Source organism: Vicugna pacos, chromosome 8, assembly GCF_048564905.1.
Source record: "Vicugna pacos chromosome 8, VicPac4, whole genome shotgun sequence".
NCBI lineage: Eukaryota > Metazoa > Chordata > Mammalia > Artiodactyla > Camelidae > Vicugna > Vicugna pacos.
Genome location: NC_132994.1, coordinates 60,177,726 through 60,249,814, shown reverse-complemented (window position 1 = coordinate 60,249,814; position 72,089 = coordinate 60,177,726). Strand labels below are relative to the sequence as shown.

Genomic DNA, 72,089 nt, shown 5'->3' with positions numbered 1-72,089 from the left:
AATTCGCCCGCCCCTCTGGCTGCAGGGGAGCCTCAGATGCAGTGCAGGGACCTCCTCTTCATTCCCACGACCCATCCGTGTACCTCGATGTTTAAGTTCTCTTATCTTAACTGTTCTGCAATACCTTCCTTCCTTCCTGGGCCCGGGAGAGTTCAGTTCGTCCGGTCACTTCCTTTCCCAGGACTTTCACTCCATTGTCCACCCCCAGAACCTAGAATCCACCAGGGTCAAGGCTTATGGGTTCTGGAGCGTCGGGGATTCTGGGAACGAAGCCACCATCTGGCAGCCACGCCCTTAGTTCCGACGGTGCAGGCGGCTGTCTTTGACCAAGAACTTCCAGACCGTACACATTCCCGTCACCAACTGGCTCCTCCCCGACTGGGTCACGGCATTGCCCTGCCACCTCCTGGACGCCTGTGATCCCTGTGAACAGTGCCATGACCTGTGGTGGCCGCCACCCAGCCTGCTGCCCTGCTTCTTGGAGTTCCAGTCAAGAACGTGCACAGCCCTGAGAGAGCTCTTCGGGTTAACAACTAGCGCAACTGCCCCCTCGCCCCTCCGCCACGTAATATTGTGAGGGATCAGTGGCCTGCACTGCATCCGGCCTCAAAGTGTTCCTCCGTCCCTCCGCTGAGCCTGAGGCCTGGCCCAGGCAAGAACAGAGCAGGTTCCTTAGGCCTAGAGGCTTTGATGTGATGATGACATAGGATCACCGCCCACGACGACTCACCCACTACCTCTGTCTAGGAAGCCAAGGTCTGGTGCTTAGGAAGCAGACCTCAAAACAGAGGAAATTCTCCAGATATAAGAAGGGTGTTCCAAAGATGTTGGCAACTGCCAAGCATGACAAATATCCACTTGAGCTAGAACAAAATGTGGAAAGCACCGTGCAATGTCATTTGTTTTAACTGACAATATTAGAGGGTAAATGACAATATTAAGACATATTTTCTAACACTGGAATGGCTTCATGTTCAGGAAATTGCATACTTCTTATGGGGAAATGTTTCACTCTATTTAAACTATTTTTCACTGTGTGTGTTTATTTAAGCCACGATATTCTTTATGCATTCTATGGTGGTTTAAAAAATATGTCTGTAGCTGCTTTGATACTCCTCCCTTCCAGAGGTGCAGCCTAATTCCCTTCCCCTTCAAAGTGAGCTGCACCTAATGACTCATTTCTAATGAATAGAATAAAATGGAAGAGACCGTATGTGATCTCAGAGACTAGATCATCCAAAGGCACTGCTGCTGTCAGCTTGGTTGCTCCCTCTTGGATCATTCCCTCTGGACGAAACCAGCTGCTGCGTCAGGCCATACTTTTGAGAGGCCCATGTGGTGAAGAGTAGCCTGCAAGGAACTGAGGTCCCAGCCCAGTCAAGCCTTGGGATGGCTGTAGCCCTGCCAACATCCTGACCACAACCTCTTGAGAGACCCTGAATTAGAATCACCCAGCCAAGCCCAGATTTCCTGACCCTGAGAAACTACATAAGGTAACAAATTATTTATGCTTTAAGCTGCTAATTTTTGTGTTACTTTTATGCAACTATCAATAACTAATACACATACTAGCCAAAGTTAGTTTCTCTAGCTCTGACAATGTATTCACAGGCATATATTTTGTTTCTATACATATCTCTAAAAAGAACAATCCTGCTGACCCCTTAGCTAACATCCAGCTTTCCTTCTTCAATTTGTTTTCAGCTCTTGGATGGAATTGTCCAAACTTTCCAAGGCCACTCATTTACTATCACTTTTCCCCAGAACCCTCTGCTCTGTGGCTTCTACCCTTACTTTTTATCTTTTCAGAATGAAAGTATCTTTACTAAAACAAATTCAAGTTGTGAAGGCTGTATGAAGTTCAACCAGTATAGAAGTGAATAAAGTAGAATGTATAACCCTTTCCACAACCCTTGTAATTCCAGTCATACTAAATTGGGACCCCCTTGTCCCTTAAAGATGCTAGGCCATTTTCTGTCTCCTCCCCCTTCTTTCTGCCCAACTCTCCTCCAAGGCCCAGCATAAACCTTACCTTCCCACCGCACACAGAATTATAAAGTGAAATGGGTAAGTATGTTATGTTACCTGCAAATATGGGTGTACAAAACTTAGGAAGTTCCAAATTAAACTTCAGGAGCATCCTCACTCTGTCTGATCTTATTTATTATAATAAAAATTAAGGTAAGGAATATATTATTCTTGGTGACACAATTTTCTAAGTTATAGAATTTAAATTTTTGTCTCAAATCTCATGAAATATAGAATACACATAGCCTATTTATTAAGCAGAGTATAAATTAGCCTTTTTTGTCCATAATTAAGTGTTGCCGTAATGAGAGCAGTGATTTTTCTACAGAGGAACCAAGGGACAGTAGGATGTCACAACGTAAGATATTATTTAAGCTGTGGAGTCAGTAGATCCAGTTCAAATTCTAATTTTTTCCAAGCTGGGTAGGCAATATACTTAACATCTTCAAGTCTCAGTTTCTTCATTTATAAAGTGAGAAAAGTAAAACCTACCTCAGAGAAATTTTGTGAGAATTTAGTGAAAAAACGTAAGTGGAGTATCTCGCAGGGTGCTTGGCTGGAAGTGGGCTCCTGTGATAGTCAGTGTTTGTTGCTTTTCCAACGGCCATTTCCAATTTAATTTCAAGAAAAGTACACTCCTCGCCCAGGGGGCGAATCATGATTGGTCTAAAGCAGTAATTGTCATGTCATCCCTTTTGCCAATAATTGGTCTGGAGCAGGATAAGGTGGAGAGTGAGCAAGTGGTCCAGTTCTGGCCCATGAGAGATAAAGGAAAGTTGGCTGGGGCTTCTGAGAAAGATATTCTTTATGAATTAAAAAAAAAAAAGAGTCTTGGTGTAGGGAAAATGGAGTCAGTCAGACTCCGTCGCCAGACATCCAGTGCCCAGTGACTCAGCTGGATTATCCCGCATGCGCGGTACCCATGTGTTGCTATGATGACTTGCACTGCGCAGGCGCACTGGTCAGCCCGTAGGTCATAGTTGGATAGAGGTATGTAAGGTGGTCGGGACTTTCCGCCGCCCCTGCAGCCATTGAAGCCTGTGTACTCCTCGCGGCAATAAAGGCACGTCAGAGATACCAAGGGCTCCACCAGTGTTCAGTCTGCCAGAATCCGTGAACCTGCCAGGCCTTGAGCGCCTCCAGTACACTTGGGAACTGAAAGCTTGTGCTATTCCTTCCTTTGGTCTTCCTGCCTTCAGTGAGATGGTGTGAGATGAAATTTTTGGAGCTGTGTTAGCATCCTATGCCTATAAAGCTAAAACCTAAAGATGTCAGAGGGTAAGTTTGAAAGAGACTTTGCCCTTAAAGACCTTAATGAGACACAGCTAACCGGAAACCACCTGTCTCCAATCTGCCTGTGTTAAGAGATAATGAACGTGTCTTTCAATATAAGCCAGTGGTTCTGGAAGCATCAGGATCACCTGAGAACTTGCTGGAAATGCTTTCTCAGGTCCTGCCCCAGCGTCTTGAATCTGCCATCTCAGAACTGGGTGATTGTGAGGCATGCTCAGGTTTTAGTGTTCTGTTATCATGTAGGGTTTCTGCCCAAACCTTCTTCAGTATGTGTAGAGTGGATGAAGGGCTCTGCAGTATCCCCCAAAGGCTGCTTCCCGGATTGATTCCCCATTATTAGCTTGATTTCTTATTTACCTCTTTCCCCTAAATAAGCCTGTGTCCTGAGGGTGCACTTGTTTTCTTCATGTATATAGATAGATATACAAATTATTGTGTGGAACCCTGAAGCTGTCTTGTCCTTGACAGAATCTTCACTTTCACTTTACCAGAAATCTCTCATTTTCTAGTATCATTCTAACACCCTCTTATTTCATCATCAAACACTTCAATTTCCAGATTACTTTTATACTCCTTCTTTACCTTAATTATAGTATGAAGCAATATAGCCATTTCATAGATATTTCAGAATATTGTCACTAAACATCATCAACATTAGGACATATTTTCTCATCTGGAAGTGAGCATGGGAAGCATTCTGTCTGCTTACATTGGGGATGATCAGATACTTTTCAGGCACTTTCACATACCTGAGTGAGCTAGTCTTCTGGATTCCAAAGAACAGAGTGTGTGTGTGTGTGTGAGGTCAGCCAACCCTGACTGCTGAAATATTTGTGGCAAGGCCCTTTCAGACAGCACTGGGCCAGAGATGCCATATAGAGATGCAAGGTTGTTGGGACATGGGACAAGGGGTCGGGGATGGAAGTTGGCATTGCTCTGTGCCTCCTGCCTCCCAGCAATCCAGAACTCAACTGCAGAGAAGTCTAGTGGAAATTTTGCAAAGGATGGTGTACTCCCTCCTCTCCTCTCTTCCCCCTCATCTTTTGTTTTCCAATTTTATTAAGGACAAATTTGTTTTATGGAGTAGTGTCTTAGCATCACTTTATTGTGAGAAGCACTTTATGTGTATTATCTCATTTTATCTGATTTTCCCCATTTCTGTTTAGTTCTTTATTAAGTGTTTTGCCTCTGTCATGTTTCCCTTACTTTGTATTTCCTTTAACAATATTATTACTTTTACATCCTATTGAAGTTATATTTATTCCTAGTTAAGTTTAGAATTTTTTTATCTATATTCATGTTTTGATTTATTTTACATATTGTAGCTTTTAATTTTTATTTTATAAGTAAATCTGATTATTTTATCTTGTTGTAATAGTCCACTTTTCATGACATTTCTATTTTAACCCTTATATTTTAATTTTAACATTTTAGTTATTCTTAATTTTCTCTTCCTCGTGTTATTTTACTTAAAATTTTTTTTAGGAGTATTTATTTTACTTTGTGTTTTTGGCGAGTAAGAAATATGGCCTCAGGAAGTGGCAGTGAAGAAAGGCCATATCCTCTGTCCCCACAGTCTCCACACCGAGGAGGACAATCTAACAAAAGGTAGGGTCTTTTTGTAGCCACTCAGGATGGGGACTGAGACTAAGATGGCTAGATATTAAAGGGCAGGGTGAACTTAGAAAATGTCATACAAAGGGATACTCAGATTAAGTTTCAGATATATGTTGAGTGACCATGTAATTCATCATCCAGACTCATATACTTGTGAAAGTGAAAGGAGGAGCTATTAAAAATTATGCTGGGACTGCAGGCCTGCAAGAAGCTAGTTCCAGGAAACTTACATATGTGAAAGGAATATGTATGCATGTTTGGACCAGAATTAAGTAGTATTATCTCTGCACTTAGTAGACATTTATTGAATGAATGACCACATTGATGATTATGTAAACTTAAATGTAAATCAAAACACAATTCCTGATGTATGAAACTTTCTTATTGGGTCAGTTAGGAAAATCTAGACAGAAAATTGTAGATACTTTTAGAGCTCAGGTATCTGGTGTGCATTTTGGATTGCATTAACCACACAGTAGCCCACAAATATTTATTTTTTAAAAAGTATCAACAGCAATTTTTAAATTTCATTTGGCTGTGGACAGAGAGGGTAGAACGGAATGAAGGTGATTCTGGTGTTTTGCCACCAGATACGTGGGAGGGTAATGATCCCATTAACTGAAGGAGGCCCACAGGAGGAAGAACAGAAAGCCGAGCTGGAGGAACCTGTGGGACGTTCAGGAAGAAAGGTCAAGTAGACAGTAGGACATACAAATCTGCAGCTCAGGTAACATATTTAGGCTAAAGGATTATTGAGTAAATGGTCCAGGCAAATGCCTTTAGTGTCCCAAGGTACAGGCCAGAATGACAGGTTGGGGAGGACGCACGCAGCCCCAGAATGATGCCTGCGTCATGTCTAGTGATCCCATGGTATGCCTGGGCAGGAACCAGCTGCATTCATTATGAGTTCACCCCTGCTACTCAAAAACTGTATCTTAGAAAGGCTAGAATAAGAGCAGTCTTGCAAGCAGAGGAGAGAGTCTAACTTGGTTGCCACCTGCTCAGGGATGTTGCCCACTCACGCTGTCAGCACCTGTGTACCTTGGGTGAAGTTGAGCCTGTATGTTTGCTCCTTGCCAGGCAAACTAAAGAAAGCTGCTGGGATTGTCAGTGACCAGTCTTCTCTCCACAAAGGTTTGGAGAGTATCGCCATAGGGAAGTTAAGCCATGGGTTGGATGAGATCACCTACAAGGAATGTACAGAGAAGAAAGGAGCAAGCGTAGACTCCTTGGCCATTTCACATCACAGAGTGTGGGCTAACTCCTTTGCCACAGTTCCCTGAAAAATATGTAGCTCTGTGTTTTTATGCCACCAAGCACTAGGGAGCAGTAATCCCCCCTTCTGTTTTCTTAGTTGCCTTAACCTCACTTGACGATTTATTATAGCTGTGTTGTGTGCAGGTGTAGCTGCGGAGAAGGCAAATACTGTCAACTGAGCCCACACAGGGTATGTGGTCATTGGCAAACCACAGCCTCTTTCTCCTTTGTCTTCAAATAAATCAGAGGAGTTGGTAATATAAGTATGTATGCATGAATATTTCCTTTTGTTTTGTGTTTACAATATACTTTAAGGAGGTAATTTCAATTTTTCAGTTGCTACATGGTGTACCTTTCATTTCAGGAGTCTTCATTTGAGCTCTAAACTGTAGTATCTACTTTATAAGACTGTGAAAATCTTGAAAATGGAAATATATATATATATATATATATATATATATATATATTTTGAAATTTTCTTCTAAACAAAAAAGCAGACCTGGCAAAGAAACATAGACTAAATGGAATTAATAGCATCATTTTCTCCCAGTTTCATTTCTTTTTAAAGAATAATGCAACAGTAGGATGAAGAAAGGAGTGGCAATTATATTTTATCAAACTGAGAATAGGTAGAACTTTTTCATTTTTTTTTTACAAAAAAAGTAAAAGGAAAATAGATTCATATATATGCAAGTGAATATAAAGGCTCTGAGTTATCAGAAATTTATAAAGGTCTTTAGGTGTTAGGGAGAAATTTCCAAAAATTTCAACCCATTTACTACATTGAATTTAAGGCCACACAAAATTGTATTATAGAATGTAGTAGTACATAATTTAACCAAATTATACTCACAGGATATACACAGTGGGGGAAAAAAAGAAAACCTACCAACTTCTAGTTGTAACCATTGTCCCTGTTGACATATCAGCCAAGTAAGTTGTTTGCTCACAATTTCTGTTAGTGCACAGATGAAAATTAATTGGGTTAGTTCACAGGAAAGTCTACTTTTAGTATTTTCAGCTTCTCCTTTCAATTTCTTTGGTTCACTTCAGCCATATCCCCTAATTCTACTCTGCCCTTCTGGGATTATCTTGCTTCCTGACCTTCCCTTAGGAACACGTCATCCTTCTTCCTTTTTTTTCTTTTTGTTTTAAATCTCAAATTTATTCACCCCCTGTATTATTCCTTCCCCAAATTTTTAAGCCTCTTGTCTCTTTTCAAGAAAAAAAGGAATTCTCTTCACCATTTTTATGTCCCCTGGTGTGTCTGCCAGTCTTCTTTTTTTTTTTTTTTAATTGAAGTATAGTTGGTTTATAATGTTGTGTTAGTTTCTGGTATTCAACATAGTCATTCCATCATATATATATATATATATATATATATATTCTTTTTCATATTCTCTTTCTTTATAGGTTATTACAAGACATTGAATATAGTTCCCTGTGCTATGCAGTTGGATCTTATTATTTATCTGTTTTATATATAGTAGTTTGTATCTGCTAATCCCAAACTCCTAATTTATCCCTCTTCCTCCACCCCTTTCCCCTTTGGTAATCATAAGTTTGTTCACTGTGTCTGTGAGTTTGTTTCTGTTTTGTAAATAAGTTCATTTGTATCATTTTTTAGATTCCACATATAAGTTATCATATGATACTTGTCTTTCTCTGACTTACCTCACTTAGTATGATAATCTCTAGGTCTATCCATTTCATTGTAAATTTGTCAGTCATTTTTAATATAACCCTGAAACTCATATCAGTGAGAAGAGATGCAACTTTTGCTAATAAAGCTGTGGTTTCCTTTTGGAAATGAGAACTTGGTGCAAAGTTATTTCCTATGCTGATAACAACCAAGGCAGAGTGCCAAACACAAGAAGCTCCCCTCCTGATGAGTGGCAGCAATGAAAGAACAGACACTTTCTTTCATTCCCCAGACAGTTTTACTGTCTCCTGGGTACGTGCATGTTTTAACACCTTGCCACTCAGTAACATTTCTTGTCTGACAGGTTTCTTCCATGAATCAGATTACCAATTGCCGTGAAGATCATGTAGAAAAACCTTGTTACCTCATTATGCTCTTCTAAGGGTGCTTTAGACAAGGGGAAACCACAGGGCAGGGCAGAAGAATGAACTAGTTAAACATTCCTAGCTGCAAAAGAAATTCCTGTTTTGTCACATGCAGGCTAAATAGTTTATTTTTATCTAGGGGTGACATTCCTTGTATATCCTTTCTACTCCCTGGAGATTTTCTTCTTGACTTGGTCCAAATCATCTTTTGAAAGAGTTTGAGCACCAGCTGCCGGCAGCTGGGAAGCACATTAATATGAGATCTGCCAGGTCGGCTTCATCTGTGAGAGAGTGGGACCTTGCAACCCAGCGGAGCTCACAGCTCAAAGGAAGGGCAGTTTGAGGTCCTCTAATCTCTCCTTGATCTTCAGCTCCTTCAGGAGAAGGAATGGCCTTGCCAGTTATTTCTCTGCACCTGCAGTTGAACATTTTTGCCTTGAGGAGGCATCGTGGATCCCTAAGGAGTCTGTATGTGAGTGGGGGCGCGGGGGTACCTGACATACTTGGGAAAATGGACTGAGGCATTTCAGTGCAGCCTGATAAATAGAGATTGAGAACAGTTTAGGACTGATGGCCAAAGCCACTGCAATTTGCATAATTACCCCACTGGGGGCCACATGAGAGAGGGATAGGTGCATCCTGTCCACAATTCAAAAAACTAACCTTTGTTTTATTTGGTTGGAAGACAAAAAAGGAAAAACAAAATCCCTTCTTAAAATTTGGTTTTAAAACTTAGTTTACAACTTTCTTTGCATCCAAACTCGCTCTGTACCTGGTCTCAATTTGCCCCCAGTTTGCTGACTCCAGTTCCTGTGGCTCAGACTTTCATTCTCTCCCTGTGCAGCCTGTTCAGATTGGCCATTCTCTTGGATGATCTGCTTCTCCCCAAGTAGTTTTTGTCCAATCCCATCTCTCTTCCTCTCACCAAGACCTACCCCTGCTCCCAAGATACTGTCCCCTTCTCTGGGCCTAGCACCCAGCACAGGATGGCCTTCTTAATTTCTGCCTCTTAAAAAAAAAAAATGAAATGGTAACATTACTTCACAGGCTTGTCATGAAAAAAAAATGAAATCAAAGCATCTTGTAAACAGAAAAGCGTGAAACCCATGGGTATCGCTATGTTGATTGAACATGTCTATCTACTGTAGGATGACTATTGAGCAAAGTGTGATCAGATATGGGTCGGTGTCCAGAAGAGTACATAAGTTGAAGGTCAGGGCAAAAAAGACAGTCAGGAAAACTTGCAGTCCGGTTGTAAGGTCAGAACAAGCAATTGAACACATCAAACAAGCAGACAGTAGTTAGGTAAGGCAAGTAAAAATCCGCACAGAGTAAACAAAAGGAAACTAAGAGGTCATGAATGCAGAGCAGACATGAGGTATCGTCCATCTCCAAGAATACTTAGAATCCAGAGGCACTGCTCAGGCATAGCCAGTGAGCTTTAGTGTGTATGGATATGTATTCATTCCTTCTTTCCTTCTTTTCCTACCTTGTTCCATAATAGATTTATGGTGGCTTAGAATGGTTTAGAACAAATCTCCAAGTATAGGTAACCTAGGGTCTGCAGGAGGTATCCAATAAAAGGGGCATGTAAGTGGAGCCCACATCGATGGGGAAGTATAATGATCCTAACATAGAAACACATCCAGTACATGCATGTTCCTGTTAAATGGCTTTAAATGCATCTTTGTTTGGGACAGCTAGACTGAGCATATGCAAAAAGCTGGGCTTATCTGAAAATAAAGAGATAAGATATAAAATTTGCATGTTCTGTTATTTCTACCCAGTATAGAATGTTATGGGATGGGATGCTGGGAAACCAAAGGAGGGGTATGTCTAAAGAGTTGTCTGTAGGACCATGAAAATGTAGAGATACAGATTAGGAAAAATGGGAAAAGGTCCAAGAAGTGGATAAGGATGCTTGCAATTAAATCAGGGTATAAAACACTTGAAAATAAACATCAAGAATTAAAAATGGTAATGTTGGGAACTTGTCTCTCACTCCTCTTTTTCTTTTTTCTTTTTTTTAAGGATATCACTGGTTTTAAAGCATCCTATTTAGTCTCATTCAAATCATCAGTTCAGAAAGTCTTCTTTCTCACCAGTAAATATATAATCTTTACAACAAAGCTTCCAGTGTATAAGGACATCTAGTCCATTCTTCATAACACATGTTGGTAATAAAGATGTTCAATATTTAAATGATGGTGAAGTTATATTCTAGATCCTATTCATTTTCTATTTCTAATAGTCCCATTTTATTAATTGCAATGATTTTCAATTCTATCAGAAGCAAGTCAGCTGTTACTCTGATTACAGATGGATGTTTCAAACTATCATCTTGATTATAAATGAGTGAATTGCATGCTGCAGTTGGAGATACCTTGCATATTTCAAAGAAAGGAGTAGAAATATGTCCAATGGTAGGCAATGGAATGGCAGGATTTACACATAAAATCCAAGATTACCGTTACCCTATTTTATTATTTTTAGGTTATGCACAATCTTCAGTAGTTTTCTGTCAAGATAGGAAGTTTATATGATAGAGCCTGAAAAATATTTGCATGTGACATTTAACTACAAAGCATTGAAACTGATTATAAATATATATAAAGCAATGGTGCAGGAAGAACTCTGTTCTGTTTCCAAGTCATTATCTTGAAAGGCCATAAACTTACTCCTCTTGGGGGCACTGGAGCACCCTTTCCTAAGGAAAAAGCCAGCATTTCACCCACTGCTCCACAGGGCAGTCAGAGCCAGGAAGGGCTTCTGGGAAACAGGACAGGATGTGGGAAAAGCCAACTGATCCCTTCCCTTTAGTCTATTGTGACTTGGCCTCCACAGCTGAACTTCTTCTGGGACTTTCTGACTCACAGCTGGGAAAGAATTAGGGGAAAGCCCTTGCCAAGTTGAGCAGAACAGCTGCTTCCTGCTTAACTGTTTTTAGAGTGAAATTTCCAATTTCATTTTCATAACATGTTTGGATATAAGAAGGAATGAAATGCCACTGTGAAAACAGTTCTTTCATTGTAAAAAAAAAAAAGTTTAACCCTATTAGTCAAAGAAGATAGGGTCTTGGTTTCTTTACTGTATTTTAGTAGAGACTATTAACAGAAGAATAAGTATTTATTTTTCCTCAGAAGTTAACTATTAATTGAATTAAGTTAATAGCAGCTCTCTCAGTCCAGAAGAAAGTTATGCAGTAACAATGATCAATGTAACACTTCACACGTGCCAGGTACCATCCTAAATGCTTTTACATATTTAGTCATTTACTTCTTACAACTACTCTATGAGGTAAGTCCTATTATATCCATTTATAGATGAGGAAACTGAGGCACAGAGAGGCTAAGTAATGTGCCCAAGTTGTACAGCTACTATATGGCGAAGTCATGACTTAAACCTAGAAAGTAGGGTCCTGAGGCTGGGCTCTTAACTGCTACACCACACCCAGACAGTTACTAAAAAGCAGGAATAAAAGTTCTTGTCTTTTAATAGGCAGCAGTTCACTAATCTCTTTGCATATTCAAGTGAAGTTTTTACCTAATTCTCTAATGTGAAGTGTGGGGAGTTAAATACGCAGAGTTAATAACAAACTCCTTGACTTTTATGAATGGTTCTAAACAAAAAAGTTCCATGCGATGAATTCATGAAATAGTCTCTCTTGTGAAACCTCGCTGGTGGCCTATATTTACAGTATCTCTTTCCTACCATGAAAGGCAGCAATGGAACTGTGTGAAGGATTTTTTTTTTTTTAAGGAAAGGGAATTAGGTCAAGGGTGAGACATATCCCTAGAGTTGGCTGAGAAAGAACTGGGAGAAACCTGAGGAGAGCCTGGTGGGACTTAGTTTCCACAATTCTCGTATTTAACCATGAAATTAAAATTAGGTACAGGGCTAGATTTCATGGTCATAAGCAGGTTAGTCAGTGAGTTCTAAAGAGTTCACATACTCTTCTTTCCATTTCTTTTAAAATTTCACTGAAGGACCTGAGAATAATGATCACTGAATAAACTCACTCATTTATTAAATTATGAGTAGAAAGAGTTAAGAATTGACTTAAAAGAAAGGCAGGAAACATGGTAAGTGTGGGAAAACGCATTACAAAGTTTGCAAGCGAAACCAAATCTCCAAAAACATGATAATTTTGTTAAACTATTGTAAATAACTCAGGAGAGAAGGCAACATACTCTCATGTGAATTCTTTTTTATTTCCCCTCTTTATTCAGAGTTGCATCTAGTTGTTGCAACTTCCAGCAGCTAGTAGAAAAAAAATTAAAACAATAATTGAAAAAGTAGACTAAGATTTAAATGATCAAGATACAAATGCATAAAAGAGATGTTTACTATATAATGTTTACTAAACATTGTTGAAAAAGAGTGTTATTTTATTTTAAATTACTACATTTTCAATGCATGAAAGGAATGGGCCACAGTAAAAACAAAAGCAATATTTCTGTGACTGTTATTTTATCTCTAGTTCTGTATGCCTTTTCAGCATTTGACATCTGTTTTTAACCACTATACCCAATACAGAGTTGTTCAAAATAAAGTTTTTACCCAAACTAGACTATGGAGATGCAGATGGGAATGAGATAAACTCAAAGCAACACCAGTAACCAGTAAAAATGTTTTAATCGATATCAATATACCATATTTACAAACCACATGGTCATTATGTACATGCATTAGTAAATATTAGTACTTTACATATATATGTATTTGTAACAATCAAGTAAAAAGATACACTTCAAATTAGTTTTATTTATGAAAAATATATATAATGTGACACATGTACTTCAATTTGAGTGCTTGTTCAATACTCAGTGCTTAAAAATATTTGAAAAAAATCCTAAAATATATTCTGATGGAAGATATTAAAAGTGAAAGAGTTAAGGAAATAGTAAGTGTTAAATGTCATTTTAATAAGTAGGGGAGGTGAGCAGAAAGAAGATAAACATCTATAGGCAGCAAGCACAGCATAACCTAGATGAAGAATCAGAAATGGAATATGTGCTGTTTTTCCCAAGGTCAGTTTCACTCGAAAATGAACAGAACTGAGGTACTTTCAGGATAGGGTGAATGAACTGAACTTCTGATAACGAGGAGCTGGTGCAGAATTGACTTCCTGCTAGAGGTTCATGACCAAACACGCCCTGGACATTTACCATAGAGTAAGCTAAGTCAGTTCCTTATTTGGCTTCCGCTAAGAGGCAAGGGTGCTATATGCCACATAATGACCTCAAAAACCTGAGTAGTCATCTGTCCTTACTGAAGAGACATCGGGTGGCATCGGCTCTCTTTGCAAGCATAAGCTGGGCTGGAATTCTTGGATCTCGAGTGTTTTCTTTCTTCAAAGACTGAGGTCCATAGGGATTAGGGCAACTCACCCCAGTTCATATGGCCTCAAAATCTCTTCTAGTGTGCTTACCAGCCCATTCCGGTCTGGGATGGGGTGTGGTGCCCCAGGCCGGCCTGCTAGTTGAGGCAGGGGCAGCAGAAGCAGCAGAGGGTCCGACAGGGGTTCTTCTTCTTGTACCGCTCAGCCTTGCTCCAGTGCACCTTGGCCTGGCCGGTGTAGTTGGCAGTCTTCTGCACGTTGACACTGATGACATTCAGGGTGTCAGACTGCTGCTCTACCAGCCTGGCCGTCTGCAGGAAGAGCTCATGGAGGTCGCGGATGCGGCCCTCCAGCTGCAGCATCTCACGGTGCTGGCTCTCTATCTTGTTGAGGGCCCCCCGGGCGCACTTCACGTCGGCCAGCAGGTTCTCAGAGAACACATCCCACTTGCCCTGTTCCAACATGTCCTCGATCTGGTCGCCCGAGATGTCCTTGCCCATGATCTCCAGCTGACGCTGGATGCGGATCTTGCAGTTTTCGCGCTGCTTCATCTCAGCCTCGTTGTACTCTTGCATGGCAGCCTGGAAGGTGCAGGTGAGTGCTCTGTAATGCGCTTGCATGATGCGCACCACGACCGAGTTTGCGCCGTGCTCGGCCTCGGCCTCCTGGCTCAGCGTATTCATCCTGCTCAGCTTGAGGTGGATGCTCTCGCCCCGGGCCTTGATGTCCTTGGCAATCGAGTTGGTGTCGCGCTTGATGCTGCTAAGGCGCCGCATGGACGTGAGGAAGCGGGCATTCTGCTTTCCCAGCCGCTTCACATCGTTACTCAGCTGCTGGTTTTCATCCTGAAGGTCCTGGATGTTCCTGTACAAGGATTCCAGGATGTGGTCCGTCTCAAACACGATGTCCTCCTGGGGCAAGTCAAATTCATCGTTCTTGTCTGTGAACTGCCGGTCATAGTTCTTGGTTAACTCCACCAGTTCTACTAGTCGGTCCTTCATTTTGCCTGCAGGTAGAGATACTGAGGTTAAATTCCTCTAGTGAAAGCCAAATATTTACACTGAGGGAATTGCAGGTTAAAATAAAGAAGCATTCTGTTCACTGCTCAGCGCTCCCAGCTCTTTACTCCTGGGTGTAGGTAATAAATGCACTAAAGGAGCTAAATGTTCTATGACATTTTGCTTATGAATAAAGGACTAATGAGACTGACAGCCATGAACACATCTATATTTTATAGCTAGTAGGTATTTGCAGTTCAATAGTGGAAGTTACTGGAACTCAAGCAGCAATTTCAAATTTTAGATTGCTTTGGGAACCTCTTTTTCTTGCTTTATGTGCTCCAACAATCACAAATCAAAACACACCAGAGAAAGGAAAAATAAGAAAAGAGTTGCAAAGATGATTGTTAAATACGGACAGTCAATTTACAAGGCTTTGGAGCCAACTCTAAGTGCTGACTCTTCTGTGTCTATTTAGCACTGGTAAGCATTCTCAGTCCTGTACCTCATAACATTTCTTTTTTAAAAAATGATATAAATCATGGTTTAATTTTTTTCTCTTAAAATGTAATAAAAAAAACAGTCTTACAGTAAAACAACAACAAAATGAACAAAGACAAAAATTTAATAAGGAAGTACTAACTTTGGAAGTCAAAATTTCCCTGCTCTTTTGCCAAATATCACCGATAAATACTTCAGCTTGAATGTCTGTTTGATACTCAGTGCTTAAAAATACTTGGGGGAAAAAAATCCCAAAATATGCTAGTGGAAGATATTAAAAGCTAAAGAGATAAAGAAATAGTTAAATGTTTTATGTGATTTTAATAAGTAGGTGAGGGAGCAGAAAGAATACATATTTATCTAGATGGAATCACATAACTAAAGCCAGATGAAGAATCAGAAGTGAAGAATGTTCAGTTTTTTTCCAAGGCTCCTAGTGGTGTCATTAACAAAACTGATTTTTAAAAAAGTTTTATATGGAAAACTTCAATCATACGCAAGCCTAGTAGCAATAACGTAACACACTCCCATTTATCCATCACACAGCAGCAACATTTGCCCATTTTTTAATGGCTTTTTGAAATAAGTTGGCAACTCAAGCAGAATTTCTATATTTTTATAAGGATGGCGCTAATCAATTCCCTACTTACCAAGGCAAAATAATGTTCTCTATGTCCATATTTTTTCTCCAGTGAAGTGAAAAACTTTCATTTTTAGTAGCTTGTATATATGCCAAAATAATTAACATTTTGCCCTTTTCATGCAAGATTCTGTGGCTAGAAAGATTCTTTCTACTACATAATTTGCAGAAAAGAAGGGGAAAGTAGTAGCACTTAATGGCTGCTCAATCTATCAGGAATCTTGATCTCAAATTAAAAGCTTCTCTCCAGTTAAAGTAATTCATTTTACAGCACCACTAATGGAATGCTGACAAGTTGGATCTAGTGATAAATGGAAAATGGTGAAATATTAACCATGGCCTCTCATCTGCAATGATCATTATCTACATAAGTTAAGCAAAGCTTTAATACAAGAAGTTATCCTGCTTAAAATACCATTTCTGCTTTCTGGTGATAAAAATCAATACCAGACCTTCTCAACGATGGGGAAGGTGACTCTCCTAGAAGTACAACTGAGAGGCAGGAAAAAGACCCAGTCTGGACGAAAACTATGCCTTGATATCCAAATATTTCCTCATTTTAAGCAAAGTTTAAAGACAAACTGCAAGTTGGGGGAGGGGGAGCAACCTGCAATATATGTAATGGGTTTACATAATATTTTAAAAACTCCTGCCCTGCCCCAAACAAAAAACAAATAAAAAACAGTTGCCCAAAGAGACAATGAAAAGGCAATTCATATAAGAAGAGAACATAAGGACAGCTAATACGTAGCACGTGCTGTCATTACCACTCTTCCTGTGATCCCCTCTTTTAATCTTCCTGGGACTCCGTGAAGTAGGTATTGTCCTTATCAGAGTTGGTAAATGAGTTTAAGGAGTTTGAGGAATGTACTCAAGGTCCCCAGTAAATGAACAGCTGGACTCAAGTAGCCCTGCTTAACTGCTCAACTATGTCCAGCAGGTGTATATGAGTGGGGCATGAGGGACTTCACTATCAAAACAAGGAAATGCAAATTAAGCCACTGAGGGTTTTTTTTTTTTCCCCATCAAGCTGGCAGGAATTTTTTAAAAATAAAATTTTTTTTAAATTGATAAGAATTCTGGGAACTCTGAAAAAAATAATACTGGTAGGTGGGCAAATTGACAGAACCTTTTTGGAGGGCAGTTTAATAATGTGTATTGGAAGCTTTTCAAATGTGTCTTTGTTTTGCCCTAGGTACATTTATTCTAAGGTATATGCAGGGGTGTGAGAAGCTCATTGCTGTACATGTTTTCATCATCCACAATTTTCACAGAAATTCAAAAATAACTGAAAGGCACAAAAATGTACTAACTGCTACATAATCACAGTGTTTAGAAGGCTACCTAAATGATATGAGAAGTGTAAATACCATTTTAGGTAGAATTTGAGGGAACACAAGCATTCAGACCATAGGATTCTCTAATTGAGATTTTATACTTGGAGCAATTATTAGCATCTAATAACTTAGATCTGGATGAACACATGAAAATCTTCTCACTGTTACAACCATTACCTTCTTCCCCACAATACTTTTCCTTCATTTCAGAGTTTCCCCATCACTGCAATGTTTCAGTTATTAGAGCACTCAGTGGGCAGTCACTCATCACAACTGTCCAAAACTCCACAAAATTATTAACAATCACAGATAATTCTCTTCTAACAAAAATTCACTGTGGTTATGACTGACCCAAGACTGCTGAAATACCAAAGCACTGGTACTTGGAGGGAGAAGTTTTACCAGCAGGGTTGTAGAAGTGACAACTGAGGTCATACTAGTAGAAGGGCTTGTTGAGGGAAAACGTAAAGAGAGGAGAGCTCCAGGATCAAAGGTCAAATCATCCATACAAGTTTTTCCACTGTTGTCTGTATCAGCATTTACAAGCACACACAGTTGTTGCTGTGCCTGACTTGGCCTTGGCCCTGGAATGTGAAGCAAACTTTGGCTGGAAAATACAAAAGAGATTAACGCGGAAAGAAAAAAATGATGGGAAATAAATCACTTAGTCCAGTTTGATTAAACTTTATATTTCATAACTATTCCATGAAGTTTTTTTTTTTAAAGAGAAATCAATAGAGTTTCCAGAATTGTGAATGACCTTTTCTTTTCCAACTCGAATTACTAATTAAGGAAATCCCAGATAAGTTTTACATTCCTCTTTCTGTTCTTCTTTCTCTTAAACAAAGTCCTTTGAGCCACTGACCCTAATCCTGTTGGCTAGTTACTCATTTTCAGGAAACAAATAATTATTTCGGCTGACATTTTTTACACGAGTGCAGAAAAATCTCAGTTACCCAGTGTCATCAGTGCATGAGGTTTTTCCGTTTAAGTGACTTTTACCTAACCAAAGACCTATCTCCCTCTGGGAAAAGTATTCACTCCTTTTTGTTGGAAATCCTCTTCTAAAATGCAGTGACATATTTCATTGCTTCTTAAAGAGAGGACATTGGACACACTTTACTGTGGACTCAGATTATCATTACTAACATCGCTGGACTGTGTGGTAATGTACTTTGTTTTAAAATATTTCTCTTTCCTTAGTTATCTCCTTACCTCAGTTATCTCCTCATACTGCTACTGACAGTCCTCTCATTCCCTGTACAGCTTGTATCAGACCAAGAAATTAGACAAAAGTCAAACATTTAATAATGGTAAGCTATATATGAGTCAGTAACCCTCAAGAGTCAAACTTACTAAATAAAGCAAGGAAGGAAAAACTAGTATTACTGACCAAGTGTCCAACTTGAGCCTCCCTTTGTACTGGACTGTTGATACATCGTCCATCAACAATCTTCACAATAACTATGAAAGCATCAAATTGTTAAACTGTTAGGTTATTTCCATGATGCAATGACCATTAACTCACATCCTACTTTCTTGACCTGACTTCCTACATGGCCCATTCTTTACCCTCAAACTTGTACATACTCTTTGTGGAACATTGAGAAAAACTTTACTACACATTCTTTGCATGTCCTCCAATCAAGAGGTATGGACTATTTCTCAATTCCTTGAATTTCAAGTGAGGCCATGAGACTGGAACTTGCTTTGTCTATCGGGACATTAGTAAATATGATGCAAGCAGAGGCTTGAAAAGCACTTGTGCAAAAGAGCTTGTTATTGGGAACCCCGACACAACCGTATTAAGAAGCCTGGGCTGGCCTGCAGGAGGATGAGACCCAGGAGTTTCAGCTGAACCAAGCCCTCAGCTAACCCATTACTGACTGCAGCTATATGAATGGTTCAAACAGCCAGTCGATAGGATTGTGAGAAATAATAAATCGTTGTTTAAGCCACTAAGATCTGTAACTGTTTCTTAAGCCACAAAAACTAACTGATCACACAGAAATTGATACCGAGAAGTAGCACGTTGCCATAACAGAAACCTAAAACGTTTGGCATCGGCTTTGGGACCAGACAGCAGGTGAAAGCAGTGAGGTAACTATTAGCAAAAACTGGGAAAATGGCATGCAAACTGTTAATGCAGGCTGGAGAAGTGACGAGAAACTGTACAGCAGGGAAGGAAAAAGGCAACCCACATTATGTTGAGGCAAAACAATTGGCAAAACTGATGGCAGAGGCAGCATGAAAGACTGAAAATGTACAGCGAGCTTTGTATCTAGCTGCAAAGATCTCCAGACAGCATATTGAAAGTTCACTGAGTGCTTCTAGTGCATTTAAGGTTCTAAAGAGAGAGATGAACTAAAATTGAATTACCTCGTTTATAAGCATTATTTAGAGAAAACAGAGAACCAGAACGAAACAGATGGGAAAATAAAATCTTTTACCTCTCCAGTCTCTTCAGCTGGAAGGAAAGATTCTTAGAGTAAGAAGTGGCCTCAGAGTGAGGACCTTGGTAAAATTTAACGTGGTGTCTTGGAGCTCTTCTCACCTGGACAGAAAGGGCCCTAAGACTCCTAGAGGCGTGTCTCATAGCAGCCTGATGCTCAGCCTAGAGTAGAGAGAGAGCTGTCTGACTTGGGAAGAAATTGTAGATGTGGGTTTTAAGAGCATGAACCTTATGGGATTCTTAGGAAATCCACAAAGTTTTTAAGAGAGCTTTACTGACAAGCACAAAAGTATGACCTAAAAGAGACAGAGACCATTCAAAGGAAAAGAAGCCCCCAGGTGCCTGATTTTTCACTGCGGGGCTAGGCCAAGGAAGCTATTTAGAAACCAAAATGAGCCATTTATTATGGAAAAGGAAGACTGTTTCAGAGGGTAGAGCCAAGAGCCATGGAGAAATAGACACCAATGAACCACTCTCGATTAGGAACAGAACTGGGTCCCAATCGAGGAACATCCCCTGGCCCAGGAGTCGGGGGGTCTGGGTAGAATTGCTGTGGACTGTTGACCGCTATCTGTATGGTTTGTGTAGGGTTTTTTTGGTCGTCTTTTCCCTATTTCACCATTATATATTGGGTGTGTATGGGGAATAACTCATCTTTTCAGTTCTCAGGATCTTTGTCTTAGGATCAAGAGGATCTTCATCTGAAGAGCTATACCTGAGGGGGTCTCATTTGTACCACAAGTGATGCAGCCCATGGATAAGCCTCTGGGCCCAGAGGCTGATGCCTTAATGTGATAAAACTTATGGAAATCCTATGATGGGGGCGAGCATATTTTTCTTGTAGGAAAAATGTAATTTTTGTCAGAGGCTGATTATATTTGGTTGTAAAACAACAAACAAAACTGGCCACAAATTCTTAGCAGTACCTCTGATCAAGAAGTGGTGTCAATGGAAAAGACATTCCCTGTATTATAAACATTCTTAACCCTGGGCATTTTGGGGGAGTGAAGCAAAGTTTCTTCGGCAGTAACCTGCTGCCTTCTCAGCAATCAGTGTGTGGCAACTCACAGGGAAGGTAAAGGGCTAGGAAAGTCCCAGCCCTGGAAATAAGTGGGCGCCCCATCGAAGAGAAGATGCCACAGAATTTGGAAAGCACAGCCTGTGTGGAGCAGAGGTCAACACTTAACTTGGATGTGTCTGGCAAAGTGTTTTCAGTAGTTCTTTGGTGAGGAGGGCATCAAAAGCTAATTGTCAATCTATGTACTTGTATGTACAAGTTATTTGCATTAAAACAGAAAGTATCTTTCTCAAAAAAAAGAGAGAGAAGTAGTGTCAATTTCTCCCCTCTCATTCTGGGCTTGGCCGTGAGACTTTCTCTGACCGAGAGGACAACAGAAGACATGATGCAAGCAGAGGCTTGAACAGCACTAGCACACTGGGACTTGTCCCCTCTACTGAGAACACCAGAACCTCTGGGTGAGGAAGCTCAGGCTAATCTCCCGGAGGATAAGGACCACGTGGAGAGAGAGGCCAGTCCCCAGGTGACCAACTGCTACAACTGTGTGACAGAGTCCAGATGAGCCCCTCGGAAGAACCACCTCTTATTTACTTTCTGCCAGGTACTCTTGCAGAAACATAGTTTATCTCATTTAATCCTCGTTAACCATGGACTCACAACCATGAGAAGTAACAAACTGTGTCTTGGGGGTGGTTTGTTAGCTTCTCTCCACCTTATCTTCCACTTATCAGTTAGCTTTTGGTTCAGGTTTCTCTATACCCCGTAAAGTGTGTTCTTCTTAAAGAGGACCTAGGAGGATGGATAAATCATAATTTACAGGAAGTAAATGCTCATGCATTTAAAACAAAGTTTATGGCTACAATTTAAAAATACAAACCTGAGCAACATGTACCAAATAATTGTCCTGCTGATATGTGACACCTACTTGATGATCATGGCCTAATTATACACCTTGATTTTAATGCATATAGAATCTTCTAGTCATATTGTATACAAATGTTAATGTAAAGGATACACATAAAAGGAGTGGGTGTTTCTTAGCAAGTCGGAAGACAGCCTTCCTTCCCTTTTGAGGATTGTGGTCAGAAGCATGGTGAGCAGAAAAAAAATGATGCTAAAAAAAAGATTATCTCACACACAAGCAGCATCCACAAGAAAGACTCTGCAGAAGCTGTTTGATAACTCAGTATGCTAAATTGAGGTTCTTGAGCAGTGGGGGCAGGACAGTACAGAGACACAGAGCAGTTTCAACTTTGGCTGAGTTTCAGTCTGATAAGAAGTTCTGAGAACTTGAAAAGCTAGTTTTGAAATGGAGGTAGACAGTTCAGTGTATCACAAGCCTATTGTTAAATCACTAAAGTGAAGAACACCAGGTAGGCAAAATGCAATTTCCAAACACAACTCTCCTGCCATATTCCAAACCTTCCTTTGTTATCCAGGACTGAACCAGAGACATTTCTTGCTATAAAGAATGAAAAATTAGCATTATGTGAACCAGGTTCCTAAGGAATACCAGAAGTTGATTACGACCCTACTCATCTTTCAGAGTGATCAATGCAATCACGATTCTGCTGTTCAGAGTTGTGGAATCTGTTTAGTTCCACATCCACTTGGGGCAGTGGAAGAGGGGGCTCAGTGTTCAGCCTGGGGAGACAAACTGCCACGACTGGGACTAGTCTGGGCTTCCTCACTGGTTTCATGGTTCCCAGCAGCAAGAGAGGGCAATTCCTAATAGATAAGTGTCTGCTGATGTCACATTTCCTTGCAGTCACCTTCTCTCCGCCTTATCTTCCACGTGTATAAATACTGACTGTGTGGGATGATGAAGGGAATTAAATGAGATAATCCCTGTAAAACTCTTAGAAGCGTGTCCAGCAGAGAGTAAGCACTCTGTATATGCCCCCTGTTATCATCTACTCTGTGATTTTAATTCACTCAAAAAACCTAATGCAGATTCAGTAACTATTAGTATAAATGGTGCATTGCTCATTTACTACTAACACTTTATTACTAACAGTTGATTACTCATCTCACAATCATAAGTGAACACTAATACCTGTGGATCAGATTATTTAAGGTTTTCAGTAACTTTTATTCCAGTTCTTTCTTTGTAAAATCTCTTCTTTTTTCTGAGTATGAAAGCAAACCTTGCTCTTTATAAAGAAGAAGACATAATCAAATGATACAGAATTGTTTAACGTGGAAAGTAAACATTTCTCATCATTTAATACTACTTTATATAATAACCAAATAAAATACCAATGATAAAAGTCTAACACATATTCTTCCAGACTCTTTTCTATTCTAGAAGGTTGTAAATACTTAAGAGACAGCATCCAGATGAAGTGACCCTGACACTGTGAACTACAGAATGTTTTTCTGGTAAAGTGTAGGGGTTCTCTGGGGTTTCTTCCTGCCAGGGGCACTCCTCAGGGACACAGGGCCATGGAGGCGGGGGTGGGTAGGTCCCACCATATTTCCCTTCACCAGCATTTTTATGCAGGTGAAATCAGGTAAAAAGGAACACTAAAGGCAACCTGGAAAGGGAAAGTCTGAAAAAAAAAAAAAAGAGAGAGCGAGAGAATCCTTATGTTTTACTTTCAAGCTTAAGAATCTCAAGGTGGTTACCCCAAGTCCACACACCCTAGAGACTGGGAGTCTGCAAGTGCCCAAGCCAGTCTGGGGATTGTTATCTTCAGGACTTAGTACTTACAAAGTCAGTGGCTAGGCTTTCTTTTGGGAACAGATGAACAATTTTAATTCAGTAAACATCCTTCAACTACCTCCCTCATAAGTGTCTCACAAAGGTAAACCCCATTCCCCACCCCACACCCCACAAGGTTCTGCTGTTAGTGGTGGTAGGGTTTATTTTGCTTTCCAGTCAGACACAGGAACGTACAGGGAAGATGTCTTGCTCATCAGCTAACTGACCTGAGTTCTAAAAACAAACGTGGCTTGGAAGATAAAGTGCGCCCCTGGGTGTCAGAGGACTTCCCCCCGTCTCCATCTCCAGCTGTATAAAGTGGGAGCGAGACATTTCATGTCTCTGAGTGTCAGTTTTCCCGTATGTAAAATAGTAATGACAATACCTATCTCATAAGAGTTTTTGATCATTAAATGAAGTAAATAATGCATATAAAGGACGCTGTAAATTTAAAAGTATTTTACAGACACGGTATTAGGAATTATTACTTTGCACAGTTGCCATCCATAATCAGTTCATTTCACCAGGTAGTTTATTCAGCATATTACAAGTACCACTCCTCAAGAAACATGTGCAGGACATAGGATTTTTAAGTGATCCTATAAAACCAACTATTTTAAATTTCTGTATTATTCCTATAGCTCAAGTGACAGAATATTAATGCCCTATATTCACGCAGAACCTCAGCAAAATAATGAGTTAGATGCTTTGCATTTATTGTATAAAAGATGCCCAAGGAAACAAACTCACTTATCATAACAACATTTTTTATTTCAAAGTGAGTATCTCACATTACACCTATCAAAGAAGACAAATAAACAACAACTTCTTGCAAAACAAAACTAACAAACTAAAAAGCAGGAGCTAACCAAATTTCTTATACATTTACCCCAATTTGACTGTTCCACATAGCAGTTGTGCTGTTTAGTACTATACAGAATCAACACCAATAGATGTTAAAAAAAAAATCTTACAGACCTTTTAATATTACTGAATTTAAATTTTCCCTTATATCTGAACTTCTGTTTTGGATTAAAGGAATGCTGAATGTCTGCTGTGGTCATTAGCAACATTCATAATTGGAATCAAGGGATACTTCCTATCTGACCAAAATTGTAGAGAATTCTACAGCTAAGGAATAACTTTTATTTGTTCTCTCATGAATAGATTATTGATGCCCATTTAGAATAATTACCAGCATCCATGAAATGCATACAGTTTAAAATATCATACCTTTCATTTTTAATTTTGTGTTGAGAATTCAATATACTAGAATTAGATTTTAACATTCATATTAAAAAAACTCAATTATGTTAACTAAAATATATACAAGAGCATAGAAGCAATGGCATCTGTTAAATAAACTATGTTGGGCACGACGTTAAGTAGCTGCTAAGTAATATTTAAAAACAGACTATGTGATTGATATTCTTGTGCACATCCTTCAGAACACATGAGCTTGCACAGGCCACTGTGACAGACTTTCATGTGTTCATTCAACAAATATTTCATGAGTATCTACTATGTGCCAAGAAATATGAGAGGATGAGGTTAGCTCATTAGCAAAAGAATCATGGTCTCAGTCTTTTAAAAATATTTTTTTAGATAAGCAAAAAAATGCTTCCATAAAGCATTTTTAAAGAAAGAAGTGAAATTTTCAAAAACATGAAATAAGATTTCTGAAATACGTAAAATACAGGTATAGCTGAAATCAAACTTATGTCAATTTAAAGACATAATTATGAATTAATGAGGGAAACAGATTTTTGGTTTTCTGTGTAATTATAAAATTTTTCTTAATTTCAATAACTGGTGTCATCCATGACACAAAGATGTAACAGCTTAGTGTTTAAAACATACTGCAAAGTTGCATAAACCTACATTAGATTTCCAGCTCTAAGTAAACTGGATTAACACTCTAACCTCAAGGGGTGCTCAGTAAGGTGTCTGACGCACAGTAAGTGAATTTTTAACAAATGCAAGTCATTTTCTTGTATGATACTTGTGGTTTTACTTTTGTTGGTAAATGTACACACTCTCCACAACTATCAACAGGAAAATGTGTGAATAATAGTTGAGTTATTTACTTCTAACCTAAGTGACTTCATCTGTCCTGGCCCAAAGAAACTCCTCTAAAGCCATTTTATCCTGTCTTCCTTCTAGACATGCCCTCCAACCAGAGGTATCTGACCCCTCCCCATCCCCTATCCAAATTCAAACCCCAGTCCTGTGTCCCATTCTCTACTTTTTAAGGCAGTAAATAGCTATTTTGATGAATGTATTTGCTCTTTTGTGCTACTAGCTTAATATACTACTCAACCAGAAAATACATCTGTATTTTTAAAGAAAACTTGTATTTTGTGTAAAACGGGAAATTGAACATTACTTTTGCTCCCTTCCAAAATCCCACTAAAGGAACTTTCGAAAAGGTATACACCAACCAGGTAAAGAGCAAGACAGAAGGGAGCAGCAACAAAAATCTTAGAAACTGTAAAGCAAAAGCCCAGCAGATATAAGAACACTGAGTCCTAAGCAAACAATGAAGGCCAAGAAATGATCTAAATCATGCCATAAAGAAATAGTCAAAGGTTCTGGAATCAGAATTAATGAGGACCTATGGAAATGGAGGTGATGATTTCAGGGTGACAACAAGTATGTTTGATTAGAAGCATTTCTAAGAAGTTGGCGAATCCACCATCCCCATCCTCCCATGCCAGGAGGGTGGGCAGGCCACACTGACTCTAGACTGGCTTGGAAGAGAAGAGGATTAAGTGAATGTTTTTATAGGGAATGCCGGACCTCCAAGCCCTCTTCCTTCACCTATTGTCCGGCACACTGACCTATATCCTACAGGCAGATGAATGGAAGACCCTTCTCCAGAAAGTAGAAAGAGAGAAAAAAAATTACAAAATAACAGAAAAGATGAGGAATTTATAAATCCAATCCTTTAAGTTCAAATTCCAAATAATAGGAATTCCAGGGAGAGGACATTGTATGAGGAAAGAAAGGGGGGGGGGGGAACAGATCACCTACAAAGCCATAAAAGTCAAACACCCTAATGAAGCAACATCCTTTAAACTTTTGAGGAATATGTATTTTCAATCCAGAATTCAGTCAATCAAATATGATGGAAAAATAAAGACATTTTCAGATATACAAAGTCTCAAAAAATTTTTACCTCCTATGTTCTCTTTCTCAGGAAGAAGCTGGGGAATGCATTCTGACAAAACAAGGAAGTGAGTCAGAAAACACACAAAATAAAGAATCCTAACGTGAGTTCTAACAGAAGAGAGAGGCCGAGGGCATCCCAGAATGTTGGCACAGGGAAACTCTACGAGGACAGATATGAACCTGGCTGAAAAGATCACCTGTCTAGATTAGATGAGTAGGCAACAGGAGAGAGATTTCTTCAGAAAGATGAAACTGATGGAATTCCTGATGGGTCAAAATTTCTTAAGGGGAGATTTAGACAATTTGGGGTTGAGTAGGTTGTAAGTGTAAATGAAACTAACAGCAACAACAAAAACCAATTAACTTCCAAGAAAGCAAAAAAAAAAAAAAAGTAGTCACAGAAAGATAATCATGATATAATGCATGGCTCAGCTGTGATTAGTATTTTTATAATCATAAAAATATAATCATGGAATACTGATTTAACAAATGATAATGGAGCTGTACTAGGAGGTTGGAAGGAGGGGACAGGAAGGGAGGGTACATGTCTATGGAAAAGAGGGGTGAAAATGAGCTAAAACACTGTCTTCCATACAGAGAAGTCAATAGGCGATGCCTAAAACAAGAAATAGTAATACAAGTGTGTTGTTTAAGATATGAACATAAATACTAGAACAATCTGCAAAAATAGTTGAAAGTCGCTGCCTTTGAGGAGGGGGAAATGCAACAGACTTTTTGTCATTAGATTTTTATCTTTTATTAAATGTTTTACAGAACTAGTTGACTCTAATTATGTATGTGTAAGTCTGACAAAATTAAAAACGAGAGAGAGAGAGAAGGCAGGAAGGCAGGAAGGAAGGAAGGAAGAAAAGAAAGAAAAAGAAAGAAAGAGAAGAAAGGACGGAAGAGAGGGAAGAAGAGAGGGTGGGAAAGAGGAAGAAAGGAAGAAAGAAAAAGGCTTTCTAGAAAACACTAATAAAAGGGCAATGATACAGATTTATGAATTTGACTTCGTAGTAACCAGGAACTCTTTAGGAATCCTGTCTTGTCTGCTCATTTCTTTCTCTCTCTTTCTCATATAAGCATATCTTTACAGATTCTACTTTAGAATTAACATGTATACATATTTATGAGTGGAATCTGAAACTACCCCCAATTTAATTTTTTGACTGAGCTAAATCCAAAATTCCTGCCACGGTTTAAAAAAACATCTGAAAAAGAAAGTGATCCTAAAATAAAGCTCAAATAATAAATGATAAATTTTTTTAGAAATTGGAAGGAACACAGCACTGGTGAACTGGGGGAAGCCCTAGCAGATATGAACACCTATAGTAAGGAAAAAATTAAAAACATGATACTTTTGCAAACATAAAAATTAAATAAATGGACACGAATAAAATATTGAGAAATGGACCAAATGTATATAAAATGTTAGTATATGAAGAAGCAGCCATCAAAAAATAATAGGGGAGGAAAAAAATTTAAGCAACCAGACTGATATAATTGATGAGCAATAATTTATTTGACTTTAATCCTTATTGTAGGCCCCATAATACACCTCAGTAACAGCAAAGAATTAAAAATGCAAAATCAATAACAGAAACACTAATAGACAATAAAGTTGAATATTTATTAGTACTCTGGGACAATGATAACTTTCTATGGGATTGGAGGTTGTGGAAGAACTCTCAAAGAAAAAGATAACCAAACTTGACTATGTAAAATTTGAAATCGCTATGCACCAAAAAGAATAACAAATATTAAAAATTAAAGCAAGAGGCTGGAAGAAAATATTTGCACGAAACATAGTAGACATTAGGTAGGTACACATTATATGAACAGATGACTTCAACTGATAAGAAAATAACATAACAAAATATATGGAGGAAAATATATAGAAAGACAATTCACAGGAGATAAAATATTCTCAATAAAATATGAAATGATGGTGTCTACTCTTTAGCAAATAAATATAAATTAAAAATAAGATATTAATTTAGACTTATTATTCACTAAGATAGAAATGAAGGAAAAAAGTCAGAATACAAGGTTTACCTATGTTTTAGTTACAAACACCACATGGGAAAAACAAAAGGAAAATACTTATTGTGTGTTTATGCTGCTGTCAGTGGTAGGTGTAGGTATCTAGATGTCAACAGAAAGGAAGATCGTCCACAGCACTCTTAAGTTTCAGCAAAAGGCAGTTAATAACTTGAGAAATTTTCCAATTAAGTAACAAGAAAATTAAGCTTACTGCAGGGAATTTTCTTCTGCCAACTGTTAATCTTTTCAGATGAGCTGACACTACCATAGTTTTGATTTTTTAAGGAATGAGCTTCATCCTCTAAAGAGTTCTACACTTCGAAAAGGAGAAAATATTTCATTTCACCACCATAGCCTTTTATTTAAAAATTCTCAATGAAAATATAAAAGTTGAACTAATTTACAAATGCATTCAGTTGGATTCACAGTGGCTAACTAAATTTATTACCTACACTTCAACAATAAAACAAGCCCAATTATGAAAAACAGAAAGTATAAGAACAAATGTTTAGAATTATTTCCTCACCACTCATACAGTCCTTATGTACAACATTCATAGTAAAAGTAAGACAAAAAATTAGAATATAATTTGTTACACTTATAAACCAAGGACTATACTAAAGCGAGGGAGGAAAGATGTGAGAAAACATGGCAAATGGTCATCACGGGACATCACGTGTCCATTCATTTAAAATCACACTTCAGGCCTGAGTTGCATTTTCACTTGCACTAGTTTTTAAACCCATTTGTCAGTATCAATGTTGTTTTAAGATGCTGTTCAGTGTGGATGTGTTTAAGTTGACTTAAATGAGACACAGCAAAGCACTCTGTATCTCCAGCTATATCTAATAAATGCTGCTCTATGATGACTTAATCCTCCCTTCCCTACAATCAGCCAAATGCGCAGAATTCTTCGTAAACATTCATAGGTTAAATGTGCCCCTATTTGCTTTGTGATGTCAAGTTAGACAAGAAATAGGTTCTTAGTGGAGAATCAATCTGGTTACTTTCTCAATCAAAAGACTGTCTCTTAATTAAGATACTATATTTAAGGTTATTTATGTATGTAATATAATAAATGTAAATAAATTGCAGTAGAAGAGCCACAGCAGATTCAAAGATTGAAAAATTGAGACGTCACAGTCCCTGCCCTCAACTAAGCTTAAAATGTATGGAGAGAAATAAGCAGGTACAGAAATAATAAAAGAGCAAGAACAGGCCATAAAAGGGAAAAAAAGGACCCAGCATGAGCTGCCTAGCCAGGCAGAGTCTACAACCTCCAACACCGCGTGGCATCCTCTCTCGGCAGGGCCAGGAAAGTGAAGTGGAAAGATGAGAAGGGGGAGCAGACACTGACCTCTAAGCAAAGGTACTTCAGCCTTGGTCTGGAAAAAACCCCAAAGGCAAATCTGCTAAGCACCCACCTAGGCCATAATCGTTCTTAAAATTAACTCTTAAAAAGCTGTAATATAAGCTCATGATTTTCAGAGCTTTAAATTCTTATTCCTTTTCTGTGTATTACATATTAAAATGTTAGCAAATTAGCTTCTAGCAATGGCACTGAATGAGATGCACAGAAACTTTCTTCTCTGTTCCTTGCCAGCTATTTAAGTCATTTAATGAAGGAGGCATATTTTCTTGTTCTCTCTTTGCCAATGCATGTGCTCACATACTGGACACACACAACACGCACACACACAGACACACATGCATGTGAAGGGTTGAGAGATTTTGAACTAGGCAGACCAAAAGATCTTCCTTTATTTAAAAAGAGGTCCCTTGCCTTATAACCAAAGCCAAGCTCTTAGCTTCTATTTTTATATGAATTATGTTTCGTGAGAATGGAAAACTTTCTCTGACCTTAGATTAAGCTGAGTTTTTGGCTCTGATCTCACTTCCCAGTAGTTCCTCTTTCCCAGTATTTATCATATCCTATTGTTAATTGTCTTTTTTCCTAATCTTTTTGGTTTGCCAATCAGGTTCATGGGGTCAGGGGCTGTACCAGCTGTGTTTGCCATGTACACAGTGTCTGGCACATGGCAGAGCCTCAACAGATATCTGTTGATTAACTACGCTCATCAGAATGATCATTTCTTGCAATCATTTTTGATGAGGCTACGTCTCTTGTACACAAAGATGAAGAAGACAGTCCCTGACCTGAGGGTGCTCACAGGCTGGTAGGGAGAATAATGAAAATAAATGTTAATAATAGAGGGATACATGGGAGCTCAGCTCAATCTGGATGAGGGGAACAGAAGGCTTCCCAGAGAGGATGGTGTCTGAGCTGATTCTAAATGGTTTAACCAGAGTTAGCTGGGCAAGGAAAAGGGGAAGGGACCAGGCAGAGACAACCAGGCAGAGCAAAGGCATGAAGCTATGAAGGGATAGGAACTACAGCAATTTGGTGTTGCAGGAGTCAACAAAACATATCAAAATGTCCTAGGAGTTTACCAGATTATTTTTTAGGTGACTAATATTTCCTGCAATGACCTGAGTCAAAATCAGTGCTTTTCTCTTTGAAGAAAAATAATTATTCTCTATTTCAATGAATCAGATAATATATTTGCCTGTCATTGTTATCTGTCTCATCCTATTATATGGTCATTTAAAATTTTAAGACAGCATCTCAAAGCATCATCTGGCTTAAGATTTTCTGCAACTTTCTCTTAGAAAGTTCACTGATTCCTATAAATTCACCGATTTCCAACAATCCCCCCACCGCTGCCGCTCACCTTTGTCTACAACTATTCCAGGAATTTGGCATCTCCTCCCCAGTTATCAAGACAGTAAAAGGCCAAGCCAGAAACACAGCTCTCTCTCCAGCAATCCTGGTTGGAGGCTGGCCAAGGAATTTGGGCCAGTCTTTCTGTTGGCCACACCAGGAATATGCTATGAAAGACAAGGGATGAACATCACTGTATCAAGCCTGCTGGGATTTAGGCTCAGGTGCTCCTTTGTTCCCCAGTTCCGATGGCTTCTTGCTAATTTGAAAAATCCCAACAGGCTTGGTCACCATTAAGAGCATAACGGTTCAGAGCATGTATCAGGTCATCTAGGGAAAATTCGTTGAAAATGCCAATTCATGGGCTCCGCTTTTAAAGATTCTGTTCCAGTAGATCTGAAATGTGGGTGTGGGCCTGGGCTTTCCTTTCTGTTTCCTTTTTATTGTTTGTTTGTTGGCGATGTTTCAAAATATTCCAGGTTTCTGATCTTAGAGTCTACAGGCTACACATTGAGATTCACTGGACCTGTTTAGGGCCTTTCAAAGGCTGAGAGAAAAAAGAGAGAGGAGGGAGGGAGAGAAGAGAGAAAAGGTTGCCTATATCACAAAACTGTTTACCATTTAACAATGGCAAAGCCTTGAATTCTAGCAAAGGCCAGCATACATTACCCTTCTGTACCTGGTCTGGGCAGCTGGGGTGATTGTTAGTCTTTTGGAGGCTCCCTACTCCACTCGTCCTGGCCTCCCCTCACCTGACTCTTCTGCTCCTCATTGTCCCAGGACTAAGGCTACTGTCTTCTTGCTCTCTGGTGAGCTATTCTAAGTCCTTAAGGGCGTTGGACAAAATGCCAGCTTCCTGGGCTCCACTCAGCAGGGCAATGGTCTGGGTCGGAAAGACATAAGCAAAGCCCTCATAAAGAAGAAAGCTCTCTTCCACACAAATGTAGTAGATGATGTGACACTCAGATCCCCTTCAGGACCAGGGCCCTCATTCCCCCAGCTGCCAGCAACGTCAGCTGCTAAAGGTGCACAGCTCCAGGAATTGCCCTAGAATGAAGGGAGCTACTTAGCCCAAGACGACACTTTCTGCCTGGATGCAGCCCACATCCAATGGCAAGCTGATGTGGCGGATACAATGACCACTGTTGTACATGCACTGCTGTTCAATTTCCCCCTCTATGTAATTCTGCTGCCCTCTCTCCCTGTGAGGTGTTGTTCCTAGAGCATCTCCCAGTACATTTCTTGTATGTAAATCTCAGAGTTTGTTTCCAGGAAATTTGGCCTAAGTTACTGAGTTTGCCTCTTTTAGTCAAGTGGTGACAGCACAGTATAGTGGACCTCTGCAACTTACTTCCTGGGTAATGCTGGGTGGTCACTTAATCTCTCCCGGGGTCTCCTTCGTTATCTATAGAATTCAAATACAGACAACAACAATAATAATAATACTTATTATTTCTGTTTTGCTAGGCTTTTATGACAATTAAAAGAGAAAATATATATGAGAGTTCTTTGTACATAATGAGTAATTTTGTCAGCTCACATTGCTGTATGTTGGTTTACCACGTGGTAATCAGGGAAGAGCGGAGGAAGAAGTGGGCTATCTACTAACACTGTACAATTCAGCCCACACACTGTGTCCTACTTTATCTTAAAGCAACAGATTTGTGTCACTAATCAGAATACCCAGGCATATAATAGAAAATGAGAAACAAAATCCGGAGGGGAGACATGTATTGGTGCATGTCCTGAAACTGAAACAGATGCAAGAACAACACTCTTTTTCCACATGAAATAGCAACAGAGCTATTTCCACTATTCTGAAAAGTCAGAATTCACATCATTACCCAATAAGTTATGCAATGAGTAATGAAATCTCATTTTATATCTTTGAACAGAGAAACAAGTAAAACAATTGAGTATATAAAATGGGGAATACTTTTCTAAGCAGCATCATCTTTTCTGGATTACCTTGATACTGTATCCACTAAAAAGAAAAAAATATACACACAAAGTAATTGAAACATGTTATTAGCTCAGGAAGGATAATTGGAAATTACTAATCCTAAAACTTCCCCCTACTAAAAATTACCAAATTATTGAGCCTTACAAAGAACTTGAATGAGATACACAAATAATGTCTAGTATCCACAGACTCAGGAGTGACCAGCAAATGACATACGCTGACAGATGGTTTCACTATCAGCAAAAGTCACAGGATGGTTAGACCTGGGAGGAGGCTTAGAGACCTAACAGAGCCCCTAACTCTAGAAATTTTTCACTCTCAGGTAAACCACAGTCAAAATAAGGAGGCAAGACAAACCCACATGAAATATTAACCAAAACCCTTCCCTTTCTTGTTCTCTGAGCACTGAATGGATTACAGGCAGACATACAGGAATTCAGGCCAAGGGGTAAACATGTGGGCTGGATCATCCCAAAAAGCTTCATGTCAGTCTCATATAATGGGAAACTATAAATATCTAGATATCCTGGTAAATCTGAGGAAATGTTAAACGAAACATTTTCTTCATGTGTAGAGAAAACATTTCAAAACTTCAAGTTTTAGACATCTGAATATTTTACAAACCTCAAACTTTGAGTGAGTTTGCTGATTTGGTTAGGTACAACATTAATTCCGTGTTTATAATGCATACATTGTCCAAAATAGAGGCCTCTGAGGAAAAGATAATTAGACCCTGCCTGCTGAACAAAAATCTGTATTATTCCAAGCCAAAGTAGGGTGAATCATGGAACAATGAGAACAGTAAAGAGTTGGGGTCAGATTTTGCGGGAAAGAGAGGAAGAGGGAAGCGGTGGGGCCAGAACCCAGGAAACTAGAATCATTTTGTCCAGCTAAAATCAAGAAAACAGGGGACACAACAGGGTCAGCCTCACTTACCAAGATTCTGGCAGTTAGAGACAAGAGGGGCTGGAAAGTACCTGCTTCAGCGTAAAATAAGAACAAAACAGGCCCCCCCAGAAGGCAGATCACACACGAGGAGTAAGATCTGGAGTTGCTGTGGACCTGCCTCTGTTAGTAAATCTTCCACCATCAGCATCTACACTGCTCTGTAGATTGACACCCTCTGGCCAGCCTTTCTGCTTCCCCATGGGTGGGATCCTTAGTAACAAAACATTGAGCACATCTAAGAAACACAAAACACTGAACATTCAGTGCTTGGAAAGGGAAGTAACCTAGGCAACTATGAGGACACAGTTGTTGAAGCTCTGGGAACCTGCAGTCACTGGGAGTTTCCATTCAAATGTTTAAAACTCCCAGGAGAAATGTTCTGATTGTTCTAGATTTATTACAGGTATCTCTCGGGATGGAGGTAGTGGGGAGGGGTGCTATGCAGCACAATAGGACCACTGGGGCCCCACCTCATGTACTGGGCTATTCCTGGATGAGGGAGAATTGTCAGGATCAGGACAGTGATTCCACCTTGAGTTTATCAGTGTCCAAAACATCATTCATTCATTCACGGAGACAGCATATCACAGCAGAGTGGTTACGAATACAAGCTCTGGAGACAGATATTGGGATCAACTTCTGGCGTTGACAACTATTATCACCACACTTTCTTTCTGCACCATTCAAAAGTAGTTAATTATAGTAACTATCTCGCAGGATTGCAATAAGGAGTAAAAGACTTAATTCACAAAATGAACCTAGAATAGTGCCTGGAACATGATATGCACTCAATAAATTTTAGCTACTATTATTATTATTCACTCAGGAAGCTTTAATGAGCACTGACTATATGTCAAACGCTGTGTGAGCTCCACGTTATCCTTGAAACTAAACCTACTCTTCCATTTTTGTTCCTATCCTAGTCATAAACTAGAAACGTGAGGGTCATTCTAACCTCTAACCTCCTAGGTCTTCCTCACTGTCATGTCTGCTTCTGGGTTCTGTGGCAGGTTCCACCCACTGAACATCTGTCAGTTCCTTCCCTCTTTTCCATTCCTCACTGTTACTCCATGACTCAAGTCTTCTTTTATTTCTTATCTTGAATATTATAGTAATCACTTCTGTATCTCTCAAAGGTCAGTGCTGCTTATTCTTATTCAATCTATTTTCCATCTTGATTCTAAGTTCTTTTTAAAACATGTATCTGACAATATCATTCACGTGCTCAAAGTGCTTTACAGGATAAACTCAGAGCTCCAACACAGCAAATGGGCCTATGATCTGGCCCAGCCTGTTCTCCTGCCCTCTCCCCAGCCAGAGTCCATCCCAAACAGGCTGATTCTTCTGCTGGGTCTTCTAACCCTCCATCTGCCTGACAGCTCCTCCTCTTACATGAAGGTTCATTTTTTAATCAGTAAATACTTCCTAACACATATCGTGACTAAATCTGTGCCAAACTGAAGGAGTACAACAGTGAAGATCACACTCTATCCTTTCTCATAGAAAAAGTAATTTTGAGACCCTCAAGGGAGAAATGAAGCATAGAAATCAAGGTAAAGTTGTCTCAAACTTAGCATCATTTTCCTCACTAGTTGGATATCTTATGAACTGGATGCCAAAACTGAATATATTTTGGCATCATGTCCAAAAGCACCTGAGCAAATTTCAGCCCCAATAGTAAACTGTGACACTGTGGATTTACTCATTTTGACTCACACAGCTATAATGTGTTAGAAAAGATTGATCGAAACTATAAAAACAATGATCAGAAAGTTGTTTCAATATGGTGTTGTAATGTTATAAGCCATTAATTAGTCATTCTGTTTTTTAAAAGATGAGTAAGAGTGCCTGAGATTGTCTAGGGGTAATAAAAAGCTGGACTTAATTTTACACCATTATTAGATAATATGAAATATGGTTAATTCAAAATCTTTAAAAACCATGCCTTTCCAATTAATACATTTTTAAATCATTTACTGAAAGGTAGGCTTACTGAATAAGCTCAACAGAGTGCCACAAAGACAAGTAGATGATTAAACTCAAAACCTTCTTTATTCGTACCAGCAACGATGACCTACTTCATTCAAAATCCCAGATCTACAGGGACATCAGTCATATTGGGACAGAGGCTCTACTATGGGCATAGATTTGCCATTGTATTCATTTCCTTCTATTGGATTTTCCAGCGTTCCACACCAATCTTTAGGGCCCTTGTCAGCAAGATTCTGTCTTATTCACAGGTGTATAACCATAGCTCAGTAAAGAGCCTGGCACAGAAAAGGTACCGGGTAACTGTTTGCTGTGCTGAATTCAGGTGACTCAGGTCCAACAGTGATGCTGTCCCCTTCTCTACTATGTGTTGAGATAGTGTACAGTCCCTTCCTAAGACCTATTACCCTGATGCAGTGGGACCTCTCAACTCAAACATTATGATTTCTCAGCTCCATCTGGCATCCACAGTCTTCAAAATTTTTCCTGTGGCACTCATTTACTAATGACAAAACTTTTCACGTGGCACTAATTTACTAAAGACAAACTGTCCAAAAGATTCTGATTCCGTGACAATCACTATGTAACATGAATGACATTTCTATCACACCATCCCAGTAAAAATAGTAACAAACCAGTTATGGAATAATGAAACTAATTTTCTCTTGAGTCTCTGTGGCAAAGCACATGATTTAAATGGTTATCTTACATCAGCCTAGTGACCCTAGCTGGTGCGCTGTACCATCAGGCGCTTTTGGAAAGTGAAAACTTTAAACTGCTACTTCCTATACCACCAGCCCCAGCTCAGCAGCGCCTGCATGTCACATCTTAATCTTATTTTAAATACAGCCAGAGCAAACCTCACTTTTCAGAAGTTCATTAACAAAGTCTCACAATTAAGAGAGCAGCTCTGTGACTCATTTTTGGATACCCGTGTGGAAATAACAGCTCCTCCCTTTGCTGAGAAACGGCTTAAACAAGCGCGTGAGAACCACAGGAAGTAAGACAGGTCTCGGCTACTGTCGAGCCTAGAATTCCTTCTTGGGATGGTGTGGTGCTCGTAGGCGCTGCCACTTCTTGTCTCCACACTTCAAAAAAAAAAAAAGACATGTGGGCTTGGAAGGGGCTGTTTCAAGGCGGTATCAATTTCTCCGTATTTCCTGGCTCCTGAGTCACACTGTCAAGTTCAAGTCAAAAAGTACCCATTCTGGTATTTTTGAGAAAGTGCAACCCAATAGGAAGTGAACAAGTGATCAAACCGAAGTAATGCCTCCACTAACTAAAAAAAATTAGCCTTTCGTCTCAAAAGTAGTCTTAGGTGGATACTGTATAAGGGAAGCCTGTCAACAGGTTATCTCTGAAATCATTTCAATGAAAGCCTAGAAGAAAAAACAATCACTCCTCTCTGAATTAGAAACCCAAAAGCCGTGCTCCCCGAGGGGCCGAGAGGCGAAGTGAGACCCGACATCCCCCCGAGGCATCCCTCGGGTCCCCGAGCGACAGAGTCCACCCCGCCGCCGCATCCCCGCAGCTCTCCGCGCACAGCCTGCGCGGGGCATCCCCGCGCCCAGGTGGGTGAAGGAGAGAAAAAGAGACCCAGGGTGAGAAACACGAACCAGGAACCGGACGGAGCGTGCGAACCCAGAAGCCCCCTCCTGAAAGCGCCTGTCCCGCGCGGGCACCGGGCGGGGAAGGAAACCTGTGGCGCGGCTCCCGGCGGCTGGGCTCCCGGCGCCTCCCGCGGCTCCTCGGCGGCCGCCCGACCTCCGCGCCGCCGCAGCCGCATCTGGGTGCCGCCGGCCCGGCCCCCTCGGGCGTCGGAAGCGCCCGCAGCAGGGGACCAGGCCCCGCCCCTGTGCGACGGCGCCGGCTCCCCACGAGCCCAGCCCCCTTCCCGCGCCCCTCCCGGGAGCCCCTGCGCTCTGGACGGCGGGGAGCCCCTGCGCTCTGGACGGCGGGGAGCCCGGCTCCAGCCTCCTTCCTCTCCCGTGTGCCCCCGGGTGCTCTTGGACCCGGGGGCGGGGGCGGGGCGCCGACTAGCCGCAGAGCGCGCGGCCCAAGGCACCATCCCCCCTCCCCCGACCGCCTCCCCCTTGGCGCCCCACCGCGCCCCGAACCCGCGCCAAAGGCGCCGGACTTTCCCCGGGGATCCCCACCGTGCCTGTGACGTTCGCGGGCCGGGCCCGTGCGTTTCCCGCCGTTCTGAGGTGGTAACTGTGAGAAGCTACGGCCGGCCCTGCACCTGTCGCGCGACCCTGTAGGCGGCCGGCCAGGAGGCTGCGGGTCACACCGAGGCTTTCCCAGAACCCGAACTCACCCCTTTCCAGTGAGTTTTAAACACCAGACCCGTTCATTCATTCATTCATCCAGTACCAGTCCAGCGCCCGCCCAAGAGCTGAGGATACTGCGTGGTCAAAAACACCGCCAAGACATTGCCCTCAGGGACCTGGCATTCCAGTGAGGAAAGTTAAATAGATAAAGTGTATATCCTGTGAGGACAGTGGTAAGTATCTTGAAAAAAGTTAGGCCGCGCTCAAAAAAGATGGGGAGGAGAGAGGCCTACACTGATGGAAAATGTCAGACATGCAGGAGCCAGCTGAAAGAGCTCCCAACGCCAAAGCTGGAACGATTTGAACAGCAGAATAAAGTAGTATTAGATTACAACCCAAAGTTAAAAAAAAAAATCTGTGAATTAATAGTGATATAAATAGTTGAATACATAAATGCCAAAGAGATAAAGTTCTCCTTCGGAAGAATTCCCAATAGCTTATGAGGATACTACATCCTCAAAGAGGAGAAGCCTAACTTTCCACTCCTTTAGGTATAAGCTGCTTATAGTGACTTTCTCCCAAAAAGTACAATATGGAAAAGGAGGGAAAAGAGTAACTTTACATTGGAGACATCTGAAAAACACCACCTCAGCCAGGTGATCGAGGTCAATATTAAGAGTCAAAAATCATATTGATAGTATGTGCTCTTCATATGATATGATGAAAATGGCACTTGACCTCTGTAGTCTTCCTCCCAAAAACCCATAACCCCAATCTTGTGAGAAAAACATCAGACAAATTCCAATAGTGAGACATCCTGCAAAATACCTGACCAGTATTTCTCAAAGTTGTCAGTGTTGGCAAAAACAAACAAAAATCTGAAAAACTGCCACAGCCCAGAGGACTCTAAGGAGAAATGACAACTAAATGTATGTGGTGTCCTGGATGGGATCCCGAGACAGAAGAAAGCCTTTAAGTAAAAACTCGGGAAATCTAACCAAAAAACAAAAAAACCCCACAAACAAAAAAACTAAGAAAATCTGAATAAAGTATGTACTTTCTTTAGTAATAAAGTAACAAGATTGGTTCATTGGTTATGATAATATACCATAAAAAAATCTAAAAGCACTCTAGAAACTAAAGTTTATTTTAAAAGTAAAGCAAAATAAGAGAGATGAGTAGAGCTATAATAAACTGAAGAAAGTAGGTTTATTGCAAAGGCCTCTAAGATAAAACAGTTGAGGGAGGAAACAACCTAGATATTTGGGTTAAGCCCATTTCACGCCCAGGGATATGCAGATGTAAAGGCCCTGAGGCAGGAGCCTGCTTGGCTTCTTGGAGTAATATCAGTGTGGGTGGAACAAAAGGAGTGGGATAAGAGTGATGGGTGGTGGGGCTAAGGGTAGGGAATAGACCATGTAGGGCCTTGGTGGTCATGATGGTTTTTAAGTTTTACTTTGATTAAGAAGGAAAGACACAGAAATTTTTAACACAGGAGTGACCTTGATGTGGCCTTTTTTTCTTTTTATTAACCCACTGTGGTGTTGAGGATGGATTAAGGGACAAGAATGGAAGTAGGCCAGCCAGTTAGGAAGCTGTGATGGTTAATTTTATGTGTCAACTTGGCTGGGCCATAGGTTGCCCAGGTATTTGGTTAAACATTATTCTGGATATGTCTATGAGGGTGTTTCTGGGTAAGATTAACATTTGAATCTATAGATTGGATAAACCAGACTACCCTCCCCAGTATGGATGGGCCTCATCCAATCTGTTGAAGGCTTGAATAGAACAAAAGATAGGGTAAGGAAGAATTGGTTTTCCCTAGGCCTGACTGTCTTTGAGCTGAGACATCAGTTTTCTTCAGACTTCAGACTTGACCTCAAACTGAAACTTACATCCTTTGCTCTCCTGCCTCTCAGGCCCTCGGACTCAGACTGGAATTATACCACCAACTTTCCTGGGTCTCCAGCTTGCCACCTGCAGATCTTGGGACTTCTCATTCTCCATAATCATGTGAGCCAATTCCTTATAATAAATCTCAATCTCTCGATATAGATAGATAGATAGATATCTCCTATTGATTCTATTTTTCTGGAAAACCCTGATTGACAAAAAGCCATGGCAGTGGAGCTGGTAAGAACTGGGCGGGTTCTGGATATGTTCCCAAGGAGGGGCTGACAGGACTGGCTGACTAACTGGATGTAGGGTATGAGAGAGAAAGAGGACCAGTCAAAGTTTTTACTTGGAGCAACTAGAAGAAAGGAGATTCCTTATGCTGAGATGGGCGAGACTACCTGGGCAGCAAGTTGTGTGGGTTGAAGGAGGGGAGGGGAGGATTGCTGGGGATTAAGAATACCATTTTTGAACACTTTGCGTTTGGAGGTATTAAGTTGTCAAGGAGGCAGTTGGATAGGTGAGTCTGGGATGCTGGTTTCAATCTGGATGCCTTTAGCACTTAGATAGTGGGCAGGTAGTATTTAGATGTCTGATGTCTAAGTCCTGGGGCTCTCCAGAGTTCAGAGATCAGGAAGATGAAGAACAAGAAAGGAGGGAAACTGACAAAGGTTGGTGTTCCAGAAGCCAAATGAAAATATCTTTCAAGTGTGGTCAACTCTATCAAATGCTGCTAAAGTGCTAAAGTGGGTGAAATTAGGACTGAAAACTGAGCGATGGGCTTGGCCATATGGAAGGTCAGTGGCGAACTTGGTAAGTGTATGGTGGTGTATGGTGACCAAAGCCTCTGTGGAGTGGGCCCAGAGAGAATAAAAGAATAAATGGAGACTGAGAAATGAGGCAGTGGCTGGAAGGAAATGTATGGTCAAGGGAGAATTTTTTTTTTAATTATAAGTACATGTATTTATATGCTAATGGGCATGAGCCAAAAGGGAAGGAAAAAAAAATGGCAATGCAGAAGAGAAAAGGGATAATTGCTGGAGCAATGCTCTTGAGTAGATGCGGAAAGGGGATCTGGTGCACAAACGGAAAGCTGGGGTTAAGTAGGAGAAAATGGTGTTCTTCCCTGATGGCGGCAGAATGTATGGGCATCAGATTCTGGTAAATGAGGAAACATTTATTATCAGTGAGGAAGCAAGGCCATCGGTTGAAAGTGAGGAATAAGAGGAAATTTGAGAAGAGAGGAGAAAATAGGAAGTAGCATCTCAGGACAGGGAGAGAGCAAATGGACCTTGAAAATATAGACAGATTGTGAGTGGTACTAAGGGTTCATTTGAAGTCAGAGATCATGAATAGAAAGGGAGGCCAGTTGATATAGATGTGTGTTTTCATGAGCCTTTTTTGCCTGCACCAAATAAAACCAGGCAGAGTTCCAGATATAACCAGAGTTTGGAGCTGCCAGGCGAATATGATGCAGGAGAGAGGAATAAGAGTGTTGAGGGTTCTATGCACAGAATGATGGTACTGGAGGGCCACGGCATCTAAACCTAGTAAGGAGAGAAGAGAGGACATGAATGATGGTGTTGAGGGCAAGTAAAAAGGTATTAGATTAGTGGATTGGAGGTTCCAAGGTGTCAAGAAATTCTGTAGTTGTGGAATTAGAGAGATTCAGCTGGAAAAAATACAAGATGCTTTTCAGAGAACAGACTATGAAGGGATACAGATATTGATAATGGCAAGGTCTAGACTGACCTGGGTTCTCTGCAACTGACCTGACTACCCTGGCCAGCCTCTCAGACAGGTCTTCTATGTTTCAGACATTTTTCTGGAGAGTTGGCTCTGTGTTTTTTGAGCCATGAGGACTTTAGGGTAAAGTCAGGATAAAGCAAGGCAAGCACTTGAAGAGGGGCATAGCCGCCACATAAAGGCTCACCCCCTGCAGACGGTATACATCATCTTGTGTACCACTGCCATCCCTCATCTGAAGGGCTCATAAACCCACTGAATCTCAGGGTTGGAAGGTCATCTGTAAATAGTCACGTTATATCCCCAGTCCACGGAGCAATCACAAACTGCCATTTATCTTTTCTATGCAAGTTTTCAAATTACATGTGATTAACCTATCTTAAAAATTGTGATAAAATATATGTGACATAAAATTTAGCTTTGTAGCCATTTTATGAGGTTCAGTTGCATTAAGTACATTCACACTGCTGTGCAAACATCACCATCCACTTCCGGAACTTTTTCGTCTTCCTCAACTGACAACCCTGTACCCGTTAAACACTAACTCCTATTCCCCCTCTTCCCAGCCCCTGGCAGCTACCATTCTACTTTCTGTCTCTGAATTTGACTGCTCTAGATACCTGAAATAAGTAGAATCATACACTATTTATCCTTTTGTAACTGGCTTATTTCACTCGGCGTAACGGCTTCAAGATTTATACATTTTATAGCATATGTCAGAATCTTCTTCCTTCTTAAAGCTGAATCATTTTCCTCTTTCAGTCTCTGCTTTCATTTTTCTAGGGTTATATACCCAGAAGTGGAATTGCTGGGTTATATGGTAATCCTATGTGTGATTTTTTGTGGGCCCTTCATACTGTTTTCCACAGAAGCTGCACCACTTTACATTCACAGCAGCAATGCACATAGTTCCAAATTTTCCACCTGCTTGTCAACATTTGTTATTTACACATAACCTATCTTTGATTTTCTCTCTATTTGACACTCTTCTGGGCACATGATGTTGTATGAGTAATGAATAACTGTTATTAACCCTGTAGAAAAGGGAAATGAGGTTAAACGAACCAACTTGTACTTAGCAAGCCCCACCGCACGCATCTAGATCTGCACTGTCCTACTGTAGCCACATGTGGCTATTTAAATTTAAATTAATTAAAATTAAGCAAAATTTTAAACTCAGTTCCTCAGTCTCATTAGCGACACTCCAGGTGTGTAACAGCCACCATAACCGATGGTTATTAGTACCCAATATATTGGACAGTGCAGAATAGAACATTTCTATTATAGCAGACTGTTCTTTGGCTACTATATTGGACGGCACTTTCTAGATCCTGGCAGCCACTTCTGCCTTGTCTCACAAGTCGCATTGGGATAAGCTTTTCCAGAACTGAACATTTTAAAATTTAAGATAAAAATCCTTCTTTTATAAAGCTGCCTAAAATGTCTATGACTCTTTAGCACAGATATGGCTGCTCTGTGAATTCTCAAATTTTAATGTTTAAATATTATATTGGACATTTAGTGATCATATGGTTTTGTTGCGCTTGATGGATACCTTTATGAATACAGACTTACTAAACTATTTAAATCTTTCTTTACACCCTTTGAAACATTTATCTACTAAACTATAAGTTTTGAAAAACATTCTCATATTCACAGTGGAGACTGTGTCTATTCTACTTAACTACTTTTTTACCCAAAGCCCAGCACAATACTAGGATATTGGAGACTCTCCATAAATATTTGTTGATTGAAGAGTGAGTGAATGACCAAAGCAAGCACTCAGTGGAACTTGGGGAAGCTCAGGGCTGAGAGAGCATTTTTAGAGGGTGGCACCCAGGCATAACGAGATTTAGGAATATGTCTCTAGCACTGATATAGCTTAAAAAAACTTAAGAAAAAAAAAGAAGAACAGGGAATTTAAGCTATGATCTTCTTTCCCACTGTGGAAAAAGTAGCTTTAAAATTACTATAAGGATTTTGTCTAGTGCATGTTTGTAAAGCTTCAATTCTGTTTTGTGAATACTTCCCACCAGTGAATATAATAACAAGAAAAAAATGAATTCTCGATTTTATAATGTCAGCATGTGTGAAGATGTCTTCTGTTTGCCCCTTCAGATCCACTTTCTACCACCGTCTCTCCTGCTCTCAACCCTGGGAGGTTGTTCTGAATGAATTAATCTAACAGGCTTCTGTGCCTTTTGGCTTCCCTTGGACTTGGCAAATAGGGAACTCCTGTAGGAGAGCAGAAGCAGGAGATGAGGTCAGGGAATTTATTCCAAACAGAAGAACTGTCTGTGTCCCTCAACCTAAGGCCACTGTTCCTCTAAGGTGGTCTGTTCTGCATGATTCCCTCTCACCTGGTCCTGGATACCTCTCTCTCCTCGTGACTCTCAGGCCTGGGGTATGACAGCCCAAGGGTCCCTTATGGCTCCACCCTGCCTGCCCCTTCATAATAGTACCATTCTTTATAAACCTTTCGGGAATTATTCTAATTTGAATGTGCCATCTATCTCACAATGAGACCCTGATACAGCATCCTTAACCAGTGGCTGGAGCATAGTGTCCAAATCCCTGCTCTGAAAACTTTGTACCTACAATCTACAAAAATGTTCTCTGATTGATATTTTCATCTTCTTATTTAAATCCACTGGTTAGTTTTTTGAAGAAACCATATAGTATGCCATATGATATACTTTTTTCTCTAGTACACTCAGACTAGAAAAATATTCTCGGATTCCAGGCAAATCTCTTTGCATATAGCTTCTCTACATAAAATGCGATTTATGGAAATATAGAAATAAAACTTTATAAAGTAAATTGGTCAATGTTTAAGGTTTCCAAATGTCAATATCTGATAAGCTTTAAAGAAATCAGTACCTCAGTACTTCAAACAAGCCATCATTACTCAATATACACACCTTACCAGAGAACACAGTTTCTAATCCTTTCCTGTACGCTGAATGTTTCCAGTCCCCAATGTAATGGTATCAGGAGGTGGCGCCTTGGTAAGGCGATTTGGTCATGAAGATGGAGCCCTCAAAAATAGGATTAGTGCTCTCATACTAGAGGCCTCAGAGAGCACTCTTGCCCCTTCTGCTGTGTGAGGACACAGCAAGAAGATAGCCATCTATGAACTAGGAGGCAGGCTCTCACCAGACACCAAACTTAGACTTCCCGGCCTCTGAAACTGTGAGAAATAAATTTCTGTTGTTTATAAGCCACTCAGTCTGAGTATTTTTGTATAGCATGTAGCCCAAATGAAGACACCTTTGAAGCTCAAGATTTAAATGTACAACTGTTAGCAAACAACAGATCATTAAAGAAAAAACCTGTAATGCTAATACCTATATCAAAGATAATCAACAGTTACCATTTGGTTACAAGGTGCCAAGCACTGTGTTAACGTTTTTATATATTATCTTTAACTTGCATCACAAATGTGTAAGGTGCATACTGAACCTCATTTGACAGAGGAGGAAATGAGCCTTAAAGTCTCCTGTCCACTGTCCCAGCACCAGCAAGCAAAGGACTATAGATTCAAATCCTAGTATCCAACATAGAAGTCTGTGTTCTTAACTACCTGTAAAGCATCCAAGAGCAACATCAAAGACCACAAAAGAACCAAAAAATAAGAACTTACCAAATCAAACAGATTTATTTCATCTGTTACCTGCATTCAAAGAGCAATGTCAAAATCTAAATAAGCTTAGAAAAATTACTAGAAGAAAGAAAGAAAAGAAAAGAAAAAAGAAAAAATGCAACAGATAATTTTCATAGAAAAGAAAATTTTTTGTTGTTTAGTAAGCTTATTTTCCTGTGCATTGTACATAAGAAGGGGTAGAAAATGAGGGTGGGAATTACACTGTTTTGGTGTTAGTTAAATTTTATACCTGCCTACAATTCCTGAAATGACAGCAGTGTATTTTTATTTTAACCCAAATTGCAATTAAGTGAAAACTTTCCTCTGATATACTGGGGTACTTGTTATAAGAGGCCTGAGGTTTAGCATGTACTGGCTGCTCTATGAATACAAATAGAAAATTCTCTGTGAAAGAGAACAGGCTAAAAAAAAAATCTGGTCTAGAGATAGTATAATTGATATATTTAATAGCTCTTAGTAATTTTTCTGCAACTGTGATTTTGCATAACAACTTGCAAAAGTATTTTAAGATGAGACTGTTGCTCAATGCTCACTTCTGGTAAACCCTTTTTTGCACCATAGCCCTGTCCTGCGGAACTGATAAAAGTGAAACAGAAAAAGCATAAACAGAATGTAACAAATAAGACATAACTTTTATGGATAATAGTTCAGTCATAAGGCTTTAAATACTAGTTCTGAATTTGAATACTTAAGTTAATTCTCAAAAAGTGTGCCTTTCCCACTTATACTAAACATTTTTACATCCATATTTTGTTCTTTTAGAAGAATTTGTGCTATGTACAAGCTATATATTTCTACAGCAAAAAGCCTTACTTTGGGGTTGAGATATGATTTTCTTCTCTTTTTCCTCTTCATCCATTTCATCCCCTTGCTGAAGCTCTATGTCTTTATTTCTCTTATTTTTCTCTTTAATACACTCTTCAGATGGACTGATTCCTTCCTCAAAGATGGTTTATAACTTCTGTGAGTTCATGGGCTACAGCCAGCATTCTTCCATGACCTAAAAGAAAATTAAAAAATACAATATTGGCACCACAAAAAACACATGTGTTTCAAATGCTGAATATTAGTACAAGTGGTACAGTGAAAATAGATTGAAGTCTGAGCAGTGAACTCACAGATTCAATGGATAGTCTTTCCTTGAGGATACTTGCTCTTGGGATGATGATCTTGTTGAGACCTTGGAGAAGCTGACAGGTGTTCCTCTCAGTCCTCAGCTCCTTACCTTGCTTACATGCCCCAGTGTGAGCAAGAATCTTTGGTAGGAGCTGACTTGGCCTTGCATCACAATCTCTGGCTTTTGAAAGCAGGCCACTCTGATTTCTTGAAACCCTGTTTTCTACAAGTCAATGATGGCAAATGTGAATTATGAAACAGGAACTTTTGCCACAACTCAACATCCCTAGTCACAAAGACACATTTACAAAACAAATACCCCCATGTAAATTGAAATTCATAATTGATTATAATGCAGATATGGGTGCTGGACATAATCTATTTATTCATACTTTATTTCATAAATAGTCCTAGTACATAAGATCTTCAACTTAAGTAATGAGTAGACTTCTCTTCAAGGAAAAAAATGTAAGGTACCCAGTGTTGACAAATTACTTGATTGTAAATACAATGTAACTTACATAAATACGGTATAAATTATTGTAAGTACAGGCTCTTTAAAAAACTATAAAATCCAGACCAATCTACATATTACAAGTATGAAATTAATAATATTAAAATAATCAGCATTGATTTAATGTTGTCTTGATGAAGCAAAACTACAGATGTTCTCTTCCCAAAAGTAGAAAAGTGCATTGGGATATTTTGTATTTCAGTTATCTGTGTGACTTTCCTTTATTTTGAACACAACACTCATTTGAATGGTCCTCTTTATTATTGCTATGATTTTTCCTTTTAAACTGTACATTCATCTTGAATCATCAAGCACATTTTTTTTCAGCTTTACTGAGGTATAATTGACATAAAATTGTAAGAAATTTAAAGTATACATGGTGATTTGATATATGTATACATTGTAAAAGGGTTCCTACCATCTAGCTAATTAACATATCTATCACCATATATATGTGTGTGTGTGTGTGTGTGTGTGTGTGTATATAAAAACATATTCCTTATCCATTTATCTATTGATGGACACTTAGATTGTTTCCATATCCTGGCTATTATGAATAATACTGCAATGAATATGGGAGTACAGATATATCTTAGATATCTTGTTTTCATTTCCTTTGGATTTATATCCAGTATTTGGATTGCTGGATCATATGGTAGTTCTATTTAATTTTTTGAAGAACTTCCATATTGTTTTCTATAATGGCTGTACCAATTTACATTCCCACTGACAGTGTACAAGGGTTCCCTTTTCTCCACGTTCTCACCAACAGTTGTTCTCTCATGTCTTTTTGATGATAGCCATTCTAACAGGTATGAAGTGATAAGTCATTATGGTTTTGATTTGCATGTCCTTGATGATTAGTGTTGTTCAGCACTTTTTCATGTACTGTTTGCCATTTGTATGTCTTCTTTGGAGAAATATCTATTCAGTCCCTCTACCTATTTTTAAATCTAATTGTTTGGTTTTTTGCTTTTAAGCTGTATGAGTCCTTTATATATTTTGGATATTAACCCATTACCTGATATATGATTTCCAAATATATTCTCTCATTCGGTAAATTGACTTTTTATTTTGTCGATGGTCTCTTGCTTGCAGATTTTTATTTGATGTGATCTGACTTAATTATTTTTGTTTTTCTTGCCTTTGGTTTTGGTATCCATCTAAAAAATCATTGCCAATATCAGGAAGGTTACACTTTATGTTTTCTTCTAGGAATCTTATGGTTTCAGGTCTTATGTTCAATTCTAATCCATTTTGAGTTGACTTTGTGTATGGTGTAGGATGGAGGTCCAGTTTCGCGGTTTTGCATTTGGCCTTCTAGTTTTCCAAATACCATTTATTGAAGAGACTATTCTTTTCTCATTGTATGTTTTTGGCTCTTTTGTGGAAAATTAATTGGCATACGTGCTTGAGTTTATTTCTGGGCTCTCTGTTCTGTTCCATTGATCTATTTATCTGTATTTATGTCACTTACCATTCTGTTTCTGTGAAAATACCATTAAAGTTTTGATAGAGGTTGCATTTAATACCTTAATCAAATTGCTTTGGGTAGTATGGATATTTTAACAATATTAATTTTTCTAATTCTTGAGCATAGAATATCTTTTATTTATGTCTTCCTCAATTTCTTTCATTACTATCGTATAATCTTCAGTATATAGATCTTTCACTTCCTTGGTTAAATTTATTTCAAAGTATATTATTCTCTGATGCATTTGTAAATAGGATTGCTTTCCTAATTTCTATTTCTGATAGTTTGTTTTCAGTGTATAGAAAAACAACTAATTTTTGTATATTAATTTTTTTGTTTTGTATCCTTCAACTTTACTTAATTTGTTTATTAGTTCTAACTATTTTTGGTGGAGTATTTAGAGTTTTCTATATATAATATATTATCCACAAATAGAGAAAGTTTTACTTCTTTCTTTCTGATTTGGATGCCTTTTATTTCTTTTTCTTGCCTAATTGCTCTGGCTAGGACTTCCAGTACTATATCGAATAAAACTGACAAGAATGGGCATCCTTGTCTTGTTCCTAATCTTAGAGGAAGAGCTTTCAGCTTTTCACCATTGAGTATGCTATCAGGTGTGGTTTTGTCATATGTAGCTTTTATTATGCTGAGATACATTTCCTCTATACCCAGTTCATTGAGAGATTTTATCATGAATGGATGTTGAATTTATCAAGTGATTTTTCTGTATCTTTTAAGATTATTATTTGACTTTTACCCTTCATTTTGTTATTATGTATGTATTACATTGTTTAATTTGCTGATGTTGAACTGTCCTTGCATCCCTGGAATAAATCCCACTTGATTGTGTATGATCCTTTTATTGTATGTTGGGGAATTTGCTTTGCTAGTACTTTTTAAGAATTTTTGCATCTGAATTTATTAGGAATACTGGCCTATAATTTTCTTTTCTTATAGTGTCCTTGCTTGGATTTGGTATCAGAGTAATGCTGGCTTCATAAGATGAATTTGGAAATGTTCCCTCCTCTTCTATTTTTTGAAAGCTTTAGAGAAGATTGGTATTAATTTTTCCTTAAATGTTTGGTGAAGTTCACCAGTGAAGCCATCTGGTCCCAGACTTCCATTTGTTGGGAGATTTTTAAATTACTCATTCAATCTCCTTATTAGTAATGAAACTGTTCAGATTTTCTATTCCTTCATGATTCAGTCTTGGTAAGTTGTAAGTTTCTATATATTTCCTATTTCTCCTAAGTTTTCCAATTTGTTCATGTATAATTATCTATAGTGGCCTCTTATAATCCCTTATAATTCTGTAGTATAAGTTATAATGACTTCTCTTGATTTCTAATTTTATTTATTCAAATTCTCTCTCCTTTTTCTCTTGGTGAGTCTAGCTAAAAGTTTTGTCAATTCTGTTTCTCTTTATTTAGAAAACAACAACAACTCTTTGGTTCACTGATCTTCTCAATTGTCTTTTTATTCTCTATTTCCTTTATTTCCACTCTGATATTTCTTATTTCCTTCTGCTAACTTTGGCCTTGGTTTGTTCTACTTTTTCTTGTTCCTTGAGATGTAGAGAAAGGTTGTTTATTTGCACTTTTATTTTTTCTTCACGTAGGCATTTTCACTGTGGACTTCCCTCTTAGAACTGCTTTTGCTGTATTGTGTAAGTTTGGGGATATTGTGCTTCCCTTTTTACTTATCTCAAGATATTTTTTAATTTCTCTTTTGATTTCTTCTTTGACCCATTAGTTGTTCACTAGCATTGCTTAATCTCCACATGTTTGTGAATTTTCCAACTTTCTTCTTGTAATTGATTTCTAGTTTCATACCATTGTGGTTGGACAAAATGTTTGATATGATTTCAATCTTCTTAAGTTTATTGAGAGATGTTTTGTGGCCTAATACATGCTCTATCCTGGAGAGTGTTCCATGTGTTCTTGAGAAAGTGTGTATTCTACTGCTGTTGGATGGGATGTTCTGTAAATATCAGTTAAGCCCATCTGGTCTAATATGTAGTATAAGTCCAATGTTTCCTTATTGATTTTCTGCCTGGATGATCTATCCATTGTTCAAAGTGTTAAAGCAAGCTCTACTTTGCATTTATAATCATCTAGAAGAGAATAATATGTAGATTTATAACAAACACAGTATAAAGCTCCATTTTGAGTTGGAAAGAAGTGTTTTGAGAGACTTTTGTTTGATACTGTCTATTTTACTACTGCTACTGCCAGTAGCTACTGCCATAAAGAATCAAGATACTTATCAAATGGAGTGAAAAAGATTGTTGATAGAAACTGCTTTTAAAATCGGCTTCGAATCACACCAGTTTTTATCCCTTGACAGCTCCTCATTGCAAGCCTGCCATCTTGTCTCAATTTGGGTCCTACCTACTCCACAGTAGATGTGGGGAGGAGGAAAAATATCTCCCCTGAGAAATTTGCATAAAGTTATGATAGTCATAGAAATTTGAAGTCTAAGTTCACATCATCTGTGTGGGTCAAAGAGCCTCAAGCAGATAGTTTAATTTATATTGGAATTTTTTTATTATGCTGCCAGATGACTGCCTGAAGCAAAGGCATACGTTCTCTGAAAATAGGAAACTTCTATCCATATTGACAGTAACTATACCATGCCAACAATTAAAAGGTGCATACTGATTTCAGAAATGTCAAAATATGAAAATATACGCACTGTATACTATCTTATATATGGAAGTTGTGAGAATTCAATGAGATAATAACTTAGAACAGTCCATGAAAGTAATAAGCTATTATAATTATCATCATAACTTTTCTGCTTTATTTCCAACAACCACATATCTTTATCATGCATTAACAAGTCAGACCTAATCACATGTCTCCAAATACTCATTGTCCTTTCATTTTTCGTTTTGTGGAGGATGAAATGAGAAAGTAGTTTGCTGAGTGCAATAAAAAAAAAAAGAAAATTACTACTATTATTGTTGTTATCATCATCATCTTCATCTTTGTCATCATTATGTTATCCCCAACTGATAGCCACATACTCTCTCTTAACAGGCTTTCCTATCTGTAAAATCAAAGAGCTGGGCTGGATAAATTTTTTGAAGTTATTATGGCAAATGTTGGGCCTACACAAAAGTCTCTAGAATAGTTAATCACTTAGTTAATCACTAAGCTAAAATAGTGATCATCTCATGGTCAATATATTCCCTCATCCCTTCTACCCTGGACTATTCTCAGGTGTCATATCATTTTAGGCCAGATAATTTTTGTATACATTTCTAACTAAAAGTTTATAATAAATCCAGAAATTCAAGGGTACCCACCTTAAGTCTTGGCTATTAATAGTCATTATTTCTTCCCCCAACTGAGCAAAATGAACCTAGCTGCTACTGTACTGCTTAGGTAATACTCACTCACTGACTTCTGCTTCCAACATTTTGGAGTAACAGGGACCAAATTTACCCTCCCTACTGAATAACAACAACAGTAAACAAACTACATCAGACACCAGTTTTCAAGATACTGGATATCATGTAATGAAGAACTGTGATTCCCAAAGCATGGAAAACACATAAAGTGAGTCTTGCTTGCCCCATCCTACTGCTTTGAGAGAGTTTCCAGCATATGGAGTATGGAAGGAAAAACCAGGACGATTCCCTGAGTTGAGAAGATGAAACAATGTCCAGGGAGACTGAGGTGACTAAAGTTCATAGGACAGAGTACCAGAGAGAGGGAGAGAAATGAATAGAGAGAGAATCCAGAAGACCTGAACAGTTCCTCCTCAAGTATCCAGCAGAGAATTTATCAGTTCATGCATGTCAGAAACGACCTGAGCCTGGGGGCAAAACCACCTAAAAAGACTGGAGAGAACAGTAACATATTTGAAGAAATAATGGCCAAAACTTTTCTAGATTTTATTAACCTATAAATCCACAGATCCAAGAAGCTTAATGAATATAGGCATGAGAAACATGAGATACATCAAGGCACATCATAACTAAATTACTCAAAACCAGTGATAAAGAGAACATATTAAAAACAGCCAGAGCATAACCCTCCCAGGCTTTAGACAATCCTAAAACTACAGTGATCAAAACAGCATGGTATTGGCAACAAAAAAATCAGACATATAAATCAATGGAACTGAGTAGAGAGCCCAGAAATAAACCCACACACCTATGGTCAATTAATCTTCAATAAGAATCATTGATAAGGAGGCAACAATATACAATGGAGGAAAGATAGTCTCTTCAAGTGGTTTTGGGAAAGCTGGACAGCCGCATGTAAATCAGTGAAGTTAGAACACTCCCTCAGACCATACACAAAAATAAACTCAAAATGGCTAAAGACTTAAATGTAAGACATGATACCATTGAACTCCTAGGAAAAAAATAGGCAAGACATCCTCTGACATAAATCATAGCAATATTTTTTTAGATCAGTTTCCAAGGCAAAAGAAATAAAAACAAAAATAAACAAATGGGACCTAATCAAACTTATAAGCCTTTGCACAGCAAAGGAAGCAATAAACAAAATGAAAAAACAACCTTATGGACTGGGAGAAAATATTTGCAAGTAATGCAACCAACAGGGATTAATTTCCAAAATAATACAATCAGCTCATACAATTCAATATCAAAACAACAACAACAACTTAACCAGAAAATGGGCAGATGACCTAAACAGACATTTCTTCAAAGACATACAAATGTCCAACAGGCACAAGAAAAGATGCTCAACATCGCTAATTATTAGAGAAATGCAAATCAAAAGTACAATGAGTTATCACCTCACACTGGTCAGAATGACCATCATAAAGAAATCTACACATATAAATGCTAGAGAGGGTGTGGAGAAAAGGAAACCCTCCTACACTATTGGTGGGAATGTAAACTGGTGCAGCCACTATGGAAAACAGCATGAAGTTTCCTTAAAAAACTAAAAATAGAGTTACTATATGATCCAGAAATCCCACTCCTGGGTCTATATCTGGAAAAGATGAAAATTCTAATTCAAAAAGATACATGCACCAGTGTCCATAGCAGCACTATTTATAATAGCCAAGACATGTAAACAACCTAAATGTTCATTGACAGATGACTGGATAAAGAAGTTGTGGTATATATAAACAATAGAATACTACTCAGCCATAAAAAAGAATGAAATAATGCCATTTGCAATAACATGGATGGAGTTGGAGATTATCATACTAAGTGAAGTAAGTCAGACAGAGAGACAAGTATAATATCACTTATATGTGGAATCTAAAAGCAGATACAAATGAACTTATTTCTGAAACAGAAACAGACTCACAGACATAGAAAACAAATTTATGGTTACCAAAAGGGAAGGAAGGGGATGGATAAATTAGGAGTAGGGAATTAACAGATACACACTTCAATATATAAAGTCAATAAACAACAAGGACCTATTGTATAGCACAGGGAACTCTACTCAATATCTTGTAATAACCTATAATGGAAGAGAGTCCGAAAAAGTGTGTATATGTATATATATATATATATAACTGAATCATTTTGCTGTACATCTGAAACTAACAATATTGCAAATCAACTATAGTTCAATTTTTAAAAATAATAAAAGCACCCAGGAAAAAAAGACACATAATGTAGAGGGGGGAAAATGTAAGATAAAAAGATAAGGATGACAGCAAAAGTTCACATCAGAAATAATGCACCACAGAAACGGTAGAGGACTAAAAGAAAAATTACTAAGATAAAAAATTGTCAACTTACCATGCTATACTCAGTGAATATATCTTTCACAAATGAAAGTGAAATAACTTTCTCAGACATACAAAAACTGAAAGAATTCATTACCACCAGACTTACACTATAGGATATGTAGAAACAAGTCCTTCAGGCAAAAGGAAAAGGATACCAAATGAAATATGGAAATCTACACATACAAAAATGAAGAACACTGAAAATGGTAACTACAGAAGTAAATATACAAGATTTTTTTCCTTCTTATTAAATATCTTTAAAATAAATGTTTAAACAAAAATAATAACAATATCATATGGGGTTTATAAAATGTGTTAATGTAAAATGTATGGCAATGATAGCACAAAGCCTGGGAGGAGAGAAATGGAAGTGTATTATATAATTGTTATGCTATATGTAAAGTGGTACGATACCACTTGAAAGTAAACTGTGATAAGTTAATGGAGTATACTATAAACCCAAAAGCAGCTAAAATGACAAAACAAAGATTAATAGCTGATGTGCCAGCAAAGGAGAAAAAGAAATGAAATCATTAAAATGTTCAATTGATCCAAAAGAAAGTAGAAAAAGAGAAGGGAAACAAAGAACAGATGGAACAGAGAACAGATAGCAAGATGATAGATTTCAACCTAACACATAATAATCAGGCTAAATGTAAGTAGCCTAATCACCTCAATTAAAAGGCAGAGATCATCAGATAGAATAAAAAAGCAAAATGCAATTGTATGCTGCCTTGAAGAAAGGCACTTGTTAAAATATAAAGACGTAAACAGATTAAAAGCAAAAGGATGGAAAAAGGTACAGCATGCTAATACACATCAAAAGAAAGCAAGAGTGGCTATATTAATGTCAGATAAAATACATTTCAGAGCAGAAATATTGGTAGGGATAAAGGAAGTAATTTCATACTGATAAAGAGAAATTAATCAGGAACAATTTTAAAAGCTTATGCATCTAATAACAACTTCAGAATATGTTAATAACATTCTGGTCTACTTAAATAATTTTATTTTGTTTTTATATTCATTAATTATAATTTTCATTTTACCTTTAATTTTTAATTGATAGACTTTATTTTGAGGGGTAGTTTTATATTTATAAGAAGTATTGAGCAGAAAGTATAGAGATCCCATATTGTTATTTCTCTATTATTATTGTTAACATCTTACATTAGTGAGGTACATTGTTACAATTGCTAAGCCAAGATTGATATATTATTAACTAAAGTCCATAGTTTATATTAGGGTTCACTCTTTGTGCATTCTAGGGTGTAGGGGTGTGTGTGTGTGTGTGATATTTCTTCTATTGGGTTTTGACAAATGTAACACATGTATCTGAATAGTTCCACTACTTAAAAAAAAATTCCTGTGCTCCACCTATTCATCCTGCCCTCCCTCCCAACTGAAGTCCTGGCAACCACCACATGTATCTGAATAGTTCCACTACTTAAAAAAAAATTCCTGTGCTCCACCTATTCATCCTGCCCTCCCTCCCAACTGAAGTCCTGGCAACCACTGATCTTTTTATTGTCTCGATAGTTTTGCCTTTCAAAAATGTTGTATGATTGGAATTAACAGTATGTAGCCTTTTCAGGCTGGCTTCTTTCAGTTAGTAATATACATTTAAAATTCCTCCATATCTTTTTGTGGCTTGAAAGCTCATTTATTTTTTGTTGTTGAATAATATTACATTGTATGAATATATTCATTTGGTTTATCCATTCACCTATTGGAGTGCAGCATGATTTCCAGATCATTTGATAAGAGTATGTTTAGTTTTTTAAGAAGCTGTCAAACTGTTCCAAAGTGGCTGTATCACTTTGTACCAACCAGCAGTGAATGAGAGCTTCTGTTGCTCCACATCTTCGCCAGCATTTGGTGTTGTGGGTGTTGTGGATTTTACCAGTTTTGATAGATGTTTAGTGGTATCTTACTGTTATTTTAATTGCTTTTTAGTTTTATTAGATAATTTTAATATATTTAATATTCTGAGATTTTTTACATTTACATTCATTTACATTTTTGATAAAAGTAAATATAGACTAAAATTTGAATATCATTACTATTCACTTTAAAAATCATTTACATTATTACTGTCAATAGAAAAATGTATATGAAATCTTATAACAACATAATATTTTGCTGAAATTAAGGCAAGAGAAATAAATTGTATGGAATGTATGCCATATGTGTGAATTATATCTATTTTCTTATCATGAAAACATTGATGATCCATAAACACTTCAAACATGCCCAATAATAATGAAATTTAGTTACTTTGATATTTTGCCAATTTTGAGTCACATATTGTTCAGTTTTGTCATTGTAAGATTATATTTGCCAAGATAGGATTAAGAACACATTTTAGTTAATAGTTTAACTTTATTTATAATTTAAAAAATATTTAGATATATGAAATGGTGGGCTCTATTTGGACTGTTGCCTTGGAGCAGTCCTGTTTGGGGAGGGCGAGGGTCATAATTTTTGAGAATCTTTCAGATGTTGAGGATAGACTCAGAAGAAATGTGTACATACACAAGTACAGACAAAAATTTGCATGCATTTCAGGGATTAACAGACTACCTAAAACTGATCTATGCCCTCCAGGTATTCATTTAGAGCAGCCCCTGCTCTAAATTTTTTATACATAATGCCATTTTAGCTTCCCTAAAGTGCAATCCTGAGATTGTCATCCTCTCACCTCTTCCTTCAGACTTTTCCAATAGCTTCCAATTCTTCATGCAGCAGCATCCTCATACTGCCATTTAAAACATCAACAAACTAGCCTCAGCTTACCTGATCAGACTTCACCCTGCATTTCCCTCCTAAGGCCCAGGACTAAGCTGCTGCCAATTTATGCAACTGAATGTACTCCAGGCTTTCCAGTTTCTCTGACTTTATATAATTTGTCCACCAGAAAATTCCTTTTCTTTATCTCTGTTTATTGAAATTCTACTGTTATTCAAGGTTCCTTGATGTAACCTGTTTCTTCTACTCCACCTACTCTAAAAGAATCTCTTCTTTTCCTGAACTTTCAGAACACATTCCTTCCTTCATTCTTTCCTTTCTTCCATCAACTACTCAATAAACTCTGCTAAGTGTTTGTAGTACTGGACTCTGCTAACACAGATGGCTTCTGCTCTGGAAGAAGGTGGTGGGTGGGCAGATGAATGGGACCTGATGAAGGCCCAAGCTGAAGGGCAGTAAGATGCAGAGGATAGGAGTCAAGTCACCTGGGCTCAGAGCCTGGCTCTACCAATGCTAGCTGGGTGACCTGGGCCAAGTTACTCACCTCCCTCTGCCTGCTTCTCTACATGTAAACTCAAGACTGTAAGGACACCTATGTTGTAGAACCCATATAAGGAATAAGTGAGTTTACTATGTAAAGATCTGAGAAGAATACTTGGCAAGCAATAAGTACCAGTAGATACTATTTATATTATCTTGTGGATAGAGGGACAGTGACAAGTGAGAGTAGATTTTCCTGAAAATTCATGTCTGAGGAACTTTACACACTACCCTGAATCCTCCAATGCTTGTTGAAGATTAAATAAACAAACACAGACTTTTGGCAAGACTCCTCTTTCAAGCTGATTTGGGAACTGGTTATGTATGTTTCAGGTACATTTGCTGACTTCTGTCCCTGTAGCCAATTTATTATCTCTTGACCTAAAGAGTGGCTTTTAAAGGTCACTACTCACACTTGCATTTTTTAAAAAATCACTGTGGAGCTGATAAGTTTGCAAAGAGATTGTAAAAATTAAAAACAGCTTTTCTATAGGGTGACAAAGCCCTTCTATCTGCTGCTCTATCTCAGCCCCTTAGCAAGGCAAGGCAGTTATAGGAGTGAAGCCAGAAGACTGAGTTTTAAGATGACAGGTTACAGAGTCAGCAAGCGGGTAAATGGCCCTTTAAAATACTATAAAGTACTTTATTGAAGTAGTGTGTGTTTGGAAGCAGATTATCTGCTTTCAGTTTTGGGTCGAAGGCTTCTGAGCTGGAACGAGTGGGCAAGTCATTCAAAGTTCCTGAGCCTCAAGGTTCATCATCTGCATTATGGAATAACACCTCCATTTAGGATTAAATAAGATGGTGCACATAAAAGTGCTCGAAAATAGAGACAAAAGGGGAGGAGGGAAGGAGAGATGAAGGGAGGAAGGGAAGAAGGGAGGAAGAAAGAAAGGGTTAACACCAGTTGTATTCCAAAGAAAGAGCTAGAGATTTATGCTTGACTTTTTAAACTTAGGCTTAAGGTAAGAGTTCACGTGAGAAGTGTTTTGTTATGGCATTGACTTTATGAGTTTAAATCCACCAACTTTTTGAACTAAGTGCTTTGACTTTGTTGAGCTGCTCACTTCTTTATGTTATTACTTGAATGACATATTAACCCATTATACACTTTCACCTTTAGAATAGTTGAATTGAATTTCAATGTCTGACCATGAGTTATTGTGGTTCAGAACACTCAAGAAAGTTGACTGCATGCAGAAAATTTATGAGTAGCAGAGTGAGAACATGGCAGATTTCCATAAATCACTTTTACTGAAAGTTGAGTCACTCTTTGCTTATGAAAATAATTTATAGGGCAATGTTCCATTTGAGGGAAAATGAAAATTAATGGCATTTGTCAAGATAATGATGAATATATTTCAACACAAGCAGAAAAGAACAAGTTTCACAGAAAATGTAAACTCTGCACCAGATTATTTATCATTATAACTATTTCATGGTCTTTGGTAAAATGTTAGGAAGTTTGGCTGAATTAGACATCATTCACTGTGCTAGCTATTCTCTGTGTCCTTCCCAGACCCATTTTCGTCCATTCTATCTGCTGCTCTGAGCCCCAGGAATTCCAAAGGCAGGATGAGACTGGATCAGAATATTTCTTCTCCACTCCCTTCCAGATGACACTGAGGTTCTGGCAGTAGGTGCCTCCCTGATCACCACAGCTCCTTTGAGCTCTCACCTGCTTGGAGCTCCGGGGGAGGAAAGGCTTCCTACTGTGCTTGTTCTGGATGCCTCAGTTTTCCTTCTTGGTTCTCTTCACCTGATCTCTCTTATGTAAATTTAATAGATTCTTATCCAAATCCCACCTGAAATGGACTTGTTTTTTGCTGAGGCCTGACCAGATATATTCTCCATTAAGCAAAATGTATGAAGCATTTCTGGGGCACGAACCCCACAGTAAACTAGACCTAAATCTCCCAAATGTGCATGCTGCTTTTCCCAGGTGTTTTTCATATATCTTTATGACCATGTCTACTTTATTAAAATTTTGCTAAAATAAAAATATATCACATGTGATGGTGAGGTTAAATGACATTTCCCAGAGTTCCCCTTCCTGTATGTTTCTGATTAGGAAGGCCATAGGAGAGAGTCGTGTGAAATTTGGAGGGAATTTTTGTAGCTCACACACATTGTTGTTTATCTGCTGTATGACCTCTTTGGTGTGAGGCAGCAGCCATGCCTCCAACTGCTCCTCTTTCACCTTTCCTGACTCCTGGGCGAGGTGTGTGTGTTTAGCTCCCTCACCCAATCAGAACAGCAGACAGAAAAACAAATTAAGTGAAAGCGATGTAAGAGACGTATAGGATAATATAAAGTGTGCCAATCTACACATAATAGGGATCCCAGAAGGAGAAAAAAGAGAAAGGGGACTGAAAATGTGTTTGAAGAAATTACGGCTGAAAACTTCCCAAACCTAAAAACGGAAACAGATATCCAGGTACAGGAAGCACAGTGGGTCCCAAGCAAGATGAACCCAAACAGACCTACACCAACTCAAATAATAATGGCAAAAGTTAAAGATAAAGAGAAAATTTTAAAAGCAGCAATAAAAAAATGAAGAGTTGGTTACAAGGGAACCCCCAGAAGTCTATCAGCTGATTCTTTACAGAAGCATTGCAGGCTAGAAGGGAGAAGCAAGATTCAAAGTCCTGAAAGAAAAACCTGCAGTCTAAATACTCCACCCATCAAGACTATCGTTTAGAACAGGAGGGAAAAAAAGAATTTCTCAGACAAGCAAAAACTAAAATAACACAGTAACACTAAACCCATCCTAAAAGAAAAATTGAAAAATCTTCGCTAAATAGAAAAGAAGCAAGAATCTATAGAAAAGAGAAAATCACAATTGAAACTGCAATGAGAACTACAATGATCAGCAAAAGAATAAACATGAAGATGTTAAACGTACTTGATATTTTCAGGACGCTCTATCTATCTATCTATCTATCTATCTATCTATCTATCTATCTACACATTCTTTTCAAGTTCACCTGGAACATTCTCTAGGATAGATCACACACTTGGACACAAAACAAATCTCAATAAATTTAAAAAGATAGACATTATTTCAAGTATCTTTTCTGACCACAACAGCATAACACTAGAAATCAACTACGGAAAGAGAAATGAGGAAAAGAAAGATTGTATGGAGACTAAACAACATGCTACTAAAAAACCAATGGGCCAATGATGAAACCAAAGAAGAAATTTAAAAGTACCTTTAGAAAAATGACAATGAAAACATAACCACATAAAATCTATGGGATGCAGCAAAAGCAGTCCTAAGTGGGAAGTTGATAGCATTTTAGGCCTTCAAAAAACAAGAAAAATCTCAAATAAACAACCTAACTTACCACTGAAAAAATTATAAAAAGAAAAAACAAAGCCTAAAGTTAGCAGAAGGAAAGAACTAATAAAGATCAGTGAGGAAATAAATAAAATAGAGATTTTTTAAAAAGGAAAAAATCAATAAAGTCAAGAGCTGGTTTTTTGAAAGAGTAAACAAAATCAACAAACCTCTGGCCAAGCTCACCAAGAAGAAAAGAGAGATGACCCAAATAAATAAAATAAGAAACAAAAGAGAAAACTTACAGTGGATACCACAGAAATACAAAAAACCATAGGAGAATACTATGAACAATTATATGCCAACAAAATGGACAACCTAGAAGAAATGGACAAGTTTCTAGAAATGTACAGTCTACCAAAACTGAATCAAGAAGAAATAGATAATTTGAATAAACTGATCACTAGAAGTGAAATAGTATCTATAATTTAAATAAACTCCCTGCAAACAAAAGTCCAGTACTGGATGGCTTCACTGGGGAATTCTACCAAACATACAAAGAACTTATACTGATACTTCTCAAACTCTTCCAATAGACTGAAGAGGAGGGAACACTCCCAAACTCATTCTATGAAGCCATCACCACCCTGATACCAAACCAGGCAAAGACACTACCAAAAAAGAAAATTACAGGCCAATATACTCGATGAATATAGATACAAAATTTTCAACAAAATATTAACAAACTGAATCAAAACACATAAAAAATATCATACACTACAATCAAGTTGGATACATCCCAGGATCACAAGGATGGTTCAAAATATGCAAGGCAATCAATGTGATACACCACATCAACAAAAGAAAGGACAGAAACCAGATGATCATCTCAACAGATGCAGAAAAAGCATTTGATAAAATTCAACATCCATTTATGACAAAAACTCTTACCAAGGAAGGTATAGAGGGACCAAATCTCAACATAATAATAGCTATATATGACAAACTCACAGCCAACATAATAATTAATGGTGAAAAATTGAAAGTCTGCCTACTAAAATCTGGAACAAGACAAGGATGGCTACTCTCATCACTTCTATTCTACATAATATTATAGAAGTTCTATCCATAGCAAGCAGACAAGAAAAAGAAGTAAAGGGGATCCAAATTGGAAGGGAAGTGGTAAAATTATCACTATATGCAGATGAAATGAGGTCTATGTAGAAAACCTTAAAGACTTCACGCAAAAAATAATAGAGCTGATAAGTGAATTCAGTAAGATAGCAGTATACAAGGTTAACATACAGAAATCTGTTGCATTTCTTTATAGTAACAATGAAATATCAGCAAAGGAAAGTAAAATAGCAAACCCAATAAAATCCCATAAAAAATAAAGTAAAATACTTAGGATAAGCCTGTCCAAGGAAGTGGAAAGACTTATATGCTGAGAACTATAAAACATTGATAAAGGAAATTAAAGATGATTCAAAGAAATGGAAATACATCTCATGCTCTTGGATTAAAAGAATCAATACTGTTAAAATTGGCCCTACTATCCAAAGCAATCTACAGCTTTAATGCAATCTCTATCAAATTGCCCAGGACATTTTTCACAGAACTAGAATGAATAATCCTAAAATTTATATGGAATCACAAAAGACCCAGAATTGCCAGAGTAATACTGAAGAAAAAAACAAAAAGCTGGAGGCATAACCCTCCCAGATTTCAGACAATACTACAAAGCTATAGTAATCAAAACAGCATGGTATTGGCACAAAAACAGACATATGGATCAATGGAACAGAATAGAGAGTCCAGAAATAAACCCACATACCTATCATCAATTAATCTTCAACAAAGGAAGCAAAAATATACAGTGGAGAAAAGACAGTCTCTGTGGAAAGTGGTGCTGGGAAAGCTGGACAGCTTCATGTAAATCAATAAAGTTGAAATATTCCTTCACACTATACACAAAGATACACTCAAAATGGCTTAAAGACTTCAAGATATGACACCATAAAATTCCTAGAAGAGAACATAGACAAAACAGTCTCTGAAATAAATTGTAGCAATGTTTTCCTAGGTCAGTATACCAAGGCAAGAGAAACAAAAGCAAAAATAAATAAATGGGACCTAATCAAACTTACAAGCTTTTGCACAGCAAAGGAACCCATAAACCAAACAAGAAGATAACCTATGGACTGGGAAAAAATGTTTTCAAACAATGCAACTGATAAAGGCTTAACTTCCAGAATATACAAACAGCTCATACAACTCAATAACAAAAAATAATAAACAACACAGTGAAAAAATGGGCAGAACCTAAACAGACATTTCTCCAGTGAAGACATACAGACAGCCAAGAGGCACATGGAATGATGCTCAGTATCACTAATTATCAGAGAAATGCAAATCAAAGATACAATGAGGATCATCTAACACTGGTCAGGATGGCCATCATCAGAAGTCCACAAATGATAAATGCTGGAGAGGATATGAGAAAAGGGAGACCTCTTACACTGTTGATGAGAATGTAATACGGTGCAGCCTCTATGGAAAACAGTATAGAAATTCCTTAAAAGACTAAAAGAGTTACTATATGATCCAGAAAACCCACTCCTGGGAATATATCCAGAGAAAATTCTAATTCAGAAAGATGCACACACCCCAATGTGTGTAGCAGCACTATTTTCAATAACCAAGACATGGAAGCAACCTAAATGTCTATCAACAGATGAATGGATAAAGAAGTTGTGGTGTATATATATACACACACACACATACACACAATGGAATACTACTTAGCCCTAAAAAGGAATGAAATAATGCCATTTGCAGCAACAGGGATGGGCCTAGAGATTATCATACTAAATAAAGTAAGTCAGACGGAGAAAGACAAATATCATGATGATAAATGATAAAAATGAACTTATTTACAAAACAGAAACAGACTCACAGACAGAAAACAAACTTATGTTTACCAAAAGGGAAGAGTTAGGAGGGATAAATTAGGAGTTTAGGATTAGCCGATACAAACTATTATATATAAAATAGATAAACAACAAGGTCCTACTGTAGAGCACAGGGAACTATATTCAATAGCTTGTAATAACCTATAATGACAAAGGATATGTAACTGAATCACTATGTTGTACTCCAGAAGCTAACACAATATTGTAAATCAACTATACTTCAATTTTTAAAAATTGCTATTGGATACAGGGGTTCTTTGGGTATAATAAAAATGTTCTGGCATAAGATAGTGGTGATGGTGTGCATATACTAAAGCCCACTGAATTGAATGACTTAAAATAGTGATGTTTATGGTATGTGTATTATATCACAATCAAAAAAGGAAAAAACAGTGATAATACTAAGTGCTAGCAAGGAGACAGTGAAACTGCATTTTTCATACTTTTCTGGTGGGAATGTAGAATGGCATAAGTGCTCTAAAAAATAGCCTGGCAATTTCTTACAAAACAAAATATGCACTTACCACATAATCAAGCAGTCACACTCTTTTATCCCAGAGAAATAAGTACTTATATTCATATAAAAATCTATGCACATATGTTCTTAGCAGGTTTATTCCTAATAACAAAATACTACAAACAATCCAAATACACTTCAATAGATGGATGGTTGAACAAGCCAGCACATCCATACAATGAATACTATTCTGTAATAAAAAGCAATGAACTATTAATACAGGCAACCCCCAGATGGACCTTAAGTGCACCATGCTCAATGAAAAATGACACTCCCAAAAGTTTACATACAATGTGATACCAAAGCATTTCTCAACATAATAAAATGATAGAGATGGAGACAGATCAGTGGCTGCAGGGGACAGGGATGAAAATGGAAGCATGGGGGAAGGTGAGAGGTGGGTGCAAATACAAAGAGGTCAGTAATGGAACCATTCTGTATCTTCACTGTGGTGGTGATAACATGAATCTGTATATGGAATAAAATTGCATATATCTACGTTCACACACATACACACACAAATTGTGAATGAAAATTTTTTAACTGGTGAAAAATCAAATAACTATAGTTAACAATAACTTACTAACATCAATTTCCTGGTTTTGATATTGTGCAGTTACATAAGATGTCACTATGATAGGGAGGGTATGTGGGACTCTGTGCTGTCTGTGCAACTTCCTGTGAGTCTATAATTATTTCAAAACAAAAAGTTAAAAGAAAAACAAAATTACAAGGTCATATCCCCAGGAATAATTACTAAGTTTGAGTCCAGATAAACACACATATATGAAATATATTTATGATAAATGATTAATGTGTTGTTTCAAATCAAAGAGGGAAATATGTACCTTATTCGCCCAGCAAATGGTAGTAGAACAACTGACTAGTCTGTGGTAAAATAAAACAAAGTGAAGTGAAATAAAACGAAACTGGGTTAGTCTTTATTTCCTTCACCAAAATAAGTACTCAGTAAATATTTCTTGAGTAGCTGGATCAACAGGTGTGAAGCTTATTTATTGTTTGTTGTTGAGGAATTGTAGCTAGCGCAGAGAGCAGAAAACAGTAGGTGTCAACCACTCCCAAGTCTTCCTTCTGGGAGCCTTGCCTCTAGGGACAGCCATCTCCCCAAAGTCTTCCTGAAATGCCCCAGGGCAGAAACGGCACAACCAATGGCACATCCCCTGGCATATATAAGAAGGATAACCAGGAGAGTGAGGTTGCTTTGGGAGGAGCCTTGGAGGGTTCTCAGAGATAGGCTATTCCCCTCATAGAGCTATATTGAGGATTCACTGAGCTTATGCGTATAAAGGGCTTAATACACTGCCTGGAACATAGTGAGCACTCCATGACTGTTAGTTCCTGGAGAGCCTTGTCTGCAAGGCTAAGAAGTTTTAACAAGAAAGAAACTGTTAGATTGATTTATGTGTTTGAAAGCGCACTGTTAACATGAACAAATAAATGAATGGGCAAACTTCTATGGAAAAACAAAATTCTACTTGAGAATGTTGAGGACAATGTCATGGGACTAGGTCTTAAAAGTGAAGTCACTCTAATCCAAAGGCATAGGAAGAGCGAAAATGGGGGAATTGTGAGAGCGCTGTGGGTATCTTCAGGGGATAACATCACATAGCCTTTCATTTCCATTCCTGCTGACTCACTGTAGTTCAGGTCCATCTCAAGCCAGATTTGCTGCAGTAGCCTTCCAAGGTGTGTTTCTTCCTGAAGTGTTTTATCTCTCCAGTTCTTTCAAGATACAGTGAACAGACAGTCTTCTACAATAGATTAGATTCATAATTTCATTCCCTTGCTTCAAACTTTTTGTGGCTCATTACAGCCCATGCATGGATGGGGTGATGTGTTAATTAGTATTAGGGTCAACTATGAATCAAAGAAGCCCCAGTAACAATGGCTAAAGCAATACAGAAGTTTATTTCTCTCAGATAAATTTTCAGAGAGAAGTATTCTAGGTCTCATATGTACCACCAGCATGTCAGGGACTCAGGGTCCTTCTAGCTTTTCGCTCTACCCTGCTTGGTTTCCACGTTTGAGCTTACCTCATGGCCCAAGATGGCTGCCCAGTTCTATCATTATGTCCCTTAGTCTGTTCAGGCTGCTGCTAAAATAAAAGCGCCATAGATTGAGTGGCTTATAAACAACAGAAATCTTTTTGTCATGGTTATGGAGGCTGGGAAGTCCAAGATTAAGATGCTGGCACATTTGGTGCATGGTGAAAGCCAGATTTCTGGTTCATAGAGGGCTGTCTTTTCAATGAGTCTTTACGTGGCAGAAGGGTCAAGGGACTTCTGTAGACTCTCTTTTATAAGGGCACTAATCCCATACACTAAGGCTCCACCTTTGTGACCTAATCACCTCACAAAGTCCCCGCCTCCAAATACCATCACATTGGGAGTTAATAATTGACATATGACTTTGGCTGGGGTGGGGGTGGGGCAGAGCAGGCAGGAACAAACATTCAGTCCATAGCACCATATTCTAACCATTAGGAAGGAGAAAAGATGAACAGGAAACCTCTTCCTTTAATATAATTCCACAGAAGTTACACAGGCTGTTTCCGCTTACATGCATTTGCTAGACCTTAGACGCATGGCCCCATCTAACCACAAGGGAAGCAGGGATTAATCTCTATTCCAATGGACATGTGTCCAGCTAAAATTGGGGGATTTATAAGTAAAGGAAGAAGAGGAAAATGAACACTGGCGACAACAAGTTATCCTTGTCTCAGGTGCATAACATTTCAAGGCTCTCCAAAATTTAACTTCTTCTCCCACCTAGATTATAATCACGCCACGTAGCTAGTCTGTCTGCCTCCACTTTCAGATTATTTTATGTCACTGTCATTAGTCATCAATTCAAAGCACAGATTTAATTAAATTACTCTCTTGTCCCATAATCTTCAAAGGGTTCCTATTACTTACATATTAAGTCCAAACCTTTTTACTGAACACGATACTAAAATCCTCCATAATACCATTTCAACGTGGCCTCCCTCTTCTTTCCTACCCTTCTTTATCCCTCTCAGCTGGCCATTCCCTGAATACACCATGAGCTTACAGTTCTCCATGATTTCTTCTCATGACAGACCTTTCACCAGAATGATCCCCTAAAAGCCTACCATCAACTTTTAAAATGCTTCCGGACTTCCAAGACTCTCTCAAATGATACTTCTTTTATAAATTTATTTTTCATCACTTCTATTAAAAATAACCTACCTGTTCTCCGAATAGTCGCTGTTTTTATGCTGCCTTCCTTTGTAATAAATTGTAAGGTGTTCATATTCATAACAATGACTATATGGTAAATTATGTAGTACTCATTACGTCTTACATTTGTAGTGCTGAGAGCACCTAATCTTTGAATTTTTACCTAACAGCTACATGATACATATTTATCAAATAAAATTGGTATGTAAGTACTAAATTTATAGAAGGAAAGAGAAAAACCTCAAGCTAGCTTGCTTTGAATGAAGCACTCATTTAAGCTGGATTAAATGCTCTATCAATGACCCAGCATTACTTATTACATAATTCTCTCTGAGTCTGTATGTGCTCATTGGAATTGTTTTGAGTGATTTGTATTAATAATACTAAACTTAATATGGATTTGCATCAGGAAGAACAACTTGTAAGAGCTATTTTCAGCTCTAAAAAGGAAGTGACAGTTTTTCAGTTTTTAGCTGAAGTGTTAAAACTTATCTCAAACACTTGCTAGGTCATTTAGTTTGTCACTTATGTTACTTAACTTTCTATTTTAACCTCTCAGGCCTATTCAGAAATAGAAAGAAAAGAAAATTGTAGTTTTGACTGCTGCTAATTTTTTTGTGACAGAGGATAGAGTTTCAATATTGAATTGTCTTTGTGTTAAAATATGACTATAATTTCTATTTCATATTAATCATTTGTATATGTTGGGACAATTTCATTAGCTCTTTATTAGGTTAAGACCCAAAAAATATGGCTATAGAATTTGACATAAACAAACTCCCAATTTAAGATGAGTAAATTGTTTGAAAATAACCCCTACATTGACCTTAGAAGAGCACTGCTTCCTAAGAAATGGGGCTTCCTTTTAATCTTTTTGTAATTTTATGTTATTTGTCCGTCCATCTATCCCATCTCTGACCTTGTTTTGTGTCCATAGGTCTTGTTTCTGATCTGATTAAAACTATTTCACACACTTCATCTTAACCCTGTTTGTATGGGAAGAATTGGGACACACGTCAGAGCTCAGGATCACACATCACTCCAGCTGAATCCTAAGCTAGAAGAAAGCTTAGGGAAGTATATGAGTGGAATAAAAATAAACCATAAGGCTAATATTTTTAGTTCTAATTCTATATCCAATTTTGAGTCATTTTTTGATACAAGAAAAGTCAGTTAACTTTCTAGGGCAGGGGAAAATAAAAGAAAAGGCAAATCATTCAGCCAGTGACTCAGGGAATCACCTGAGGTACAAAACAAAGTATAACAGAAACAACAAGCAAGTATCTTTTTTGCAAAGGTTAGTTTTGAATACTAGATCTTCCAGGTTATTGGTTCCTCTCCCCACTTTGAATAAATAGTCCCCGTTTTGGAATTTAATACAAAGAAACCAATTTTGATAGAGACTTTATCATTAAATGAAAGAATTTGGGAGGGTGTGTCTCGGAGCTACAGTGCTCCTTAAACCAGTAGTAATTAAAATGTGTATTTAGGGTGCCTCCTTGATGACTGAAGGGCAGCAAGGTCACAGCACTGAATTGGGGAGGGGTGAGTGGAATAATGGGTTGAGAAACGGGAGTAATGCTTTGCACACCCTGCTGAGTGTTCTAGACAGACTAGAGCTGGAACCAAGCTTCCCTAGGTTTTGTCAGCCTGGCACTGAGAAGGGGGACCTGGAGAATTTCTGAGAGTTCCCAGAGAGCTCACCTGTGTCCCCACAAATGTCTGCACCTGTCACTTGCAGAGTCATCGTGCTATCTGTTGACAAGTCTTCCGAGCACAGTTGTCTCCCATCACAGTGGAGGCAATGAAGCCCTTGAGATGACAAAGCTGTTGCTGTTCTGCTGTGAAGTGGGAAATAATTCCCATGCTCCCCACCCCTATTTGTGTGCAAGACTTTGTTAGATGAGTTCCTCAGCTGTGCTTCTGGTTTCCAGTATGTTAGAGATTTTAGTAAAATACTCTTTTTGTTTTGCCTTATTTCCCCTAGTCTTCCCAGGTCTTCGACTTGGTCAGGCTCATCATGCCTGATTCATGTTCCAGTGCTTCTTAGCTCCAAGACGTAGAGGAAATACTTCTGATGGGTCACCTCCCCAACTCCCACATGTTAAAACAAGTCAGAACATCACAGCCTAGCAGAGTGCTGACACATGAATGAAGAGCACTAAATATTTCCGAGGGAGTGAATGGATCAATGAACCTTAACAGTTATCACATCTTGAATCTTCTCCCACAATACTCCTCAGTCTACATGCAAACAGGATACTGGCAGGCTTAGTTAACCATTTTCCCCAGATATCCTGGCTTGTCCAAATTCCACGCAGACTCAAGCTGCCTATCATTTAATTTCACTTTACTTCCCAGATAAATCTGTGAACTAAGTATTGATGTCCCTATTTTTGAGATAAAGGAAACTAATACACAGAAGATTCAGGCTCTGCCCCATTCAGACCACTTTTATCAGATCCTTGACTCCATCCCCCAGCTGCTCTAGGCGTTGGCTGCTCTCAACTTTTGAAGAAGCACTTTCTTCTCCAGGGAATTGCCCCAGATGAAATAGGAGCCATCTTGCCCTTGGTGCAGACCACAACCAGTGACTAACACTGGGAAACTAAATACTGAGCTCCTTGTCTCGTGATGAGACCAATTCCGTGGTGCAATGAATACCCCAGAGCTCCCACAGAATCAGTGTCATTGAGAAGCTCAGTGGTGGTTCTCCCCTGTAGGCCAGAGTTGATAAAAGATGCTGTTACAGAACTAGGATCCCTAATAGCTATGGGGATGATAGGATCCAAGAGAGCAGAATCTGTATGGCAGCACTTTACCACCAAAATCAACATAGGTGTAGTTCTTAATGGGCAGCAAGTTGGGAATGGAGTGGATAGGGGGCTGATGCTCAGGGATCTAGGGAGATGTTTAATAGAACAAAGTATTCTAAGGAGTGAGATAGATGTGCATCCACCAAAGATGTTACTTAATATAGATACTCAAAAGAGATGAAGAGTAGGTAAGCAAAAGACTCTGATCAACTTACCTCAATGGAAAGTCATGACCCCTTGCTCATTTTTCAAACCTGAGCCAGTTTTCAAACTCACCACAGAACATCTCCATCAACTGAAAGAGAGGCTAGGTCCACATGAGGAAGGACCTTGAAACACCATGGCAAGTGCATACAGTACTTACTCCCCCAGTTCTTCTTAACATCATCTTTGGACCAAGGGACCCTCTTTGTAGCAAAGGAAGTGTAGCTTTGGGCATATGATTATGGATCATACACCAACCTGAAGGAGCAGTGCAGTAGCCTCTTGAGGGTCCAGCAAAAGCACCAGCTTGGAGATGATACCCTGCAGAGGATGGGGCACTATCCTTCAGAATGCAGAATATACACCTTAATCTGTCAGCCACTCAGTGGTGCTGTGTCCTTGGTAAGTAGAATACCTGGTTCTGAAAAGCAGCAAGTGAAATTTGGAATGGTCTCACCATCACTCCCAGTGACCCATTTGGGAGCAATTAAGCTTCTGATTCTCACAACTCCAGGCTCTGTGGATCTAAAGTTTCTGGTTCCCAGAGAGGTGATGCTTCCACCGAGCAACACAGTAAAAGACACATTAAACAGAAAGCTATGACTGCTTCAGTCACCTTTGACTTCTTGTGCCAGTAGACCAGCCAGCAAAGAAGGGGATCCTCATACTGTTAGGGTTAATTGACCCTGATCATCATAAGGAGCTAGTATGTTGGGCACTCATGTCACCTGCTGGAATGTCCCTTGGTTTCCTTATACCCAGTTTTAACTGTAAATAGACTAGGACAGCGACCACAATCCAGGAAGTGCAGGATAACCGCTTTGAGATGAGAGTCAGCATCCCGACTAGATGCTGGAGGGGAGTCTAGAATGTTGGTGGAGCAGAGAGATGATAAATTGCAGGCTCAGCCTTGAGACCAACTGCCAGTGTGGGAAGCTATATTCTGCTCCAATGACCCCTCTCTTGTTAGTTTTCACAGAAGTTGTGACCAACCAAAACCCTGGTGAGAAAGAAGTAGAGCTGAGTGGGTACAAGGAGTGGATGATAGCGAGCACTGTTTTATCCCCAGATATCCTTAATGGAGCCCGTGCACTAATCCCTCACCTGCTGCGAACTTTGACAGCTGCAGACCCACAGAGGTTGCCTTTTCTGGAGAACTGACCTTAGCCAAAGAGAAGTCCCCTTGCCTTAGAAGTATGCTCCTCTAGGGCAGATAGCCCATTCCAATAACTGACTGACATGGGGACACGAACTGTGGACCTTCCTTCCTCAAGGTGAGACACACTGTG

General features: G+C 38.6%; 1 protein-coding gene across 1 annotated transcript; it reads right to left on the bottom strand.

The window, feature by feature from the left end:
• Positions 1 to 12,673: 12,673 nt before the first annotated feature.
• On the bottom strand, positions 12,674 to 38,009 carry STX11 (syntaxin 11). Its single transcript, XM_015247134.3, has 2 exons — positions 37,706 to 38,009; positions 12,674 to 14,609 (listed from the first exon to the last, which is right to left on the bottom strand). The coding sequence occupies exon 2, from the start codon at positions 14,602 to 14,604 to the stop codon at positions 13,741 to 13,743; it is 864 nt and encodes a 287-aa protein (XP_015102620.2). The 5' UTR covers positions 14,605 to 14,609; positions 37,706 to 38,009; the 3' UTR covers positions 12,674 to 13,740.
• Positions 38,010 to 72,089: the final 34,080 nt, after the last annotated feature.

What these genes read in the sequence shown, in the direction of transcription:
- STX11 (XM_015247134.3), bottom strand. Translation starts at nt 14,604, where the DNA reads ATGAAGGACCGACTAGTAGAACTGGTGGAGTTAACCAAGAACTATGAC.